Source organism: Tamandua tetradactyla, chromosome 1 (assembly GCF_023851605.1).
Source record: "Tamandua tetradactyla isolate mTamTet1 chromosome 1, mTamTet1.pri, whole genome shotgun sequence".
Lineage (NCBI taxonomy): Eukaryota > Metazoa > Chordata > Mammalia > Pilosa > Myrmecophagidae > Tamandua > Tamandua tetradactyla.
The window spans coordinates 189,987,845-190,059,933 of NC_135327.1; the positions used below are offsets into that span (position 1 = coordinate 189,987,845).

At 34.9% G+C, this 72,089-nt stretch overlaps 1 long non-coding RNA gene across 1 annotated transcript; it reads left to right on the forward strand.

The window, feature by feature from the left end:
- The first annotated feature begins 11,031 nt into the window (after nt 1-11,031).
- On the forward strand, nt 11,032-46,362 carry LOC143687693 (uncharacterized). Its single transcript, XR_013177649.1, has 4 exons — nt 11,032-11,128; nt 13,604-13,677; nt 37,527-37,637; nt 45,811-46,362. It is a non-coding gene; the product is annotated as an uncharacterized LOC143687693 (long non-coding RNA).
- The last annotated feature ends 25,727 nt before the right edge of the window (nt 46,363-72,089 follow it).

Consider the following 72,089-nt stretch of genomic DNA (forward strand, 5'->3'; position numbering starts at 1 on the left):
CTTATGAATCTTATAATTGGAGGTGGTTTTATGGACCTTACACCTAAAGCAAGAGCATTGAAGAAAGAAAGAAAGAAATGGGAGCTCCTCAAAACTAAACACTTTTGTGCATCAAAGAACTTCATCAAGAAAGTAGAAAGACAGCTTACACAATGGGAGACAAAATTTGGAAATGAAATATCAGATAAAGGTCTAGTATCCAGAATTTATAAAGAGATTGTTCAACTCAACAGCAAAAAGACAGCCAATCCAATTACAAAATGGGAAAAAGACTTGAACAGACACTTCTCAGAAGAGGAAATACAAATGGCCAAAAGGCCCATGAAGACATGCCCAATGTCCCTGGCCATTAGAGAAATGCAAATCAAAACCACAATGAGATATCATCTCACACCCACCAGAATGGCCATTATCAACAAAACAGAAAATGACACGTACTGGAGAGGATGTGGAGAAAGAGGCACACTTATCCACTTTTGGTGGGAATGTCAAATGGTGCAACCACTGTGGAAGGCAGTTTGGCAGTTCCTCAAAAAGCTGAATATAGAATTGCCGTATGACCCAGCAATACCATTGGTAGGTATCTACTCAGAGGACTTAAAGGCAAAGACAGAAATGGACATTTGCACACCAATGTTTACAGGAGCATTATTTGCAATTGCAAGGAGATGGGAACAGCCAAAATGTCCATCAACAGATGAGTGGCTAAACAAACTGTGGTATATACATACGATGGAATATTATGCAGCTCTAAGACAGAATAAACTTATGAAGCATGTAATAACATGGATGGACCTAGAGAGCATTATGCTGAGTGAGACTAGCCAAAAACTAAAGGACAAATACTGTATGGTCTCACTGATATGAACCGACATTAGTGAATAAACTTGGAATATCTCATTGGTAACAAAGACCATCAGGAGATAGAAATAGGTTAAGAATGTGGGTAATTGGAGCTGAAAGGATATGGACTGTGCAACAGGACTGGATGCAAAAACTCAGAAATGGACAGCACAATACTACCTAACTTTAATTTAATTATGTTTAAACACTAAATGAAGCTGCATGTGAGAATGCTAGAGGGAGGAGGGCTGGGGACATAAATGAAATTGCAAAGAAAGATAGATGTTAAAGATTGAGATTGTATAATCTAGGAATGCCTAGAGTGTATAATATTAGTGAAATGTACAATGTAAAAAATTTTAAAAATGTTTTTGCATGAGGAAGAACAAAGGATTGTCATTATTGCAGGGTGCTGAAAATAGATGACAACTAATGCTTCAAAATGTCACATTATATGTAAGACTAAAGCAAAAAATGTTTATTTGTTACAAAATTTAGATTTTGACTAGAGCATTTCCTAATATAACTCATATAGATAGTTTGATTGAATGTCATAAGTACTTGGAATCTCAGGTAGCACATGAGATTTTGTTGGTTTGTCCAGAGTGATCCCCCGATGAATCCCAGAATGATTTGATCAGTGACTGGAAAAGTATTTGCAAGCCCCCTTCAGGGAATGATGAGAGTGGGGATAAATTCAACTTCCCCAAGTTGAATTCTTGATATTCTCACAAGCAGTGTGGACAACCAAAGCTGTAGGCTGAGCCCCCAGTCTTGGAGTGTGTTCACATGAAACTTAACCCCACAAAGGTAGGTCAAATCTACTTAAAATTTAGGCCTAAGAGTCACCCCCAAGAGAGCCTCTTTTGTTGCTCAGATGTGACCTCTCTCTCCAGCCAATATGATGAGCAGTCTCACCACCCTCCCCCCCTCTGTGTGGGACATGACTCCCAGGGGTGTGAACCTTCCTGGCAATGTGGGACAGAGATCCTGGAATGAGCTGAGACTCAGCATCAAAGGACTGAGAAAAACCCTAGAATGAGTTGAGAATTAACATCAAGAGACTGAGAGAACCTTCTCAACCAAAAGGGGGAAGAGTAAAATGAGGTAAAGTGTCAACGGCTAAGAGATTCTTGGCAGAGTCTAGAGGTTATCCTGGAGCTTATTCTTACGCATTAAGTAGATATCACCTTGTTGTTCAAGATGTAGTGGAGAGGCTGGAGGGAATTGCCTGAAGATGTGGTGCTGTCTTCCGGTGGCCATGTTTCTTGATGATGATTGAACAATGTTATAGCTTTCACAGTGAGACTCTGTGAATGTGAAAACCTTATGTCTGATGCTCCTTTTAGCTACTATATCAACAGAAGAGTAGAACATATGGAATAAAAATAAATAATAGGGGGAACAAATGTTAAAATAAATTTAGTTTGAAACAGTGGTAAATGAAAGCGAGGGGTAAGGGGTATGGTATGTATAGTTTTTATTTCTTTTTCCATTGTCTTTTTATTTCTTTTTCTAAATCGATGCAAATGTACTAAGAAATGATGAATATGCAACTATGTGATGATATTAAGAATTACTGATTCTGTATGTGAATGGAATGAGTTCTAAATGTTTTGTTTGTTATTTTTTTTAATTAATTAAAAAACAAAGCCCAGGACAGATGGCTTCACAGGAGAATTTTATCAAACATTTCAAAAAGAACCAACAATTCTACTCAAGCTCTTCCAAGAAAGTGAAGAAAAAGGAAAGCTACATATTTAATTTTATGAAGCTAACGTCACTCTAATACCGACATTGGATAAAGGTGACAGAAGAAAAGAAAACTACAGACCAATCTCCCTAATGGATATAGATCCAAAAATTCTTAACAAAATACTAGCAAATGGTATCCAACACCATATTAAAAGGATTGTACATCGTGGTCAAGTGGGATCCATATCAGGAATGGAAGCGTGGTTCAACATAAGAAAATCAATCAATGTAATACCACACACTAACAAATCAGAAGGGAAAATCACATGATCATATCAATTAATGCTGAAAAAGCATTCAACAAAATCCAGCATACTTTCCTGATCAAAACACTTCAAAAATTAGGTATCAAAGAAACTTTCTTCATAACATAAAGGGCATATATGAAAAACCCATAGCCCGCATCATACTTAATGGTGTAAAATTGAAAGCATTCCCTTTGGGATCAGGGATGAGACAAGGATAACCTCTGTCACCACTATTATTCAAGTTTGTATTTGAAGTACTAGCTGGGGCAATTAGACAGGAGAAAGAAATAAAAGGCATCCAAATAGGAAAGGAAAAAGTAAAACCTTCACTATTTGCAGATGCCATGATCCTATACTTAGAAAACCCTGAGAAACTCCTTAAGATCAAGAACTTCTGTGCCTCAAAGAACTTTGTTAAAAAGGTGAAGAGGCAGCCAACTCAATGGAAGTAAATACTTGGAAACCACATATCAGATAAAGGCTTGATATTCTGTGTACATAAAAAAATTGTTCAACTCAACAACAAAAGAACAAACAACCCATTTATACAATGGGCAGAGGAGATGAAAGGGCACTTTTCTGAAGAGCAAATACAGATGAAATGCAAATTAAGATGACAATGAAATATCACCTCATGCCTATAAGAATGGCTGCTTATTAAACAAACAGAAAACTATAAATTTTGGAAAGGATGCACAGAAATTGGAACACTTATTCACTGTTGGTAGGAATTTAAAATGGTTCAGCTACTATGGAAGTCAGTTTGGTGATGCCTCAGAAAACTAAATATCAAGCTGCCCTATGACCCAGCAATGCCAATACTTGATATATTCCCAGAAGAGTTGAGGGCATTGCACACCGATGTTCATAGCAGCACTATTCACAGTTGCCAAGAGATGGAAACAAACCCATGTGCCCAGGAACTAATGAGTGGATAAACAAAATGTGGTATGCACATACAATGAAACATTATGCAGTATTTAGACAAAATGATGGCCTGAAACATATGACAATGTGGATGAACCTTGAGGACATAATGCTGAGTGAAATAAGTCAGACACAAAAGGTCAGGTACTCTATTATTCTGTTATTATGACTCTGATAAAGCCACCTTTGTTCTAGAGCAGGTAGAAGGAAAAATCTGAGATAAAGTCATGGTAACCCATGACAAATTCTGGGAACTGTTTTGTAGCTGCTTGTTGAAGTGTGTTTTGAAAATTATTGCTTTTTTTCTTTCTTTTCTTTGTATATATATATATTTGTTATATTTTACAACAAAAAAGATTTTAAAAAACTATAGGCAGTTATAGTAATATTAAATAAAATAAATTCCTGAAATAAAAAAAAGATTGAAAATATTTAGAAACATAGGTCATTACTATAGCAATGCAGATATTTGTAAAAACTTGCTACTTGATATTTTGAGAACATTCAGTGTTGGCAGCTAAACAAATGGTATCTAAGTTAGTGTTTCATGCTTAGAATTTAAGAACTTTGCTATCTGAATTTGTAGAATTTTTCCTTGTTGCCTTAACTTTAAATTGGTTTATGAAACTTACTGTGCAAATACAGACTTTACAACGATTATGTGGATGATTCATTTAAGCATGCCTATGGTTAAGCTAACTAAGATATCCATTTTTGGTGGTTCTACGTGTATTATTTGTTTTTTTGTAAATAAAAAATTAAATAAGTAAATAAAATAAAAGTTGTATATATAAAAATTAATTCAAAGTGAATTACAATATTCGTAATATTTAGTGTCTCTTTCGTAGAGCATGAATCTTATTCAATTTATGCTCCATAGTGCTCTGGTTCTTTGTTTTACTCCTGATGATACCATAAAGTGAAGCTAAGTATTTATATTTTTTGCTACTAATAATTGGTGAAAATGTTTTCTTGTATTTTATTAAGTGTTGTTGATGTGATCTAGGAAGTATATTTATTTCACATTTTTTGTTCACATAGGGTATCACCTTCTTACTGGCTTTCTTTCCCCTCAGTTTATTAGTTTAGACTTTCAATTGCCCTTGTGTAATAGTCCCCCAAATAATTAGACTATATCTCGTTCTTGTGGTTTATGCTTTACTGAAGCTCCAAGACAATGTAAAAGAAAGATAGTTGTTCAAACACTTGAAGGAATTTTATACCATATTTTTCTCTTCAGGGGTAATAGGTATTTCAAGTGAGAATGTCTTGATATTCAGTTTTTATTTAAACTGGTATTGTTTAGAGATAGGAATGGCAATTTTTATATTTGTCTGATAAACGGACTATTCTTACAATTACTTTATAGTTAAAGTATGCTGTAAAATGGCACATTGTGGTTACGAATAGTTTGAATGTATCTAGTTAGAGAATTACAAAAGCTGCCAACAAAATGAAAATTTATATTGTTATCAAATATTATCCTTACTGCAAATAAATTAAAAAGACAAAAGAAACCATGAAAATTAATAGAATAAAAGAAATAGCCTTAGGACTTATTGAAAAGACAGCATTTTGCAGTTGCCTGGTAGCTTAGGAAAGTCACTGTATTAGTTTCATTAAGACTGGGTCTTATTAATTGGCTCAAGCAGAGTAACATTTCAGCCTATTTTCATATAATTAATAATGCATGCATTAAAATCCATTTTGATTAAGATCATGTTCAAAATAACAACACATTTATACATTATCAATAATTGTACACTATAAAATTGTTTTATTCTATTTCAATTATGTATCATTTACTGTATGATAAAGTACTGGTTAAGAGGAATATCTTTGACCTCAATATCCTCTACTTTATCTATAATTTCGAACATTGTTCATTTAAATTTCTTGACTAATGACTGGACATTACAATGCATGGACATGCACAGTCCAGTACCATGACAGGCCACTAGTCATGTGTAACTATTGAACACTTGAAATGTTACTCATCCAAATTAATATATGCTGGAAGTATAAAATACAGAACTGATTCAGAAAAACTATGTATAACATAATATGAAATATATTAATCTTTATACTGATTTCATGTTGAAATGATCTTTTGTAAATATTGGCTTACAGAGAATATATTAAATTTCTTTCACTTTTTTTTTTTTGCATGGGCAGGCAGCAGGAATCAAACTTGCTCTCCAGCATGGCAGGAGAGAACTCTGCTCAGCCACCGTGGCCCCCCCTACTTTCACTTTTTAAACAAAACAATATTTAAAATTATAAATTTTCTTACATTATATTAATACTAGATAAAGATGAAATACATATGATACAGATATGAAAAGACATATATCCTTCCCCAAAATAGTAAAAATTGTTTATCATTTCTGGTACGTTATACACATGAGTTCATTGAAAATTCACAAATGCCTAATCAGATAGTGATTTGCATTGCATTGATTTTACACACTAGGTAGGTGAGGCTTGCCGTGGTTAAGTTTTTTTTTTTTTCAGTGATTTACCATGTTAAGTAAAGGAGGTAGAATTTTCACCTAGACCTACAAAGCATTCAAAGGCATTTTTCCTCCTCACATATCTATAGGGAGCATAGGTCCATACAAAAATAATCAAAGTATAAGGCAGTAGATTTTGGCATTTGATACAGTTTCCAAAGTTGAATCCTAGGGAAATGTTTAGCACTCCCCATATGATACTGAATGCAGAGGTGAGAAATTATTTGGGCAATGATACAAATTGCCACTTCATGCTTTTAAACTAAAAGTAAACACTTTCACCTGAACATCTGGTTCGTAATAAAAGCCTTTTGCACTCACTAGCAAACTTTCACTATTGAATGGTTTCCTTTTGAGTGTCTATCAAGCCTTGTTGAGTTTATTGGTATAAGAATAAGATATCCTAAGCTTTCATCGTTTCAGAATCTGAAAGTCAAAGCCTTCCATCAAATAGCACTGCCATTATGCTACACACTTCCATGATAGTACTCCTGCTTTACTTGAAAAGGCTTTCCACATTTAAAAATACGCTCTTGGGTTTTTTCATAGACAAGTATAACAAATAGCTTAACGTATATGTTTCTATTACATTTAGTTTTTCAATTGAGTAACATTTATAAACCGAGAAATGCAGATTTTAAGTATGCAATTTATGAGTTTGGAAAAAGTATACAACCTTGTAATCAACCTGTAAAGACACAGGAATTGTTCATTATCCCCAGAAAGTTGCAATAAATCCCCGACCCCATAGGTAACCACTATTTTTAACTATATGACTAAAGACTAATTTTGCCTGTACTTGGTCTTCATAAAAATGGAATAACAAAGTATGTGCTCTTTGTTCTGTTGTTTGCGTTATTGTTTATGATTATGTTTGAGGAGTACACCCATATTGCTTTGTTTTTTAATGTTATTGAATAATATTCTATTGTATGAATATAACAGAATTTAACAATTCTTTTATAAGACTTTGCATTCTTTATAGTTCATAGCCATTATTAATAAAGCAGTAGGAGTGTGTTTCCTATACCATCATTCTCTCATGGTTAGAAATGGATATCCCCTACTTTCATTTTCTAACTGTTCTTGTGTATATATTATAAATTATGTTGTTCATTTTTCCTTATGCACAGATCTAAAATATAAATCCCTTTTATATTTCAGTAACGAGATTCTCAATATAAAATTTCCTTCAAACTCACCTTCCAAGATTGTATTTTTATTTGTCTTTTTCTACTGGAAGTATATGATTTGCAAAAATAAATGAAGTGATTAAATAAAATAATATTTTATATATAGGTGAAATATGCTAAGTGCAAAAGAGAAGTAATACATACAACACCTTAGAAAGACTGCTTTAAGTTTGGTGTTGAAAAAAAAGGAGCATTATGGTTTGAAGGGGGTTATAAAATTCCAATAAACTCAATATTCTATTTTCAGTGGAAACATCTTTTCATTGGAAAACTCTTTTTTTAATGCCCAAATAAAAAGTTTCTATAAGTTCTTGTTCTACTTACTCTCTCATTATAGAGTAAGATATTTTATGAAGTATTTGTCCTCCCCACTTATCCCACATGCACTTTATTATAGAAGTTCTGTACTATGGCTGTGAGTTACAGTCACTTGCTGATATTTTAAAATAATTGATAAATCCTGTATTAGTTTCTTAGGTTGGCATAAGAAATTATAACCAACTTGGTGGCTTAAAACAACAAAACTGTATTTTTCATAGTTCTAGGGGCCAGAAGTCTAAAATCTGATAGTGATAGGCCTGTGCTCTTACTTCTTCCAGTTTCTTATGGCTCAGGATTTCCTTGGCTTTTAACTACCAAAGCTCCAATCTCTGCCTTCATCATCCCATGTTCTTCTCTTCTCTCTGTGCCTCTCCCACATGTGTCTATTATAGGGACACTTATCATTGGATCTAGGGTCCTATTGGGGCAACTCAGGATGATCTTCTCTTGAGATACTTAATTACATCTGTAGAATTCCTTTTCCCAAATAAAGGCACATTTACATGTTCCTTTGGTTAGTTTGTGGATATGCTTTTTGGTGGCTACTGTTTAACCAACTGCAGGGCTCCACATATGAATCTACTGTTTTAGAATTTCCAGGAAGGAAGCCCTAGCAACACATGGGGTAGTTACCAATTGTCAACAGCTGGGAAAGAGAAAAAGAAAGGAATACTACATGTACGTTTCAGTTGACATCATGACTTAGATGTTGCTTACATCAATTCTGATCAAATTTCCTTGCCTAGGGCTCAGTCATATGTGTGTTTCTTATTGCAAGGGTGGCTGAAAAAATAGAGCCCCTTGATGGGTATTTATGTGTCCATCTATAACTCAGGGGAGCCTACTACTAAAAGGAAAGAGAATTGACAGAGGTTCACAATTAATAATCTTTGCAAAAACATGTTTGCTTAGTGCCTTTCAAAAAGTGTCAAGTTATGTTGATAAGATATTACTTCTATTCTCAGATCCATCACTTATTCTTCTGTAAAATCAGTAAATTCTTTAAGCCTCCAGCTCATTTTAATGTGTGAACTGATGATATTTAGCCCAAGAGCATTCCAGAATTACTGGGGACATTAAAGATAAAAATGTGTAAAGATACACTGTGAACTAAAAACCATAATTTTAAATAATATATTATTTTAACGTAAAAGAAGAAATTATCTTTTAAGTGCTATCTATCAAAATTAGGATGTAGGATAAGCAAAAATATAGTAAATGTCATTGTAAATTGTTGTCAAATTACAAAAGATATTTCAAAATGGGAAGATTTCAAAATGTAAAGAAGAGAGGATTAGAGGAATTATTTATAAAACATCACAAATGAGCCAGACAATGTAATTTATTTATATATATGTATAGAGAGACACATATGTGCAAACAAATAAACACATGTGCACACAGTTTTAAATTTAACATTGACAAATCCCTTTAAGGCAAATTTTCCATTTTGCAAATGAAAAAAATAGGGCTCAGATATACTTTAGCTGGTCAAGAATAGAACTGATATTACAATCCATATTTGATTTTAATGCCAGAGCTAAAGCTAAAACTTTTATTTACACTTTATAAGGATGGATCCTAATGTTATTTTATTAATGAATCATGTTTTAAAATCGCAGTAAGATTAGTAATAGTATTAGTATATATTACTACTAGTATATATTAGTAAAAGTATATTGGACTTTAATTCTAAACATTCCCTCTTTCCTTTGGGACAGAGATATTGGAGACCTCAACTAGATTGCTAGAAACTAAGTATGAAAAAAAACTATATAACTTTACCATGTGCCTACTTAATTCATATTATAATATTTTATAAATAAGAACATAAAGAACTCATATTTTAGTGATGGAAAATATATAATTTTTAGATTGTGTTTATTTTGCTAAATATGGGATGGCTAAAACTGGAACAATATCCTTGTATGTTGTCATTGAATGAATTTAGATTACATTTGCTCCCTGAAGAAATATTCACATTTTGTTCAGTTCACTAGAAATTAATATTGATTTGTCATCTTTAGTCTACTGGAGACAACGCTGAAGTGTCAAACTAACAGGCTTGCCAGCCTCGCTGACAATTAAATTTCCCTTAAAACAGAGATGTGGGGAATTGAATTTGTTTATTTTAAATGGAAAAAAGATTAGATTGCAGGCTGATTCCCAGAATGATAGAATCTTTCTGAGTGAAGCGGTATTAAATAATATGATTAACAGGAGAATTTTTTCTTGTTTTACAATGTGAGTAAGTCAGCTTTCAGTATGTGTGCCAGAAGTTACATATAAAGCCTCTCAATCAGTTGGAAAAATGAGTAATGGAGACCTTATGGAAATTAAATAAACTTGGGTGTAAATTATTTTTAATGTACAGATCAGCAGAGACAGAGCCTACTCCAATGTCCAGTTATACAGAACCAGAGAAACAGATAAAATTAATTCTTCAGCTCTAGATGGTAAATTGGGGAGGAGAATACATGCCATTGCAAAGTTTTCTGAATGTTCCTTGCCCTTCCCAGCAAATCCATCAAAACCATGAGCAATCCACTCCTGTAATAAGGCATGGATGCCTCACTGAAGCCTTTAAAGATACAAACTGTCTTTAGATACTGGGAAATAAAAACTTCAAGATGGTCTAATCTGGAAGTCATCCAAACACCTAAGTTTCTTTGATGTGTATGTGGTAAACAGATTGGTATAGTAGAAAAAAAGATGATAGAGAAAGTTTGGCTTGTTTTTGTAGAAGTATCTTTGTATGTAATATAGGGAAAATAGATTTGAATTGCCTCATTGGAGACTTTTAATGATGCACCAAACATCTGCTTCTTCGTTCTCAAGTATATGGCTTTCATATAAAATTTTGAAATAGGCACCCTTCACCTCTCTTTTTTTTTTGCATGGGCAGGCACCGGGAATCAAACCCAGGTCTCCGGCATGGCAGGTGAGAACTCTGCCTGCTGATTCACCTCTCTTAATGTTCTTGATTGTAACAATATCTCAGACTTTCCTTGTTTTTGATGACTTCAACAGTTTTGAGGGGTACTTGTTGGGTAATTTGTAGACTGTCCCTTATCTGAGATTTGCTGATATTTTTCTCACGATTAGACAGGGCTTATATGTTTTGGGAAGGAAGACCACAAAGGTTAAGCCCATTTTTATCACATCATAAAGGGTATATACTATCACATGACATCATCATTATGTTCACCAGGCTCACCTCCTGGATGAGAGAGTGTTTGTCAAGTTTCTTCACTGTAATGTTACCCTCCCCCATTTCCATAATTTCCTTTTTGGAAAGAAGTCACTATATGCAGTCCACACATAACAGGTGGGTAATTGTGCTTCATCTCCTTGATGATGAAGTATCCACATAAATTATTTGGAATGATAATAATTCATGAGAGGTTGAATCTCTGCTCCCTATTTATTTATTCAATCTTTCATTTATATTAGCATAGAATCATGGATTATTTGTTTTATTATTTGGCTTTAAATCCAATACTACTCTAACCATCCAAAATGTCAATTATTCTACTTTTCAGATCAAGAATTTCCAGTTGATTCTCTTTTATATTTTCTAATTTTTTTCAGATTATTAACTCACTAAGCCTATATTTTCTTTGTATATATTTTTTCTATAATTATTTAGATTTAGTTGGACTCCGGTTGCTGTACCATGCTTAGGAATTTGTCCCCAAAGAACAGGGTTGATCATGGAGCTTATCCTGTATATATCCATCTCTGGAGGGATTAAGTTTTTGCATGGGCTTTAGTCCAATGCCTTAAAACAGTTTATAAATACACATATTTATTTACTTACTTATTTATTATTTCCATTTTATGTTTGTTTACAAGGGAAGGCTTTTCTGGTACCAGATGGAAAACAATGGCCTCCTGGAACATGAATTAAAATATGTTGAAAAGTTTATATATTAAATGATTGTTATAAATAATTGTAACATCACCAGTGTAGTCAGGAATTTCTCTGTATATTAAATTTTATTTTTCCATTGCTCTTTCATAGAAAATGAGAGTTTTTGTCAGAGTGTGAAGGATTACTTATTAATATAATTTACTCCATTAAAAATTTTTCCTAAATATTTCTGGAGTCCCAATTTGATTGCTGGGCAAGTCTTCAGATAAGAAATGCAAAGAAAAATTATGTTTCTTCTGGTTTGTATTTAAGAGATAGAAGCTTCTCTGAAGCACATTTAGAGATTTCAGAAATAAAGGGTGTGGTAATTAGGTTCAGGTGTCAACTTGGCCAGGTGAAGGTGTTTAGTTCTATTGCCATGGACATGAACCAGTGGCATGTGAACCTCATCTGTTGCTGATTACATCTGCAGTCAGCTATGAGGCATACCTGCTTCAATGAATGATGTTTGATTTAATTGGCTGGAAGCTTAAATGAGAGAGCTCAACGTAGTACAGCCCAAGCAGCTCAGCATAGCTCATCTCAGCACTCACAGCTCAGCCCAGGCCTTTGGAGATGCAGAAAGAAATAACCCTAGGGAAAGTTGTTGGAACCCAGAGGCCTGGAGAGAAGGCCAGCAGAGATCACCCTGTGCCTTCCTGTGCAAGAAAGAAACTCAGTTGAAAGTTGGCTGCCTTTCCTCTGAAGAATGATATGTTTTTAATGAAATAAATCCCCTTTTATTAAAAGCAAGTCCATCTCTGGTGTATTACATTCTGGCAGTGAGCAAACTGGAACAAAGGGGAATCAGCTAAGAATAAGCAAATATAAAAAATATTACCATATCCTCAGTTTCACAGATTTTCACTCAAGATTCCAAACACCATATGTCCAAATCCAATTGTGCTAAACTCTTTCTGCTGTTCCTTGTATAACTTCATGCATCTTTAAATTTATTTTTATGTTTGTTGTTGAAGTCGCATTTGCTAATTCATCAACAAATACCAAATGTTTTAGAAAATTTAGAAAACATGATTTTAGGACCGAGTGTAAAAAATAGTTTTCATTAAATAAATATTTTTTATAGTGTGTTTTTAAGTAGTAGCAATCCACTGGCAGGACACTGCTTTCAATCCTTTGTCCCCTCTGAGCTTTCTCCTTCAGTAAGCTTCTTAACTGGGAAATTCCTTTGAGGATATCTACATAGATTCTTACATAATGTGCTAATCACATCATTAATTAAATAGCCAGGAATTCATTTATTTCATCTTTTAAAGATCATAATAATAAAAAAGTATTCCTAGTATTACTGAGTTGTCATCTAGTGAAGCAGATTTCATTGCAGATGGTCCAGAGCCTCTACTGGCAGTTAAAATCTGCCAGCACTTGTTCTGGAAGTTAGTAAGGAAATAATTGTTTCCCTCCTTTAACTCTCCCTCCTTCAATAGCATTCTTTATCCTGTGGGAAATGACTTTACTTCCAAGTGATGTTAGACATATAGAAATGAATAGAACTGAACTGCCTAAACATGGCAGAAATGTAATGTAAGGATGGAGTGTGGAATAAAGGTTAAAATATACATAGGCATATTATAAAATAAATCAAATCATATGATTATAAGAAAGTAATTGTAAAATAACATGTCCAGAAGAAAAAATTCACTAAGGAATTCAAATTTTATCTACTATCCACTCAACATTATACAGAAGTCTTTGAAGGAATTTAAGAACACAAGAAAAGAGGTCAAATATTCACTTTGGTATATTAGAGATATATAAACCACCCAAATGCTAGAAGTGACTTTCCTGAATTGGGAAAACTGTAGCCATGTGTTGTAATGGAGTCCTTTATTCATTCCCTTATGCCTCTCTACTACTTTTTATTGCTAGTGCAATCCTGGGGACACACATTCAGAGAGCTCCCTTCTCTCATTTGAGGAGTCTGTCTAGAGGATTGATCCCAGGTTCGTATGAGCATAAGCAATTTGATTAACATAGTACTCATCAAGAAGATTGATTTCAAAACCTCTTCTGGATTAGCAAGGATGTGTCAATCATTTATTACTTGAATAGTTTCAAATAAATGCCTTAATGGCTGCTAGTGGGAACTTTTGGTAATTTCTAATAATATGGAAAGGTAAGGAAAAATTCCTCAAGAAAATGAAAGTCTCTCAATTACTTAGCTTCTAGACAAGGAGAAGAATTTGTAGGCTTACAAATAATGGAAGTTCACTAGCACCACTCTTAATTAGGAGTATAATGCAGAGAGTTAATAATGGAAATCGTTAATCCATACAAACCATTCATAAATAGATTTGTTTTATTTCCAACTTTAATTTAGTTGCTCACACATTTGACTAGCACTCTCAAGCTGGATACTTTGTCACAAAATAATTGAATATTAGATTTAAAATATTGTTCAATCCAATAGGGTTTTTTTTTTTGTCCTTGCTTTTATTCTCTTTGTTGAAACATCTTCAATTCTCTACTCTTCAAGTATTATGTTTTTCTAAATTGTCATAATGCTCACCATTCTTCCCTAGATAAACCTATTTCATTCTATGTTTTTCTCAAAATGATTCCTAGTGTCAGGTTTTAGATGGTTGCCGACTGAGAAATCAGAGAAATTGAGTCCGAGTTTAAAATTTTATTGTCCCGGGGCGAGGTTCCCAGGTCCAGGTGCTCAGGGTGCGGGCTGGGGAAGTCGCACCCCCCCTAGGACCAGCAGGGTTAGATATAGGCTAGCTAGTGGGGGTGCTGATGATGCCTACGGGGCCTCCTGTGGTAGGTTAGGAGTTTTGCCTGCTTTAGGGCTGGGGGCATAGCTACTGGCCGTGGCTGGAGCTGGGGGGGAGGGGGGCATAACTACGGCCGTGTGCAGTGGGGGTCCTTTGTTTGTCAGGGCAGGTCCTGATTGGCTGAGTTTGAACAGCTGTATGCCCGGATGTTCACGGGTTTTAGTTTGGGTGGGGGCCTTCCAGCCAGAGGCTACCAGGCCAGGCCTTACACCTAGGAAATAAAATCATGCTAACAGAAGAGGGAACAAGATATGAAAAATAAGGCCAGTAACTAAAGAAGTTGCAAACTAAAAGAATTTAATATTTCAATTTTCCTACCCTGCCCCCTCAGAGGTAAGGATTCTAACAGAAAGGAGGGTTATAAGTAGGATGAACATAGGTCTGGCATACATTGGGAAGGATTTAATCCTCTTAACTTGGCATCACATCTTGTTAGAGTTCTCTTTCACTGTCAAAATTGCCAAAATTTAGATGACAAATTTTGTGACCACATGGTTAAATATAAAATAGCAAGATTCATATTAGGCAGGAAGGTATTCATTTATTTTCTTTTAGCCAAATTCTCTCTACTGGGACCTACCAGTGTCCATTCTACATTTTATTTTCTTCTTCTTGCCCAACCTTCACCCCTGATGTAGAAATCTTGGGGGGGGGGGAGCGATGATGAGGGAAATAGTGCTATTTAATCCTGCCCTACTCTACTACACTCAAACACTCCTCCCTCAAAAATTGTGTTAACCGTCACATATTTTGGAATTGTAAAGGGTGAACAGATTTTGGAACTTTAAAGGCAGGAAGGGTCTCCTTTATTTTTCTGTTGGTAAACTATCTCCTGTGAGGCAATAAGAGTGTAAATGCTGAGTAACTTGGGTCAGTGTGGGGGAAGCAGAGAGGAACGGGAAGAAAGTTTTATTTAAAATTTTAAACAAATTATTCTACTACAATGTTGGCTGCAGCTATGACCCTATTAAATTAAAGTAAAGCGAGAGAGAGAAAGGAATCAGGGGATCCAGAGATATAGTCTTCAGACAAGTTTATTTTCAGCCAAGTACAAAATTATATACTGGCAAGAAAGATGATAAAGGTTGTTTGCATGCAAAAAGCTAAGGAGTTTACAATGCAAAAAAATAAGTTCCAAGAAGTAAATACTTTTAAGGCTAGGATGTTATTTTCCCTTAAGCAAGTCTCTTCCACAGATCATTGTGCATTGTCTGCATATCTAAGCTTCTTTTGAAGTTCCAGATCCTTAAAGATCAAGTCTGTATTTCCTCATAGTTTAAAACTTGTGTTTGCAAGCTTTAGGTTAAACATCAACCTTTTAACTCCTACACTACAGATTTCTTTACCTTTCTGGTAGTGCCTTTCATACTAAAGGTCCTCATTAAACATTTGGTGAGTGAATAAATGGTCTGCAATGAAACAGGCCTGTGTATGAAGTCTGTGGTGACCAGGACACTCTCCAATTTCTGAAACTAACGTTAGGCAGCTGTGACCCTTGAAAGACTATTGCTTCAGCTGGAGCTCATGTAAATTCAGCATGTTAAAGAATGTTAACCTTTTGTGTTAGAATAATCAAAACTATAGTAACAATTTAGAAATTGCTTGAAATTCTCTTCCATTTATAGAAGGGTTCCCAGCTTTAGAATAAGCTGCTCTGAAAAATAGTGAAGCACTTTTGGTGAAATGATTTTCAGTGTTCAGGGGAATTGGGGATGCATGTGAAAAGAGTTTACAGAACCATGTCTGCTGGGAAAGTTGTAAAGGTGTCACAGGGTCTACCTAAGGTATTTGGTACTACAGCTTGAGCTTGGCAATTTAGGAAAGATTGCCGAGAGGTTTAAGTGAAATAAAGTTTCTGTGTACTACTTGTAAGTCACGAAAACCAGAAGACAATGTATGAATTTGAATAAGAAGTAAAATTTTCAAAACACTAATGATATAATTTCCAAAATGATAACGATAAGCCTGATTTTCTTGACACAGCTCCATTTGTACTCACTGTCTGACATAGCTAGATAAAAGGATTTTCATGATTCATTGAATATATTTCTCTGTTTCTCCAAAGATCCTTACACTCAATCACTTTAAAGGATCATTTTATTAACTTGTCACCAGTCAAGTTTAGCGCTTAGTGGTAGGTTAGGGTTACAAGATTTAGCAAAAACACAAAACAAAAAGGATACCTAGTTTAATTTGAATTTCAGGTTTAAAAAAAGTATTTTAATATAAGAATGCCTTAAATATTGCCTGGGATATACTTCTACTTGAAAAAAAATGTTTTTGTGAAATTCGAATTTAACTAGGCATCCTGTGTTTTATTGGCCAACTCGATCCTAGCTCTCTAGGCCTCTAACCTCCATCTGCCAAGTGGTCCTCACTCCCTATTTCTTTACAAAGGTGGAGGAGTGGAGACTGGCTTCACCTGTAATTACATTTGCCTTCCACTTGGCGGTTGCTCTGCTCTCGATCTCTCTCAGGTCCTCTGCCTCTGGTGTGCTCTCCACAACTCATGGCCTTCAGCCTGCACCAGAGTGGAGCACTTCCTGGATTCGGCTTCTCCTGACACCAGTTTCTCATCATCAATTTATGTGTTGATCTTCCATGCTCCCTTCTCTCCAATTTGAAGAGAACTTCCTTTTTCCTGTCCACCTCTTTCGGAGGGGTATACCTTAGACAAAAGAGCGTACTTTTTATCATACAATTCTCTCCTTTCCAGAAGGTGTGGGTGGAGGTGGTGGTGGTAGCTTGGGGTACACTCAGGCACATATAACAGAACACTCATAAGCACTGTTCTCTCCAATCCTTACTCCCTACCCCCAAGGCTACTCACTGTGAAGAGCCTTTTCTTTCTTTGTGTTGATTTTGGTCTAAGGGACCAATTGCCCTTCTTTGAACCATAGATTCCCACGAGTTGCCCTCCACCTCAGGTTCTTCAGTTATTTGTTCATATGTCTGAAACTCTGCTTTGGATGAGATCAGGTTCTTTTCTTTGAGATTCTGAAAACTAAGAAAAACAGGAAGATACAGTGAAATACTTCTGCCTGTGTTTCTAAGTGAAAATTACAATATTGTGTTTTGCTTTTTTTTTTTGCCTGGGCAGGCACCAGGAATAGAGCCCTGATGTCCAGCATGGCAGGCTGAAATTCTGCCACTGAGCCACCATGGCACTGTCCTTTTTTTACGTTTTTGATCTGGTACAGAATGCATAGGAGAATTCAAGCTTTTCTCCTGTGTCTCTTTCAATGGCCTATATTGATTATCAGTTCCAGTCCAGGCAAAAATAAAAAAACAAAAACAAATCACAATTGCACTTTTCTGGTTAAATACTCTCCTCCTAAAGTGATTTTTATGCATGTGATTATATGTATGTATAGCCTGCAGTATTTTCAGAATAAAGATTTTTATTATAGATTTCTCCACTTTTTTCAGAGCAGAGAGAAGTATTTAAACATAGCAATACAAATAAAATATTAGAAAATACAAATATCAAGAAAATATTTTATTCTTGAATCTACTGCTCACTACCTGTTACCATCCCCAAGCTTGAGTTTCCTTGTCAGTAAAACAAGAATAAGCTATGCCATTTTAAGCTAAGCTATGTAAGAAAGAAATGTTTTTTTTTTAATTGCGGTATGCTATGACACTTTGAAATTAAACAATCAAGGAGTTCATTAATAAAATATATTCCAGTCAATTATAAACACTAAAAAGTGTTTATAAAAAGTATAAAAAGTGAACTTTTAGTCTGGGCTACAGGATTTTGTTCCATGCTGTGATAAGAAGATATTGCCCATTTCTTTCACTTAAAGTGATTAAAGAAAGTTGATATTCATAACACCCTTAATTGATTCTCCTTCATGCCAGATTCCCAGCATTCTTCTGAAATTCTCTGTTTTCAAAAATATTGCTTCCAGGGGGCAGATTGCCATGGTTTCCTTAAATGAAGTCCCGGGCATACTTATGCAAAGGGGAATTTGATTATTCAAATGGACAAGATTTATTTTTCTGAGGAAATTAATGCAACAGAAATGTAGACATGAAAGTACCATTATAATAAGTTGGAGATCTGAGATTTTACACTCAACTTTAATAAAAATCTTCATGATGCTCATAAGCTTCTATTATATGTCAAAGCCTCAATATCTTCAAATATGAAATCAAGGCAATTGATAGCTTTGTGATTTTTCTTTTAATTTTAGATTCCTGGACCCTGCCCCAGATCTAATGAATCAGAACCTCCGTGGTTGGATCCTGGAAATCTGTCCATTTCACCTGTTCCCAGATGATTCTGAAGGTTAGCAAAGGGCAGGAATGACTGAATTCTTCCAGCTTATACACTTTATTTCATGCTAATGCTCTGACTGCTATGACTGGTCTGCTATATCCTTCTACATTAAAGAAGGATATTAAGTAATTGGCTAAGGTCAAATGAAAATTTCCTTCATTTGAAAGTCATGTATGGCAGCGATTCCTGATGTATCTCAAGCAGTCTATTTTTCTTTGCTCTTCATTAGATAGAATGCTTTTCTTCATGAACTTACAGTTATCTTTGTGCTATAGGAAACCTATGCAGACAATAAGTTGCCAAATCAAGTCTCCTTTTTAAGCCAGCACACAATTGAACTTGGTATTTAGTCTCTAAATCAAAATCTGCCTTTGTTGAAGATTTTATAATGCTTTCTTTTACATTTTTTCAGTTGATTTATTCAGTGTTTAAGGAGCACTTGATATGTATTTAGGAGTATATAAAAATATAAAATCAACATCCCTGTGTTTGTAGATCTGAAAGAAAAGATGCAAACATGAAGCATATATGGCATTATGAGAAAAAAAAAAAAATGGCCAAAACTGAGCATAAGGGTTTTTGAAGGAGGTAGAAATTATTGGGGGTTAGAGCAAGAAAGTCTATATGACAAGACGTAAACTGAGTGGGTAGCATTTGGTTATGCTGAAGGTGGGGATAGAAATACAGATATTGACAGTTCACAAGGACAAGCAGGCCTTTTTGTCAATGACTTACAAGGCCTTGCAAGAAAACCTCATCGTATCTTATGCCCACGCCGGCTCATCCCATTCCCTTATCTTCCAAACGCTGTCATTTATTGGCATTCCTCCCTCCCTCGCTTTTCTACATATTTTATGTAGAATCTACATAATGTTTTCTATGTAATGTAAGCCATTTTTCTTTCTCCTAAATGCTGTTTGAGCAACATTGTTCAAAGTTTTCTGTTTACTCAAGACTTTTTTTTAGCCTTTTACATAACTTCTTAAGCTTTTTTACATGTTTTAATGTAGTTTAGTCTCTTAAATAATACCAACATTTAATCATCATTCCCTTTTTGAAAAATGAGAAAGATATGACAAATAATTTTGCTTTAGTTCTGGAGTTTGGTCAAATTGTCATTATTATGGCATAGCAATTCACCCAGGTCTAATTTTCACTTTCGTTCTTACACATTCTTCAAAATAGTGGAAAACGTTCTGCTGCTACAAGCTGTAGTTAATCTCATATCCCCATTAAAAATTACAACTTCCACTTTTTTCTGAGAACATCTAGGTGGACACAATATTTTTTGTTTCTTTTTAATCCCATTTTTCTACCTAGATTAATTTTGCAATTTCCCTAATCTCAGTTTAGATTCACTATGCAGTATGTAGTATATCTGTATTTATTACTTATATACATTACTTTTTTATTTAAATATGTTCTATACTGCTGATATTAGGTAAATGTTATGAAATCATACTTTTCCCTTGCACTAAACCAATTGTTCTTTGAGTGTTGCTATATTGGAAGAAAATCAGTCATACAGAGAAATTCCCCAGCCAGGGTTGCCAGGTAAAATGCTGGAAAACCAGTTTGAATTTCAGGTAAGGAGGAATGAATTTTAGTGTAATTAGGCATATGTAGATCATAGCTATACTATAAATATATTTGTCACTTATTCGACATTCAAATTTAATTGTGTCCTGGAGTTTTATCTGTGAAATGTGTCAGTCCTACCAAGAAAGCATTACTGAGACTCTACCAGGCTTTTCCAGAGGTATCTGCTTCATAGTTTTCTTCCTTCTTCCTTCTCTTACTTTCTGTCTGTCCCCGTTGCTGAATTCCTGATTGTTGCTGTCATCCTTGCACAGTCTTTGGTAATAAACTCCTTGCTTCTATCTCCTCATAAGCCATTCTCATCAGACATATCTATGCCTGCTATCTGAGACTTAACACCCTCTTATGATCTGGTCTATAATCTTCTATTGCTCCCCATTGCTCTCACTGTAAACTTCACATTTCTCAGCTTGATTTTCACACCTCTCTAACTTGTGCATATTCTTACTAAAATGTTGTCTACTAATTTAACGTCACTCCCAATGCGTTTAGAAAAAAAAAATCTTGTTTATTTTACACTTGTGTCATTTGGGTCATGTGACTTCTCTATCTGGGATACCTTTTCTCATCTGATTTCACTTTCAAATTCTGATACAAAGTTTCTCTCTTTCATGAATTATCCTTCTACTGAACTTATCTATACAATTACTTGAGCACATGATCATATACAGGGCTTAATTTTTAAACAATTTTATTTCTTCTTTCCTCAATGAAATACTAATTCTTTTGAGGTCAGAAAATATGTCCATTTTTCTAAGTGCTGACCAAATAGGCATTCAATAAAGATGTTTCGAATTGCATGAAAGATGATAATCGTCTCTTAATATAAAACATTGTAATTTCCCTTAAGAAGAAAGTGGCTGAGGTAGTTTGAGAGAAGGAGGATACAATCCGTCCCTGCTTTGGATACTTGCTGTGTTGGCTGATGATCACACTGGGAAACAATTGAAAGAGAGTTTAAAAGTGAACACAGATCATAAGGTTTAATCATGCAGCTCAAAGCAAAAAGAGACAGAGTCATTGTTTTTGCTGAGTTGATTTAAGTATTTGGAAGTCTAAAGGTATATCCTCTAGTTCCGATTGCTCATCTTTGTATCTCCAATCTGACCCTCAATTCCAATTCTGTTCCTAGAGCTGGCTGTTTCCTGGCAAATAGAAGAAGCCATTGTATTATATTTGAAACCAGATCAGTAGAGGTCAGAGTGCAGGATCCTCTATTGGAAATATGGCATTAGGAAAGTGGACATTTCAGTAATCACTCTCTGACTTGATGTGAAGTTAAAAAATAAGACACAGACACCTTTGAACTACTCAATGAAGCCCAGATGTAGCCTGGTATTTTTTGCTAGTACTATATCTCTAGAGTTCATATAAATCAATTTACAGGAACATTATTTTTTCCCCTCTCTAAGACGATTTGCCAGAATGAGGTCAGGAAGATAGATTAACATGACACTTAATACTGCAGCAAGAAGAAAACCGTTTTACAATTAGGGTCAAATCTTAAAGAGGCAGGTGTTTTGCTCGGTCAGAAAATATTAAATTCACAATCTCCCAAAACTAAGCCTAATAGATCCTATTTAAGTGAGTGTGTCCAGAGACAGTGCAGCAAAGTGACACAAGCACAGGCCTTGTGTGTTTGAAATCCTCGTTTGACAATTTCCTTTACCTCTCTGAGCCTCAGATTTTTTCACCTGAAAATGGGACAATATCATAAGGTTTTGTGACGATTCAAATTGAAACTAGGTGGTTATTGGAGCCCCTCTACTACAGTAGCCACTTGATAAATGTGTATACTGGACTCTATGCCTTATCATGTTTCCTTGCCTAAGGGATAAGGGTTTGAACTAGTTAGGATATTTTACAATACTTTTATTTTTCAAATTTGTTTCAAGGGTATCAAGATATGTTTTTTTAAAAAACAGAGCACAATAGCTGAAAGTCTATATTATTATCCTTACATTTTTCAGAGAAGAACACTAAGGACACTAAGTTATAGTAAAACTATATGATACAGTTAAAAGATTATTAAAGAAGAGTGAGAGAAGTTTGGTTCAATTCCCAAGGAAGCCAGTAAATACCTTATGGCCTTGAGTGCTTTAGCCCTCTTGCACGTGGAGTAAAAGTCTGGCAGAGGTGGCCACCACAGTCGTGTCTAACTCTGCAATGCAGCCCAGGCAGAGGCAAAATTATAAACAGAATTTGAATTTTTCTGCCTATTAGTGGCATGGCTTTCCTTATATGACCATGTTATTCCTTTTCAAAGAAATCTGGATTTCTTTGCCCTTTAAAATCCAACTGCCAAATGTGTGCATGTCTTATAGTAAATGTTGCTCAACCATCAGTGATTTGTTGTAACTGCATGAGGGGCACACATAAATCAAAAACACATTAAGAGCTCTATCCAAATTATAAATTCAATAATTCAGCTCAAATTATAAATCAAATAGCTGACTACTGTGCAACTGTCAATCAATTGAAATAGATTAATAACCTCAACTGGAGTGACTTGGTGTACTGAGGAAGTAATGGGAACTACAAGATTTCAGCTCTCATTTGAAGTGCTCTTTTCAGAGGGTGGAACACTTCAATACACTGAATAATAGAAATAGGGAAACTGCTAGAGCACATACCATGGACTTTACCAGGACTATCTTTTTGTTCTGATGACTGCCCCATGCAGAAAGGTTGTTATCATTATTATCATTTTACAGGTGAGGGAAGTGAAGATTAGAGAGGTGAAGTGGCTCGCCCTGATGGCACATGCTAATAGAAGTTAGAGTGAGGTTCAAGTCTGCAGGGGTTTTTTGATACTGCTCTCTTAGCAATTACACTGTACTGCTTCTAATCATGCAAAGCAGAGGAGGGGACATGTGGGTGGAAGCTCATGGTTGAATTATCTTCCATTGAAAACCACATCAATGTGTTAGAGAATATAAAGATTCCAAGAAAGCCAAGGCATGTTGGATTTATTCCCTTTAATGACAGAAAGGTTTCTTTAATTTTCCTTACTCAAATGAATTATTTCAACTCACTAGGGTTCTTCATTGCACTTGTGCAATTTTATCACTTAATAAAACTACAAGATCACTAAAGTTGTAGAGTTAGATGCTTTGATTCTTCTTATTTGGATAAGACCTGCCAGTGCCAGTTATTCACACTACTTGCAGCTAGCTTTCTCTCCCTCCAGATGTAAGACATATCTGGCTATATCTTGGGATTCTGTGAGAATTAAAGAGAAAGAAAAGAAAGTTTACATTAGTTGCTCAGTATTCTGTTTCCCATAACTCATGTTTCAACAACTGGATTTCATTTTATAAATTAATGTTAGATGAGTATATACTGCAAGACAGGTCCTGTGTTGGCTGTCTTCACATGCATTACCTTATCTAATTCTCAAACAAAACAGAGAGGCAATTCTTATTAACTTCAAAACTTCTTTAATAGTTTGATCTCGGTGGAGTTGCTTGGGAAATATACTGAACACACATGGCTTGCCTTGCAGAACCTTAGGCAATTTTATTAACCTAAGAGAGCAACTTCTGCAAGTGGAAAATGTAAAATCTCAAACTTTTGCTTCCCAAATGAAGTCAGGGTTCCAAAAACTTACTTAGGTTAAGGCCCTGTCTATGTTGCTGTAAGTTCTAACAATCCCTCGCAACTCACCCACCTTTTTTTTTTTTTTTTAAATTCACCTGCCTTTTGAAACCCTAATCATTTTAACCACCTCAAGAGAATACACTATGTGCACTGGAGAGATAGACTATGTGCACTGGAGAGATGAGAGAGGGAACTTGGAAATTATGCCTCACACATTTTTACCCTTCTCCCCTTGCATTTGGCAATAGTGCTTTCATTGTTGTTGGAGGAGTAGGAGTGAATTCCTGGGACATTTCTCTCCAGCCAATAAAATTTACACAATCCAATCTCTACCAAGGTAGTCCTAAACTCAGGGCATCTGCACCCATCACAGCCAAAGACACTACGTTCGTGCACCTACTGCTTAACACGTGGAAAGCTATGCCCCAGTCCCACCAAGAGACCGTAAATATATTAAAGGGAAAGGGTATGCTGGATATTACCTAGAATGCTAGAAATAACATTCTAGAAATCATAATTATCCAGGGGAATAAAGGGAAAAGAATCCCAAATATGCAGATAGTCACTGTACTGCTTCATACTTCAAGGTGGTATAGTTCTTGTCAATCCTAAGTGACTGTAATGAAACCTCTCTAAGAGTGGCCACTATTTTTCTCCTTTAATATGTGACAAAACTGATGGACAGAGAGATAAAGTAACTTTCCAGATAGCATGGCTATAATTAGGGTAAATTACAATTAGGCATATCCAACCCCAAAGCTACTCTCAATATGATAAAACCACATTACAGAAACAATGTAGAGATCTCAAAAGCGTAGTTGACCTTCCATCTAGAAAACTGAAGGGAAGTAAGCATGACTTCTTATCAGCAATGTCTATCCTCATTCATTTTTTAATTGGGTTATGAATATTTCACATAATATATTTGTAAAGTTTAATGAATAATAAAATAAATAGTGGTTAGAAAATATACAATCACCATTACTCCCAAGGTAACTACTATTTAAACTACTGTATTTAATGCTTATGATTCTTTTGAATTTATTTTTAATTGTATTATGAGTGAAGACATCTCTAAACAATACATAGTTTATTTATTTCTGTTTTAGCTAAACATCACATTTTGGGTTTTATCCATGCTTATAGCTAAAGTTTATCTTCACTTTAATTGAATTACACTGTATAATGCTACCTATGCATTTTACTGTTAATGAACATTTGAATTGTTTAAATTTTTTCCTGTTATTATGAATATGCTGATGGACGTTCTTCATGTGTCCTGATGTATCTTCTAGAGCCCTATTACTCAAGCGAAATTAAAGTATAAGCAGTAGCAACATCACCTGGGAGTTTATTTGAAATACAGAATCCCAGGCCTTACTTAGACCTACTGAATCAGAATCTGCAATTTAACAAGAGCCCCAAAGAATTTGTATGCACATTAAAATTTGAGAAACAGTACTTAAGGAACAGAACTACTACTGACCACTTGAAATGCGGCTAATTTCTATTAAGATTTCCTGTAAGCATAAATTGCATACCAGATTTTGGAAACTATAAAAAATGTAAAATATCTCTAATAATTTTAATGTTGATTGCATGCTGCAATAACATTTTCTAATCACTGAGTTAAATATAATATACTGTAAATTAATCTCACCTGTTTTCTTTACATTTTGGTGTGATTATCAAAAAATTTAAAGTTACATATGTGATTTACATTACATTTCTATTGGATAGGGTTGCTTATAAATAGCAGTGGTTTTGCTGGGCAATAGGCTATTCATATCGTAAGCTTTTATTTATTTTTAATTTGGCCCCATTCCATCTAAAAATAAGAAGTCTTCTTCCACATCATCATACAATTTGATAGTTGGAATTTTCTATTTTTTGTCAGGCCAATATCAATAAAATAATATTTCATTGTAATTTTATTTTGTATTTCTCATTTGGTTATCTTTCTTCCTATAAACTGTCATTCTGACCTTGTGACTATTTTATTATTGAACTATTTGTCTTTTTTTAATTGATCCACAGAATCTTTAAATTCTCTGGATAGTGATTTCACAAACTATTGCAAACATATTCTTCTGGTTTACAGCCTACCATTTTGCTCTATGAAATGCATTCTTAGATTGTTTTATTTCAATAAAGTCAAATGCATCAAAAATTTTCTGGATGATATATTAACAAATCAATCTCTACTCACAGATTAAAAATATACACTTTAGCTATGGTAGCTAGCTTACCAAATGGAATCTGGAGTCAAGTTGCATGGGTGCAAATCTAGTACTGCCACATAATTGCTTCTTTACTTTGAATTAGATATCCTGCCTCTCTCAGCTGCAAGTCATTATTCTTTAAAATAAGGATAATAATAATAATTATAGATAATACTATGGTGTTCTGAGCCTCAATTGAGTTAATATACCTATTTGTCTTATTATGGTATTTTAGATATGCCTTTCATATTTTAGTCTTTAGTCCGCCTGAAATTGATTTTTTTGTGAATGATATAGGTATTAATTTCATTATTTTTTTTAATATATGGATTATCAGTTGACTCAGAATCATTTATTGAAAAAACCATTATTTCCTCATTAATGGCAATGCCAGTTCTAGTCATAAATTATTTCCCAACTTTTTATTGCATTGTATATTTCCTTGCTCTCTGATTTATTTCAATGGTCTGGTTATCTATTCCTCTAATACCACGTTCTCTTATTTAGCAGCACCTCTTGCAAATTTTGAAATCTGTTACAGCAATCCACAAAACCTTGGTTGTATTCTATAAAAGTGCCCTTGATACTTGACCCTTTGCTCTTCCATAGACTTCTGGGAGTCAATTTGTCACTCTCCATCCACTCCTGCCCCCCGGCCCCCACCCTACACACATATACCTCCCATCTTCTGTCAAACACATAAAGAAAACTGTTGGGACATTAAATAAAGTGAATTTCATCAGTGGATGAGATTAAGAAGAAATAACATTTTTATGATACAGAGCATTTCAATTTGTGACATTCCATTTTTCTTAAATTATTAAGATCTTTTTTATTGGTATAGAATAGAATTTTCTATTCTCCATAAAAGCATCAATATCTTTTCCAGATATTTTTTCTGGGTGCTTTAAATATTCTTTGATATTGTAAAATGATATCTTCCTAATTATCATTGCTAGCTGATTTTCCTTCTGCTAGAAATGAATTTTTGCTATATTGATGTTTGTGTTTAGCAATCTTGATAAACTTTTGTTTATTGTAAACATCTATCTCAACATCCCCTTAACTTTTCTCCAGAGACACTTATGGATTCTGAATATAAGTTTGATTCTTTTCTCTCAGACCATATTGTAATGCACTGTATTATATTATATTATATTGCATTTATTTTATTATTGTAGCCCTCCTCTCCAGGCCACTAAAGTGTTGAAGAGAATGTAGGTTAGTGTGCATCTTTGCTTTCTTCTTGATCATAGGGAATTGTTTTCAATATTTTCCCATTAGATATATTTGCTGTATTTTTTCTAAATTTCCACTATCAGGTTAAAAATGTTATAAATTCATTTTGAATTTGTTAAATACTTTTTCTATCTTTATTAGGAAACTCATATGGCCTTTTCTCCTAATTTGTTAATGTGGTCACTTACATTAATTAATTAAACTAAAATTAACCCAATGTAGTCACGATGTTTTTAATATTTTATATGTTGCTTGATTAAGCTTACACATTTTAGTTTAGATTTTTATGACCCTTGAATAGAGTGAAATTAGCTTATAGTCCTCTTTTCTTATATTGTCTGTATTTGGATTTTGCATCAAGGTTATGTTAGCTTTGTCTTTTTTTGTTTTTAATGTTTTTTTAATTGTGAAATATATATACAAAAAAGCAATAAATTTCCAGGTACATTTTAATAAGGACTTATAGAACAGAGTTTAAAGTTTGCTATGGGTTGCAGCTCCACAACTTTTTGTTTTTTCTTGTAGCTGCTCTAAGACACTGACACTGGAGACCAAAACAAATATCAATATAATGATTTAGCAGTCATATTCCTTTGTTAAATCCTATTTTCTCTGTTATACCCTTTCTCCTTTTTTTCTTTTTTGTGAAAAATAGCATATACAAAAAAGCAATAAATTTCAAAGTACACTGCAACAATTAGTTGTAGAACATATTTCAGAGTTTGGTATGGGTTACAATTCCACAATTTTAGGTTTTTACTTCTAGCTGCTCTAAGGTACTGGAGACTAAAAGAAATATCAATATAATGATTCAGCAATCATACTCATTTGTTAAATCCTACCTTCTATATATAACTCCACCATCACCTTTGATATTTCTCCTGCTCTGATGGGGTATTTTGACTATGCCCATTCTAACTTTTTCATATTGGAAGGGACTATCAGCAATATGGGATAGGGAGATGGGACTAGTTGATGTTCTGGAGAGGCCAACCCCTCTGTATTTCAGGACTTATCTAGTCCAGGGATCCATCTGGAGGTTTTAGGTTTCTGGGAAGTGATATTAGTGCATGGAAGCTTTGCAGAATCTTATATAATGTCCTAGGTATTCTTTAGGATTAGCAGGATTGGTTTTGATTGGGGTTTAGCAAGCTATGATAGATAACAATGCCTAACTGTAGCTTGCATAAGAGTGACCTCCAGAGTAGCTCTCAACTCTATTTGAACTCTTTCAGCCAATGATACATCATCTGTTATACTTCTTTTCCCCCTTTTAGTCAGGATGGCATTATTGATCCCTTAATGTCATCCCTGGGAGTCATCTCCCATGCCACTAGGGAGACTCTCTTCCCTGGATGTCATGTCCCAAGTAGGGAGGAGGACAGTAGTTTCACTTGTAGAGTTGGGCTGAGAGAGAGAGAGCAAGGTAGTATCTGAGCACCAAAAGAGGTCCTCCTGAGGGGACTCTTAGGCACATCTATAGGTAGACCAAGCTTCTCTGCTACTTACAGAAGCCTCAAGATCAAAGGCTTGGCCTATTGATTTGGGTGTCCCTAATGTTTGATACATTATCAGGGATTTCCCCTATGGTAAAGTTTAATAGTTCCATATATTTTTTCCCATCCCTGAAGGGACTTTGCCAATACTTTTAGGTTATCTGCTTAATATTCTCTGGGGTCTATCCATGTATTACATTAAGCTATAAAGGATTAAAGGCTCTCATTCTTATTCTGGGCTCCCTGTATTTGGGTTGCTTAAATGATCTATCCAGACAGGTTGGGTTAGATTATGTGCTACAGAAAATTTAGATTCTGGACAAAATAAACCTTTCTTCCTTTTGTCTCAAAAAGTAGGTAAAGTTTTAAAATACAGACCATGTTTTCCTTACACCTGTATTCTGAATTACCTTAATCCTGACCTGATTGGCTTCATTCATATCTCTAAATATCAGGTTACACATATGTAAAACAGCCCCTCAAAATCCAGAAATAATAATTACCACTGTGGAATAATGTTATTTCTATAAGAGCTTCAGTCTAGTCATCTGTTCTCTTTTAAGTATTTTCTAAACGAGACTATACAATATTTGCTCCCTTGTTTCTAGTTTATTTTGCCTCACCAAATGTCCCACAGGTTCATTCACATCATTGCCTGCCTCACAACTTTGTTCCTTTTTGTAGCAGCACAATTTTCAATCATATGTATACACCATCGTTCACCAATCTACTCCTTAGTCAGCCCATCTTTCAGCCACCTTCATCTATTGGGCCTCATATATAATGTACAAAACCAACAGTCCATCAACACTCTCAATTTTAGATAATTTCATTGTTCCCAAGAGAAAGATAGCCGATAAACACACCCCCACCTAATAGGAAATCAAAACCTCTGCCAAACTCTCGTCCCTCCCCCCATTACGTATCCCTGTTATTGCTGTGGTACTGTTGAAGTTTTCCTGTTAAACATAGCCCATAGCATGCAATACCAGTTTTCCCCCTATAACCCCAAATTATACACACTTTGTACAAGATTCATACCTTTGCAGTAGTTCATGCAGAAATTTACTTATATTTGTAGTGTTCATCAGTGGGACACATGAGAATAAATAACCACTTTCAATCATATTCACCTTCAATATGATAATATTACTTATAGATCCACTAGTGAACCACCTTCAAGTCTATTTTCTCCCATACAATTAAGTTCAACTTCATTAGCTAACTGCTCACTCATCTTAACCTTCTGTGTATCTCTAGGACCCCTGTATTCTGTATTATAAGCCTCTGATTTTACCCTTACCATGGTCATAAAAGTGGAATCATACAGTATCTATCCTTTTGTGTCTAACTTATTTCACTCAGCGTTATGTCCTCAAGGCTCACCCATCTTGTCATGTGGTTCAGGATGCCATTTCATCTTATTGCTGCATAACATTCCATCATATATATATATTTTGCATTTTGTTAATCTACTCATCTGTTGATGGGCACTTGGATTGTTTCCATCTTTTAGAGATTCTTAAAAATGCTGCTATGAATGTCGATGTTCACATCTCTGTGTCACTGCTTTCAGCTCTTCTGGGTATATACCAAATACTGCTGGGTCATAGGGCAACTCAATATTTACTTTTCTGAGGAACCACCATACTCTCTTCCATAGAAGCTGTACCATTATATACTCCCACCCGCAGTGCTTAAGTGTCCCAATTTCTCAACATCTTCTCCAGCATTTGTAGTTTCCTGTTCATTTAATAGCAGCCATTTTTATAGGTGTGAGGTGGCATCTCAATGTAGTCTTGATCTGCATTTCCCCTATGGCTAGTGAGAATGAGCATCTCTTCATATGCTTTTTACCCATCTGTATTTGCTCTTCAGAAAGATGTCTATTCATATCTACACCCCATTTTATACTTGAGTTGTATGATTTCTTTATGTACAAAGGATATCAAATCTTTGTCCAATGTGTGATTTCCAGATATTATCTCCCATTGAATCGGCTGCCTCTTTACCTATTTGACAAAGTCTTTGAGCCACAAAAGCATTTGATTTTGAGGAGTTCCTATTTATCTATTTTTACTTTTGTTGCTTGTGCTTTGGGTGCAAAGTTTAGGAAGCTTCTTCCTATCATTAGGTCTTGAAGATGTTTCCCTACATTTTCTTCTAGGAGTTTTATGGTACCGCTTCTTATACTTTAGGTGTTTGATCCAATTTTAGTTTATTTTTGTATAGGGTACAAGGTACAGGTCCTCTTTCATTCTTCTGGCTATTGCTATCCAGTTCTCCCATACCTATTTACTGAAAAGACTGTTTGTCTCAGTTCAGTGGATTTGGGGGCCTCGCCAAAGATCAGTTCACCATAGATATGATGGTCTATTTCTGTGCTCTTGATTTAATCTCATTGATCAAGACTTCTATCTTTGTGCCAATACCATGCTGTTTTGACCACTGTGACTTTACAATAAGTTTTCAATTGGGAATATTAATCTTCCCACATCATTCTTCTTTTTTAGGATGCTTTTAGTTATTTAGGGCCTCTTTCACTTCCAGATGACTTTGATAACTAGTTTTTCCAAGTCTTCAAAGTAGGTTTTTGGAATTTTGATTGGTACTGTGTTGAATCTGTAGATCAATTTGGGTAGAATTGACAGCTTAACTACATTTAACCTTCCTGTCTTTGAACAGGGAAAGTCTTTCCACCTATTTAGATCTTCTTTGATGTCTTTTAGCAATGTTATGTAGATCTCTATGTACAAGTTATTTAAATCCCTAGTTAAGTTCATTCCTAGGTGCCTGATTCTTTTAGTTGCTATTTTGAATGGAATTTTTTCCTTACTTGACTTCTTGGTTAGATCATTGTTTGTGTATAGAAACATTACTGATTTTCGCACATGAATTTATAACCTGCCGCTTTGCTAAATTTTTGAAATGTTTGATAAAATCCCCTGTGATATCATCTTGCCTTGGACTTCTCTTTGTAGGAAGGTTTTTGATGACTGATTGAATCTCTTTACTTATGATTGGTTTGTTTGGATCTTCTATTCCTTCTCGAGTCAGTGTAGCTTGTTTGTGTGTTTCTAGGAATTTGTTCATTTCATCTAAGTTGTATAGTTTGTTGGTGTATAGTTTTTCATAGTATCTTTGTATGATTTTTTTTTTTTTAATTCAGGGCTGTGGTAATGACTACCCTCTCATTTCTCATTGTCTTTATTTGCATCCTCTTTCTTTTTTTCTTTGTCAGCCTTGCTAATGTCCCATTGGTTTTATTGATTTTTCTCAAGGAACCAATTTTAGGTTTAATTGATTCTTTCTATTGTTCTTTTTTCCATTCGTTTAACTCTGCTTTAATCTTTGTTATTAGTCTTCTTCTATTTGCTTTGGGGGGTCACTTTGTTGTTTTTTCTCAAATTCCTCCAGATGAGCAGTTAAATCCTCAATTTTGCTCTTTCTTTTTTCTTTATTATAGGTATTTAAAGACAATAAATTTCCCTCACAGCACAGCCTTTGCTGCATCCCATAAATTCTGATATGTTGTATTCTTGTTTTCATTAATGTCCAGAGACCTACTGATTTCTCTAGCAATTTCTTCTTTGACTTACTCATTATTTTCATGTCATTAATACTTAAAATAATGAGTGCATTTTATCATGGCTGTAATTTTTGCCTAGCAATAATGGGTTGAATTATGTATTCCATCAAAGACATGTTCTTAATCTTATCTGTGTTCTCATGAGTGTTAATCCACTCATAAATGGGATCCTTTGAAGCTGTATTACCAGGTAGAGTGTCCACTCATTTATGAATAGGTCCTTCTAAGATCCTATTTAGATGTGGGCCAACAGAATCAGGGTGAGATTTAACCCACTTTATTGGAATCCTTATAAAGAGAAGTCAGAGAAACCACAAAGAAGAAGATCAAGAACATTGCCATGTGAAGAGAGGCACAGATATGAGTGAAGGAATCCCAAGGATGCAGCAAGCAAGCTGGAACAGAAGACTTGAGAACAAAAGTATGACCCTGCTGAAGGCTTGATTTTTCACTCTTAGCCTCAGAAACCATACACCAATAAATTCTTTTCGTGTAAGCCAACATATTGTGTGGTATTTGCCATAGCAGCTTGGCAAAGCAAGATAGGAAGTTATTTTTTGTAATTGGCAAAATATCTAGAAGTATTTCTCCTACATTATAATTTATTATTGTCCTGATTTACTGTTTCTCATTTCAATCCATTATTACTTTTTTAAAGAATGATATCCTTTACCTTTTATTCTTCCTTCCATCCCCTTATGCTATTAGAATATAATCAATTTTCTATTGTTTATTTTAGTTTAATCTGCATATTATATATCATGAAGTACAGGCTGATCACTATTAACTTATATCACAGTTCTCCCTACTCTCATACTATTACTTTCAGTATGCTTTTTCTAGTCTATTTTTAATGGCCCTATAACTTAGACATAATTTAATTATTTTATACTGCCATACTGCCAAAATTTGTCAGTATTTGTTTAGATCTTCACATAATTTATCAATTTCTCTGCCAATTTGTTTGTTCTTCTTGTGTCTCCAATTTTCACCTTGGATAAATCTTCTTGTAGTGCATACTTTACAATTTTGTTAAATTAATGATCAATCAATGGTAAACTTCATGTTTGTTTTTCAAAATGTCTTTTTCTCTCATTCCTGAAAAATATTTACTACATGTTAGTTTCTAGGCTGACTTTCGTTTTCTTTCAAATTATTGAAGATACATACTCCTTTATCTTTTGGCTTCCATTGTTGCTAACAAAAACTTAGTTTGCATTTGAACAAGTTTTGATTATGTGAACTAAATTATCAGTGGGTTTTTTTCAACGTGCACATCTATTGTGCTGAGCTGCACAAAAATACCTTCTGCTTTTATTTTCCTCATGTATTTCCTCACTTCTAAGACATGATTCATTCTATTCTTCCTTGAATATCTCTCTACCTTTTATGATGTAAATCATAACTCTATACAGAGCTTTGCCATTCTGTACCCCATTTCTTACCATGGTCAACCCACCAAAATACTGTTCTATGCATGTAGGAATTTGTATTTTCTAGTCTTAGACTTAAGACCTTGTTTATTTCATCACTGGGATAATTCCACTTCCCTTCCTCCTTTTTCCTTCTCTTCTCTTCTTTCTTCCTTTACCTTAAAATTTTGATGCATAGTTTACATATAAAAATGTAAAATCTTAACTGTGCAGCTTGATGAATTTTTGTATGCGTATACACACACACATACTGTATATGTAAATATATAGAGGCACTATATATGTGTGTATACATACATATATGTGTGTGTGTATCTACATCATCTATTAGTGAAACCATGACCTATATCAAAATACAGAACATGTACAGAATTATAGCAGACTCTCTTTCCCCCCACATCTTCAATATTCCACAAAGATAATACTATTTTTACTTCTATCACCATAAATTAGTTTTCTTGGTTCTGAACTTCATATAAATGGAATGATGCTGTAAACACTCTGTACCTGGCTTATTTTGTTCAACTTTTTCTGTCTTAAGATCTAGACATGTTGTGTGAAGCAGAGATCTTTCTTTTAATTGTACATAGTATTCCATTATATGAATGTGCCATTTATCAATTATTGTGCCAGAGTATGTTTGATTATTTCCATTTTTTGTTATAACAAATAAAGTTCCTATGGACATACTTTTTTTGTATGTTTTGGTGGAATAAGCCTTTCTTTTGAGGTGCAAGATATATACCTGGAAGTGCAACTGCTGAGGTATAGAATATTTTAATGTTTAGCTTTGATAGATATTATAAATTGATGCTATTCATTTACATTCTCATTAGCAATGTACAAGAGTTCTAGTTGTTATATACGCTTGAACATGAAAGATATTTAGTATTTTTAGTTATTTTACTTTCAGCAATTTTGGTACTGAGCCCTATGTCTAACATTTTTTTCTCTGACAATATGTTTGCTTTCCAAATGCAGTCAATCAACAAGTAGAAAGTAGAACACAGCTCCTGAATTACTGAATTGAGTATCAGCAGGCACAATTATGTAGAGGGAATAAAGCAGCCCCAGCTCTCTAAATAAATATGTGTGTGTGTTTGTGTGTGTGTGTATGTATGTACATATATATATATATATAATTTTCCTCCATATGGAACTACACATGTATTGAAAAACTAGGATAAATAATGTAACTTCTTTTAATTACTATAATTTGCATAACAAATAAAAGCCCAGCTGCAAGGCAGACCAAATTCAAAGGATATCAATTATAATTAACATGTGATTTCTATTTATGAGTTGGAGACTACAAATGCACCACAGGATATAAAAAAAAGTCAGGATCAAGCAGGCTCTCTTCTCTTGAGACTAACATTCCAGGATAGGGAGCTAGAACTATACATGAATGACTCAGACAAATGTCAAAGAAAGCAAGAACTCCAGAGGGGTTATAAAAATGAAAACTGGAAGTGTTATAGGAGCTCAACAAAAGGAGATTTGTATTTCTAATTATAAGGATCAGAAGAGAGCAAATAAAGATTATTGCATTTTGTTTGTTTCTTAAGGGAAAAAGGATTAAATAAGTAAAAATAAGTGCTAGTGGATTTCCTAAGTTGAAGAAACCACATAAGGAAACACATTGCCATTGTGTTAGAAAAATCTAAAGTTTTTGTTGTTGTTGTCCTGTGTGATGGTTAGGTTCTGGTGTCAGGTTGGCCACGTGACTACACCCAGTTGTCTGGTCAGGCAAGCACTGACCTGCCTGTTGCTGCAAGGGTATTTCATCACTGGGTGATACTGGAAGGCCATATTAAATTATCAGTCAGTTGATTGCATCTTTGGTTGATTGCATCCATGATCAACTAAGGCGCATCTCCTACCAACAAGATAATTTAATCAGTTGAACCCTTTTAAGGAAAAAGAGAGACCTTTTCAATGCTTCTTCAGCCAGCAAATTTCTCCCGTGAAGTTTGTCCAGAACCATCATTGTAGCCGTCAGCTTTACAGCCTGCCCTGTGGAATTTGGACTCATTCATCCCCACTGTTGCATGAGACATCTTTAAAGATCTCATATTTACAGATATCTCCTTTTGGTTCTGTTTCTCTAGAGAACCCTGACTAAGACGGCTTGGTACTGAGAATGGCTCTTGAGAAACAGAATCCTAAAAATGGGTTTTACAATTGATTTTCTACTCTCATTGGACTTAGAGTCACTAATGACTCTGTTTCCAATACTCAAAATGGCAATGAGAGTCCATGGGGTGGGTTGGCAGGAAGATAACACTATATCACCATTAGAGTCTGCTAATTGTATGCTTATATGAGGCAAGGTTCTGGGTGAGAGTGTTTTTGGCACTTTTACGGAGTCTTGTGGAATTAAGAGGTATAATGATGTTGATTGGTTGTTGTTAGATGTGCTGGATACAGTGATGAGGGAAAGGGATGAGGTAAAGATTTCAAATTTGCAACTTAAACAACATATGAACAATGTGAATGTTTCCATGTTTGTTCTGAAAGAAAATTTTATTTCCTGTGATTGCACATTTGAGATCTTTGAAAACCAGACACAGAGCCTCATTGTGTGAGTAGCAGATCTATAATTTAAACTAAAATCTCAACCTTGCAGGGTATCTGCTGTTAAAGTAAGGGGACTGATTGGAAGAGAATGGGATCCTTAAATGTGGAATGGTGATATATGGCTTGATAATGATAGTGATGGGAGATTGATGCCCTGGAATCTGCTGAGCCTTTGCTAGATAGACCTGCAATGGACTGCCCTGAAGAAAGAACTTCCAGGTATCCATCCAGCTTTGAGGAAATGGTTTCTCTACTCAGCCTCCAGTCTGCTCAGAGGAACCTGCCATCCAACCTCCACCTCTGAGGTTAATCCTTTAGTGCCTGCTAACCCTGTAACCACCTCCCCTAGGAAAACAGCTCTCACCACTCTGTCTGGGGTGACTAACCCTGTTTTACCAGATGAAACTACAGTGGAATGCCCTGAGGTAATTGGCTAGAGAGAAACTTCTGTTTGTTTTCATGACCCATCCCCACCACCCCTCTTTTCTTCAAGACTTATAACTAGACTACAGTCCCAACAGGCCCCAAAAATATATAGACAGAAATCAGGGGAATATGTGTGACAATTGATTTTAAGGGTATTGGATAATGGTGGAAGGAATATAAAGCTGAATCAAGCTGAATTTACTGATGTGGGCCCATTAAGCAAATATTCTGCATTCAATGTTGTAGCTCAATGGGTTAGAAAGGGCATTAACAGTGTGTTTACATGATTGGCAGAAACATTGATTCAAAGGTGGTCAACATTAACTGAGGTGGAAATGCCAGAGCTGCCCTGGTATAATGCAGATGAGGGGATCCAAAGGCTTAGACAGATGGGAATGTTAGAGTAGATTTATCATAGAAAGCTTGATTATATACCCTAGGAATGTCCAGAGGATGCACCTTTTACCAGAACTGTGAGAAATAAGTTTGTGAGACTAGCTCCATCATCCCTGAAGAGCTCTGTAGTCACTCTTCTCTATATTTCAGATATTATTATGGGAAATGCTGTCACTGAGCTGAAGTCCTTAAACACAATGGGAACGATTGGATCCTGAGTTGGCAGAAGCCAGATGACAGCACTTAATCACCAAAGACAAGGTAGACGTGGCTATCATAATGCACAGCAGTCTCAAAGCAGGAGTCAAATAAGCTGACTCACAGAGATTTATGGCATTGGCTAGTAGATCATGGGATATCTAGAAGAACAATTGATAGGCAGTCTAATAAATTCTCATTTAAGCTATATAAACAAGAGTTCTAGGTCAAGTGAAAAGAAGTTTAAATTGAATTACAAAAACAGAGAGTCACAACCCCTTAGTCAATTTACAGACCTGAGACAGTTTACAGACCCAGAGTCCCTTGAATGAGGGGGAGGACTCTGTTACACTGCCACAAATGTATACTGTTAATCTTTGCCCAAGTCTTCCCCAAGGAGACCTATGGCCTTTTATAGGGTAACTGTGCACTGGGGCAAAGGAAATGATCATATATTTTGGGGATATTAGACATTGGTTCAAAAATAACACTAATTCCAGGGGACCCAAAATATCACTGTGGTCCAACAGTCGGGGGTGGGGGGAAGCTTATGGAGATCAGGTGATCGATGAAATTTTAGCTCAGGTCTATTTCACAGTGGGTCCAGGGGGCCCATGGACCATTCTGTAGTTATTTCCCTAGTTCCAGAATGCATAATTTGAATAGACATACTGAGAAATAGGCAGAATCCCTACATTGGCTCTTTGACTCATGGAATGGGTGATATTATGGAAGGAAAGGCTAAGTAGAAGTAGATCAGAAAACAACACTGGAGTCCTGGAGAGATTGCATAGATTAGTACCACTCTTAAAGGATTCAGGGGTAGTGATTTCCACCACATCCCCATTCAACTCCCCTATTTGGCCTGTGCAGAAAAGAGATGGGTCTTGGAGAATGACAGTAGATTATCATAAACTCAACCAAGTGGTGACTCCAATCGCAGCTGCTGTTTTGGATGTGGTATTATTGCTTGAGAAAATCAATACATCCCCTGGTACCTGGTATGCAGCTATTGATCTGGCAAATGCTTTTTCTCAATAGCTGTAAGTAACAACCATGAAAAACTGTTTGCTTTCAGCTGACAAGGTCAGTAATATACCCTCACTATCCTGCCTCAGGGGTAAAATCAACTCTCCAGCCCTATGTCACAATCTTGTCTGCAAGGAATTTGATCATTTCTTCCTCCCCCAAGGCATCAAACTTGTCCATTATGTTGATGAAATGTTGATTGGACTTAAGGAGCAAGAAGTACCAACTACTCCAGACTTAATAGAAAGGCATTTGTGTGCCAGCGGATTGGAGATAAATCCAACAAAAATATAGAAGCCTTTCACCTCAGTGAAATTTCTGGATGGACAGTGGTATGGGGAATGTAGAAATATTCTTTCTAAGATGAAGGATAGCTGTTGCATCTGGTCCCTCCTATGACCAAAAAAGAAGCACAATGCTTAATTGGCCTCTTTGAATTTTGGATACAACATATTCCTCATTTGGATGTGCTACTCTGGCCCATTTACTGAGTGACCAGAAAAGCTGCTAGTTTTGTTGGGGACTGGAACAAGAGTAGGTTCTGCAATATGTTCAGGCTGCTGTGCAACAGCTCTGCCACTTGGACCATATGATCCAATGGATCCAATTGGATCCATCCAATCTGCAGCAGATTCTTCGGGGCTGGAAAGGTCATTGGCAAATGGGGATGCTGTCCAGAGCCTTGGCGGCCTCCTATAAGGGATTCACAATGCAGACCCTTAGAATTTTGGAACAAAGCCTTACTATCTGCTGCAGATAACTGTCTCCTTTTGAGAAACAGCTTTTAGCTTGATACTGGGCCTTAATGGAGACTGAATGCTTAACCATGGGCCACCAAGTTACCATGAAATCTGAGTTGCCTATCATGAGCTGGGTATTGTCTGACCCACCAACTCATAAAGTTGGTCATGCACAGCAGCATTCTATCATAAAATGGAAATGGTATATAAGAGATTGTGCTTACGCTGGTCCTGAAGGCACAAGTAAGTTACTCAAGAAAGTGGACCAAATGCCCATGTCCCCAACTCCTGTCATATTACCTTCTCATTCCTAGACCAGGGTTATGGCCATTTATGGAGTTCCCTAGAGTCAGTTGCCTGAGTAATAGAAAACTTGGGCCTGGTTTACAGATGGTTCTGCAGTATGTGCAGAGACCACCCAGAAGTGAACAGCTGCAGCACTACAACACTTTTCTTGGATGTCCTTAAAGAACAGTGGTAAGGGGAAATGCTACCAGAAGGTGGAACTTCGAACAGTGCACCTAGTTGTTCATTTTGCTTGGAAGGAGGACTGGACAAAGATGCATTTGTATACCAGCACATAGACTGTTGTTAATGGTTTGGCAGCAGGATCAGGGAATTGGGAGGAGCATGATTGGAAAATTGGTGACAAAGAGGTCTGGGGTAGAGGTATGTAGATAGACCTTTCTGAGTGGGCAAAAAACATGCAGATATTAGTGTCCCATGTGAATGCACACCAGAGGGTGATTTCAGCAGAGGAAGGTTTTAATAATCAAGTGGATAGGATGAACCTTCCTATGGATACAAGTCATCCGCTTTCTTTAGCCACTCCTGCCATTGTCCAATGGGCTCATGAACAAAGTGGTCATGGTGGTAAGGATGGAGGTTATGAATAGGCTCAGCAACATGGACTTCCACTCTGCAAGGCTGACCTGGCTATAGCCACTGCTGAGTGCCCAATCTTCCAGCAGCAAAGATGCATACTCAGTCCCCAACATGGCACCTTTCCTTGAGGTGATCAGCTTGCTACCTGGTGGCAGGTTGATTACATTGGACCACTTCCATCACAGAAGGCACAGTGTTTTCTTCTAACTGGAATAGACACATTCTCCAGATATGGGTTTGCCTTCCCTGTATGCAATGCTTCCACAAAAGCTTCCATCCATGGACTTACAGAATGCCTTATCCACCATCATGGTATTCCACACAGCATTGCTTCTGATCAAGGAGTGCTCTTCACAGCAAATGAAGTGCAGGAATGGCCACATGCATACGGAATTCTCTGGTCTTACCATGTTCTCCATCATCCAGAGGCAGCTAGGTTGATAGAATTGTGGAATGGCCTTTTGAGGATCCCATTATAATGCTAGCTAGGTGGCAATACCTTCCAAGGCTGGGACAATGCTCCCTAGGAGGCTGTGTATGTTCTGAATCAGCACCCCCTCTATGGTGCTGTTTCTCTCATAACTAGGATTCACAGGGCCAGGAATCAAAGGGTAGAAATGAGAATGGCACCACGTGCTATCACCCCTAGTGATCCATTAGGAAAATTTTTTCTTTCTGTCCCTGAAACCTTAAGTTCTACTGATCTGCAGGTCTTAGCTCTAAAAGGAGGAGTGCTCCTACCAGGAGACACAACTATAATTTCCCTGAACTGGAAGCTCAGATTGCCACCTAACCACTTTGGGCTTCTCATGCCACTAAATCAACAGGCACAAAATGGGATTACGGTTCTGTCTGCGTTGATTGCTCCTGACTATCAAAGGGAAATAGGACTGCAACTACATAATAGAGGTAAAGAAGAGTTTTTCTGGAATATAGGAGATCCTCTAAGGTTTCTCTTAGTTCTACTATGCCCAGAGATTACGGTCAAAGGAAAACTGCAAAACCCAATCCAGGCTGAACTTCCAGTGGCCCAGAAACTTCAGGAATGAAGGTTTGGGTCATACCACCTGGCAAAGAGACATGGCCAGCAGAAGTGCTTGCTGAGAGTAAATGGAACAGAGAATGAGTAGAAGGAGAAAGTAGTAATAAATATGAGTTATGACCATGAGACCTATTACAGAAGTAAGGACTGTGATTGCATGAATATTTCCTCCCTGTTTTGTTATGAGTATGTTTGAATTTGAAAATAAGCAAATATCTTGTTTTCCTCTTATCTTATGACATAAGTTGTCTTGCTTAAGTTAAAAGTATTTAAGTCATAGAACATGAGCTTTAAGAGTGAATGTTACTGGGTGGGCCACCGTGGCTCAGTAGGTAAGAATGCTTGCCTGCCAAGCCCGAGGACCTGGGTTCGATTCCTGGTGCCTGCCCATGTGAAAAAAAAAAAAAAAAAAGAGTGAATGTTACCTAAGACTTGCACCCTATTCTGGAGAGATGTAATGTGTTTCCAGTTGTGTGCAGGACAATTTTTAGTACATATGTCTGTTACGGCATTCTTTGGAAATTAAATATGTTTCAGGGTGATGTGTATAGCTGCCAAGTTGACAAGGGTGAACCATGATGGCTAATTTCTGGTATTAACTTGGCCAAGTGACCATACCCAGTTGTCTGGTCAGGCAAACACTGGCCTAACTGTTGCTGCAAAGATATTTTGTGGCTGGCTGATAAACGGGAAAGCTGGTGTATTATATTATTAGTCAGCATCTATGGCTGATTACATCTGTGATTTACTAAGGCACATCTTCCATCAATGATAAAATCCAATCAGTTGAAGACTTTTAAGGAAGAGAGACTTTTCACTGCTTCTTCAGCCAATGAGCTTCTCTTGTGGATTTTGTTCAGACCCTTCATTGGAGCTGCCAGCTTCACAGCCTGTCCTGTGGATTTTGGACTTTTCCATTCCCATGGTTGTATGAGACATCTTTATAAATCTCATATTTACAGATATATCCTCTTGGTTCTGTTTCTCTAGAGAACCCTGACTAATACATTCTGGTTTATTTTATTTTGCTTTTTAAGGAGCAAGTTCAATTCAGTTTTGTTGAAATAGAGAGATGCAGAATAACACAGTCTCTGACACATAAATGGAATATTTGTTGAATAAATAGAAGGATGAGTAGATGAAAAGATGAATGAATAATTGAAGGTTGTGGAATCACAGTTTCTATGAGTATATTGCATTTCTGCATATCTTGTAAGTGACACACTGACTGCACTTTTGTTCCAGACTATCTTCTCAAGGGTATTTATATAGTGAACAGCCTTGGAAGATGGGATATTATCTGTTTCAAGAGCAAAGGATAGACTTACGTACTATGTAGGACAATCAAGATAGCATTTCTTTGGAGGCTAAAGGGTAGGTTTGCTTGCAACCCATTATAAAATAAGATTTGGATTCCCTAAGCCCAAGGCTCCTCAGCTGTGATGTATACTCACTGCAAGTGCAATATCTGCCTGGTACTTCAGCATTGGGCATGTGGAACTTGAGGGGCAAGGGGATTGATGCAAACATAATGCCATGCTGCTTGCGTACTAAAGATAAAGAAGTCCTTTATCTCTAACCCAAGAATCTTGTGTTATTTCAGGGATGTTATCAGCATCCCTGAAAGTTTGTCAGACTAGCTTGTCAGCTTGCAAGTAGGGTAAAAATCTCAGAATCTTCTTGACAATAATAAGCCTAAAAGTCTATGTCAAGAGCTTATTATTGATGATCTTTGAGAGTTTTAACTTAATCTAGTAGTCAATGGATAGAATGCAATTGTTTTAGTAAAGGAGATTTTATAATGACATATTTACAAAGACATTAAAATGTCTATACTTTTAAATTCTCACTGGACTTAAATTTATCAATTTTAATATAAGAACAACAAAAATACTATATTATTGAGAAAGAGAAAATCTGGATTCTAAACCACTAATAGCTGTAAAAGTCTATCATTAAATCTCTCTGGGTTTTAGTGCCATCAGTTGTAAAATGAGTCACTAGATTTCTAGGCTGTCTAGCTCTAAACTCTCATCTCTTCTCACTATCCCACATCAACATTCATAAATCTTCTGTGTTAGATTTAAGTCAGACATTGGGCTAGATTCTTAACAAATACCATATAGCAGATCTTTAAACCGGTACTTTCCCATACCAGAGAAAACCTACTTCTCCTGCCCCAGAGTGTTGCAATTTCTTTATAAAAAGGAGAAAGAAAAAACATTATCTAAATACAAGGCTATTTTCCTGTATTGTTTCTCTAAAGAGAGCAATAGAGAGACATAGTTTGGCCGTATGTTATGTATAACTCTATGCTTGCCATCCTCTTAATCAGGAATTAGTTGTACAATTTTGTTTTCATCAATAAGAAATTGAGTACACAAAATGTATAAACTAGGGAAAAACTGATGCATTTCCTTCAATGTATTTCTCTTTAAAAATTCCCTCTTCATAGTATTCATCTAGAAGTAGACATAAGAAAAACTACTAGAACTCTCTCTCTCTTTTTATCTCCCCCTCTTTCTCTTTCTCTCCCTCTCTCTCTCTCACTGAATTTTTTCTGGGAATAAGGAAAAAAATACATTCAGAAAATTTACTTGTAATATTTCCTCAGAAGGGAAACATAAATCGTATATCCATATTTATTCCCTAGAAATGTAGTCTGATGTTGTCCTTTTGGGACAACATCTATTTTAGTTATTTATTAGTAGGTATCAGCATTCTTCAACATCTCCCCATTGGGCATTTTATCTTAAAAGATATGAATGCTAACTATCCAAATCCAAAACTGTATAGAGAATGCTTCACACTCCATCTAAATATATTTGTCAGTTGTATAGAAACTGCAATCTCAAAAGGACACAGCAAGGTTCCTTAAATGTTAGTCCTTCATAGATGATTGCTCATAAATGAAGGCTATTTTAAAATATTTTGTGCACCAGCATAACTTCAGACCACTTAATTTCTCTCACAGAAAAAAAAAATGTTGTCAAAGACAAGGTAAGTAAAGAGCCTTTCCATACCATGGGCAAAACTCAGAAATGGCATGATATACATGCACTTGAACTTCAGGTAATTGTGAATTGGCCATTATTCCATTCAATTAAACAAAAATTCAGGGGTCATCTCCTCGGGTATATATTAGTTTCCCCTCTTTCTGTTTCAATTTCTACCAAAATAGATCCCTGGATAGCAAAGCACCATTCAGGAGAATGTGCATTTGTGTTTGCACTGATATGAGTGTGGTGGGGGGAGAGAGAGAGCAAAAGAAAGTAAGAATGAGTTTTTATAGTGTTAAGATTCTATTCCATGTACAGTACAGTGTGAAATGCTATGGAAAATTTTTAGAAACCAAATGTTACAGAATCCCTGCCTTCAGAGAATCTAAAGAATCCTTGAGAAAATTAGAAGTATTAAATAACAGTACAAGTAATATGTTAATAATTCCATTAAACTTGCATTCTTAGGTCCATAACAGTAAGATAATCACTGCATATGTGGTAGGAATTCCAATAAGATAGCAATTACCTACAGCTGGAATGGTGAAGGGAGCTTAATGAAAAAGCGGAAGTTGATTTGATGTTCAAGGCAGATGGAATTTAAAGAATCAAAAAGAAGCAGACAATTATGTGATTAATAAATATTTGCTGAGTGTATTAACACATGAAGAATGAAGGAAGGAAAGAAGGAAGGAAAGAAATAGTAGAAATGAATAATCAAGTATAAATTATTGTATAGAGCAAAAAATTATTAAAAGGCATTGTGAAAATTCACCAGTAAACAAGTTATCACTGTATTCTCATGGAACCTACACAGAAGATAGCGGATTGCTCTGTGCAGAGAATAGAGAGCTGAGTGTGTTAATTATATTTGAAGATGTGGCGAGAAGTAAAAATAAGCACATAAGGTTTCATGTTAAAGCTACAAGGAACCTCAGAGACTATCTAGATCAATTGCTTCAGCTTATAGATAGGGCATTTGAAGTGGAAATAAGTGAGGGACTTAATCAAAAGTGATAGCTGGTTTCAGTGTTGGAGCAAGAACGAGAAACTGAGTCATAGGATTCAGTCCAGTTTTCATTCAAAGATATAAAAAATCTCAATAGAAAGTTCAGAACCAGAAAATGGAAAGTATTGAAATTCAGACTACAAAAGTAGAGCTAATGAAAGGAATATTTTAAGATGTTATGCTAAAAAGTATCTTTTGTGTCTGTAACTTTTATGCTTGTATTTAGAAATGTTAAGTAGTAATTTCTTAACCAATTCTAATAAAAATAATCTTTTTGATTCTTTAAATTCTATCCTCCTTGAGCATCAAATCAATGTCCACTTTTCCATGAAGCTCCCTTGATCATTCCAGCTGTAGGTAATCTTTATCTTATTGGAATTCCTACCACATATGCAGTGGTCATCATACTGTTATGGACCTAAGAATGCATGTTTTATGGAATTATTGTGATGGTAATTGGTTTCTTCCTTTTACTTTGATTCCACTGAGTATCTTTATAAGTACATTAAATTTGCTTTTATATACTTTATAGGCCATACATATTTGGAAGAAGAATTTGAAAGAATATCTATAAAAATAACAGATATTATGGAAAGAAAGGAAACTGTAGATGAAATTAACAATATAATGGAGACACACAACAGCAAATTTGAAGAGGGAGAAGAAAGAACCAGTGAACAGGAAGATAGATCAACGAAATTTGAATGGACAAGAGAAAAAAATGGGAAGGTTTGAGCAGGGAAATGATTGAAAATCCAGAACTATGCAAAAATACACATCACAGTTGTCCCAGAAGGAGAAGAGAAGCAAGGAGGACCAGAAAGAATATTGGAAGAAATAATGGACAACAATTTCCAAACCCTTAAAAAAGACATAAATATGCAAATACAAGAAGCCCAAAGTACTCCAAACAAGATATATCCAAATAGACACGTTCTGATGCTAGATTTAAAGTTCTCAATTCCCTATACTTAAAATATTTACTAAATTAAGGGTGTCTACAGGAAAAAAACCCAGAAAGATACAAAATAAGGAGGTAAACATTTATGGTCAATTGAATGTCTCATTTTGTAGATGTAATAAAAAGTCATCAGAACACAACGTCTCAATTAGCACAAGGCCATGTATATAATAAGTTTGCAGGAGGGACAAATACCTACCCTTGTGAGCCTGTATTCAATTGGATTTTATGGTATTGCAGCAGTGATTCATGGTAGTCAATCAGTGTACTGGTGGTTGTTGAAAGAGGGAAAGGTCCTTACTTAATTTTAGGGTGAAATTCAAGCCAAGAAAATTTGGGGGCTTAATCTGTAAAAAAATGAATACAATATCATCTACTATTAAGTACAGTTACCTAAAATTATGTGATATTTAGACATCTGAGGATATTGTGTAATATGAAAAGCTCTCTAAAGTCCCTCCTCTCCTAAATTTTTCAGTTATTTATAAGTACATCCTAGGTAATAGAGTGCTGGCTAAGTGCTTGATAGACTGGCGAGGTTAGAACAAAGAGGCTATTTCAAGTCTAAGTGTGGGCAAAATTAGGACAGACTTTTTTCAAAGTTGTTTTACCTTGGATCCTTCAGATTTATCATACAGAAATGATAAAGGAAAGTTATAAATCAGATAATAATGCAGGTCAAAGAAATGGACCTGAATTTTGGTGTCTTGGCAACTAACAGGGTGTCAGAAATAGAATTAGAGAGGCATAGAACTGTGGACTCACTGCTTGTATCAGAAACGTACTTATCAGCACTCAGAAACAGTTTACACAAACATCTACAAAAATAGTATGCCTCTCAGCAAGTTATTTCACCACGATATTCACATGTGTGACTTCTGGGTCTGAAATTCTTGCTATGAGAGCACTGGGGCTAGCTCATTCTCTCTGCACCTGTACTTCAGGACTTAAGAGATTTCCACTTATGTACACTTAGGGGCATTTAATGGAGGTCCCAAGCAATGGCCTTACATACCACTCTTCTCCTATACTCTTCTCTTCATGTTATAGACACAGGAATTCCAGTTTAAACTGGTTAAATATATTTCCCAAGGTGATAGAGCTAGTTAGAGCAGGACGTATTTTCCCTTGCATCACAGCCCTAGCAGCCAATTTTAACCACCACCATGCTGCGTCATCCAACTGATATAAAGATTATCTACCCCAATTAATCAGAATAACCTTTAGAACCTTTTGGCCCAAGGAGATGATAGCCAACTAAATGAAAGATTTTTCTTATATGACCTTGGAAAAGTTCTGTTAATTTTGTACCTGAGGTTCCTCAACTGTAAAATAGGGATAACACTAATTAATAAAATGAGTTGATAATTGAGAAGCAAGTAAAAGAGGACTTGGCTCAACATAAGTGTTTTTAAGTATCTGTGATGATGATGATGATGGGGACATTTTTTCCCTTTTAGGGAAAAAAAAGAGATTCATTTGTCTGTAGTGTCCAATCACAGACACAACTAAATACTCAGACCTGCTGGGAATATTGTCTTTGGAGATGATATTTAGAGTGTACCAGAATCTTGCATTTTAGTAATGACTTAGAAAGCCTGTCAAAGGATGTGGTTCTGACAGTGGTCGCTGCAAATGAGTTGAGGTTTATATACCAATGACCGGCGCCAGCCATCCCTCCACAGGTCAGGTTTCCTATACTATTCCTTATACTCCCCAAAAGCCATGTTTCCCTTTATGGCTTCCTTTTTCCCTTCAAGGCAGTTTCAAATATTCATTTATTCTGATTTCACTTTTATGAAAATATATCATGAAGAGAATAGAACACGCTATGATATGCCTAAGGCTTAAAGGTCTTATTCTAGAAATCCTCCCCTCTACTCCCTGCAATGGATTTGAAAAGGTATCATCTGAAGACAAACTTTGCATATTTTATATTTTTGCCTAAAGCTGCCTGCTTTAATACTTAAAGAATGCTTTGAAGCCTAATATTTAGTTATTCAAGCATAGGCATAAATATAGCAGTTCTACTCTTTCTGTAGACTCATATTGCTGATTGCTAACAGGCTCTAGTGTTTATTCATTTAACTTAGGCTAGTCACATTTCCTAAAATTCAATTTTCTTTAAAAAAATAACTGAAATACAACATCCTTTTAGAATTTTGTTCAATCTTTTGTTTCCATCACACGTTTACAGTAATGACTCTCAAATATAAACTGACTTCTCTTCCAAGTGACAAATCTTAATTTTCATTTTTCTATTAGATACCTGTTTCTAAATTTGCTGTAATAACAAAAATAATACAAATGCTAATAATTAATAACTACAGAATCTGTCATTTGTTTCATTCCTACCACTTAGTCAGTACTCACAGTTACTTTGTATGCATTATCTGATTTACTTTTCCCATGAGTTCAATAATTCTCTGATAGATATTTTTATTACGATTTTACTGATAAAAATCTAAGGCTCAGAAAGTTAACTAATTCTAAGAATCTGTATTTTTTCAGTTGATCGTATTTTAATAAACATGTTATTTCCAATTCTAACTGCTTTTCTGTCTGGTGTCCTTGATCTCAATTAATGATGTCACCATTTCCCATTTCCTAGGCTCAATGTTTAATTAGGAGATTCTGCTTCAGCAACTCCTGTCAAGTCTGACCTTTTCTTTCCATCAGCACTGTCACCATCTCAGGAAAATGTTTTATCATTTCTAAATGTGATGTTACTCCTATCCCAAATATTTATTCACTTTTTTTAACCTTCCACTCTGAAGATAACAAAGACCATCTTAAAGAAAAGATTGATCATATTATTTTCTACTTAAAATTGCTTTTGTCTTTTTATTTGCTATGGGACAAAAATCCACATTTCTGACCTGGGTTACAAAGCAATCCACTAACAGGCTGCACACTATCTCTATTGGCACACATTAGACACCTCCACCAATACATCCAGAGTCTGAGTCACATTGGGTTGCTCACTATTTTCAATATCATCATGATTTTTAATGGCTCTGTGCCCCTGCACAAAACAGTTTTTCCTAACAGGTATATCCTCCTCCAGTCTATTCTCCCCATTTAAAAAACATTCAAATATTTAAAAAAATTATTTCACAGATATCTTGCTATCTCTCACCTGTTTTCCTGTAGCACTTTGCCACACCTACACTGTTTTGCTGGTTACGTGGTATCATCATCTAACTGGTTATATATCTTTTGCCTTACCTGAGACCCTTAAAAGTGAATGAATTATCTAGACGAATGAATGAAAATGAATGGACACCAAATCAAACTTTACATTATACTATTAAGATGTTAAAAGCATTCATATGTCAGGAGTCTAGAAACCTGGATCTGGTCCTGCCTTTTCTACTTTGTAATTTTGGGAAATGCTATCAGCCAGTGTGTGGACCTGGGATATTTATACCTTACCTGCCTAGGAACTGAGGTTTGCAACAGATTATTATTCAATATGCCTTTTAGCTGTGTGACCTATGATTCTATGAAATCATGATTTGAAATATTTTCCCTAATAGGTCATTTTCCAGAGGAAAGGTGTTATATTGAATACTTTTAATCTACAATATATACATCTCAGCCTGCCTGGTCATTTACTATTTGCTTCATCTCTATTATATTCCCAATTTTTCATTTTGCTCTGGGCATTCATTGTAAAATGTTAGGATAGTCACAAAAGGACTAAAAAGAGACACATTTTGTGCCTGGTTAAGAATACGAATCTATTAGTAGCTTTATCTTTCTGGTAGACAAGTATATATAGGCAATGAGTGAAATGTTGAGCCAATTCTGGTATTGATCATCTGAAACAGCTAAGGAATTATTGCATACTTAACCACAGAAAGATTTCAATCACCTAATTCCTAATATTAATAATTTAGCAATCTGTGAATACTCAACATTATTCCTATCCACTACAAGATCCAAATGATTGTTTATAAAATATACATGCAAAAATATCTGCTGGGAAATGGAAAAAGTTATAAAATTTCTGATTTGTAAAATGGCATAACTTATGAAGAATTGTTTGATTTCTGACCCAGCCTTCCAATTCTATTTAATTTCAATACTCTTTTGAATCTCTGAAGTATTACTATAAAGTAGAAGCTAAAATAGCATATTATTTAGGTCATCAGTTCAGCTGTATAGCAGAGATCAAAATGCTAGTGAATTTAGTAAGGTAAAAATTTCCTTCTCTCTTACCTAAAAAGCCTGTGTGGGCAATGCAAGGCTGGTATGTTGTCATGATGCCATCACAGGATTATATGGCTAAAGGTTCAGAAAGCTGAGGAAGATGAAAGAAACAATGGTTTAAGTGTACAGGAAAGGTATATCAAATAACCTAAAGTTGATGTCTGTGGATTTGACATTTACCCCACAGCATATTTCCTGAGTTATCCTTTGTTATGGATTGGCCAGGTTTGGAAGGGAAAAAACTATGGACATGTTCATCTAGGGTTGCGATTTGTCTTACAAATGTATGAACACTATATACAAATCTGGCCCAACTGCTGCTTTTATACAACTAACAACCTGTTTTTTATAGTTCCTTAAATGTTTTAACAAGAAAACAACAAAAACAAAGAAGAATATGTGAAAGAGACTGCTTATAGTCTGCAAAACGGAAAATATTTATTACCTGGATCTTTATAGGAAAAGTTTTACCAACCTCTGCTCTAGAGCACGAGAGAGAAATCTTTGGAAATTTGTATGAATCTGAGATTATAATTATGTACTCTATCCAGAGGAAACTTTAAATAAAAATGACACAAAACAGAAGAAAATTAAAAAAAAAAATCAGAGCAAGCACTGGTGGAAAATTAACCTTGCAAATTTTAGGAACTGCTAGAATATCACTTTTATCTTTTAGGCTTTAAAAGTTATTACTTAGATGTACACACAATATTCACTTGCACTCCCTGACTTTCTCATTCCTAATCTTATCTGTTTTTGCTTTATTTACTTACTATATCATGAAAATTTTCCCTCGTAAGTATTTTTTAAAGATTGGCAAAAAAAAAATAACATTATAAAACATGTAAGGGCTGAAAAAACAGACACACTGAGCTCCCTTGTATCCACCACTAGGCAGAGAAAATACAGTGCCATTAACTTCAAAAGGAAAACTGGTTGCGTCTTCTCAATTCCATCCCATCCCTTCATCTATCAGCGATATAGTCCTTTGCTTCAATTTTTTGTATTTTATTCTCTTCCTTCCCCTTCCAATTTTACTGTGTATACCGCTATTGTTAAGGAATAAATTTTAGTTTCCGTGTTGTTGAACTTTAAATTGGTGGAATTATAATGTATGTATTTGTCTGCATATTGCTTTCATTTTAAACGCAAATGAATGAACCAAATCTATATCCATGTTTTTTATGGAGATTCAATTCATTCATTTGCAGTGCTGTACAAATCTATAAAAAAATCTATCTATCTAAAATACAACCCAATCTATAAAAATATCAAAGTTGCTTTATCAACTCTATTCTTAATAGATATTTAGGTTTATAAGTTTTCAATTTGTTTATTTTCTTGTTTTGTTATGTGCATTTACTGTGGTTTGTTTATTTATTACAAACAGTACTACCAGGGGAAATTTTGCACATAGTACTTGTGGTACAGATGTTCAAGAGATTCTCCACAATATATAACTGGGAGGGAAATTGTAGGGTTGTAAGTATGCGTGTGTTTAGCTTTATTAATTTATGCCCAATCAATTACCAAAGTGGTTGTACCAGTTAATACCCACAGACGTAATGGAAATTTGCATTGCTCCATATCTTTATGAATATTTGTCATGCTTTTACATTTTTTGTAGATTCATGTTGTGAGGTATTTTGTTATCTCATTTAAAATTTTGAATATGCATTTCCCTAAGTACAAGGATTGTTCATATTTTATATATTTATTAACCATTCGAGTTTATTTTTCTGTAAAGTAGCTTTTAAAGTCTTATATACATTTTTCTATTTCTTTTATGTGGGTATGTGTTTTCCTTTTTGGTTCAGAGGATTTTTAATATGGTCTAAACACCAATATTTTAATCAATGCTCCATGTCTCACTTATATTTCAGAACATGTGTTTTATTTTTCATTGACTTATGACATAATTTGATAAAAAGTTCTTACTTTTCTTATCATCATATTTATCACTTTTCCTTTTACGACTCACACCTTGTATGTTCTATTAGTTCATTTTTTTAATATCTGGGTTGAGCTTTATCAGTAGTGTGAAGAAAGAGTATGATTTTATTTTTATCCAAATGGGTTAGCCATTGCCAACTCACCAGATTTTAAGTCCTTTCCTCAAGATCTGAAATGATGAATCCTTGTTATATACGGGTCTGTTTCTGGGTTCTTTATTTTGTTACAGTAGTCTAATCATCTACTTTTTCAATTATCATGTCACTTAATAGGAAAAGCTTTGTAATAAATTTTCTGATATATGATTTGCCTCTATTTCATTATTTGTGCTTTGTAGGTTGGCCATACCATCTTGGGTCCTTTGCTATTCCATATTGCTTTAATAAGGCTAGGCTAATTGCCCCTTCTTAGTTGCTTAACACAGTAAAAATGTACATTTGCTCATATTAAAGTCCTGTCAGGTAGGGCCAGTGGCTTTTTATAAAGTGAGAAAGGTCCCAGGCTACATTCACCCTGCTGGCTCCACCCTCCTCCATTAGACCCTCCACAACTGGCTGGGAGTCTAGGGAAGAGGACTAATGGAAAATCTCCTGAAGATTAAGTGACCAAGCCTGGAAAGAGCATGAATTCTTTTCTAGGCTCAAGGGTAGGGACCTCTAACCCTTATGCAGAGGAGGAACATGAGAAAAATGGGTGAACACACAGCCCTGTCTCTGCTAGAGGTCACTCTTCTGATCTGCAAACTACTTTACCGCACTTAGGACATACTCCAGCTCAAAGGAGACAATTCAACATCCAATCCATGCACCTGATGAAATTTCCATATCATTCTCTATTAGATCTGGATATGATTTCATTTTGTCCAGGAACCTGTGAACTGAAGAGACAAGTTATCTGCCTGTTCACAACTAAGACACACTGGTAGAGCATAAAATCCTCCTGTTTAGAAAAGGGAAAAATGGAAGACACTCTAGCATCTTTGGTCCAGAGCAATTCTGGAATTGCATGGTGTGGTTTCCTTGCCCTGGCCATAAAGAAATTCCCCTGATAAGATTTTAGTTCTTCTTGTGGAAGAAATTCCTTTGTCCATTATTGTCATGAGCCCTGACATTTGGAGAACTTTTTCTTGTAATATAGTAAGGCCATAATTAGAGTATTAGAGAGAACGCTTTCTTTGGATGTTGTATAGATTTCACGGTCTGCTTTCTGCTCATGGAAGATCATAAGGCCAAGTTAGAAGACATTCTAATTCAAAGACACTTTAATCAAAGCTTTGCATTTTGGGCAGACAACTCTCTCAAAAAAATTACTAGGCCCCTGATCTATTTGCTTTTGTTTGGTTCCAGTGCCAGGGTCCATCTGCATTTATTTGTAAGTCATCATTTTCAAATCTGTCTTGTTTCTTTGCTTGTTTGGCCCCATGTAATTTCCAGGTTATGGTGGTTACATTTAGGGATCTGGAATAATAGGTGGAATGGCCATTCCTTTGTCCTTATCTTTGCCACAAAGCTAGGCTGATTTGTTTAAGAAATTACTTGATTTTTGTCATTTAATGCCACATTTCAGTGGTTTATACAATAAAGGATTGTTTTTCTCTTACATTGTTTTTAGATATTTCTGGTAAGTCACCAACAATACTGGTATACCTGGAATTATTCTGGTTTCAGCACTGAAAGTCTTACATCCTGGGAAACCCTGCATTACCAAGTAAACTGGGAGGGTTAGTTAGCCTAAAGTGGTAAGCCTTTAAGTAAACAAAATTCAGGGACCCAGAATTCTTCTAACTAGTGACTCTACCAAGAAGCCACCACTGGATTCTCCACATTTTGTTAGGAAATGGGTGCAAAGAGATAGCAAAAGTTCTCAAGGACACAGAAATTAGGGCTGGAAGTTATATATATCGTACTTATCCACATTCCTTTGGCCAGAATTAGTCACACAGCCCCATCTAGATGAAAGAGGGGCTGGAAAATATAGACTTACTGTATTTTTAGGGAAAAAATTTAAAAGCCTTGCAACCTGGCATTGTCTCTGTCACACACATGCATTTTAGATTCAGAATGTGAAGCTTACTGTTTAGATGTGAGTCAAATCAATTTGCAAATACTTGACATAGTTCCAGTATTGGGGTTTTCTATGCATTCAGATTTTCTGTAGTGTTTTAAATGTGCTTTTTCCTTTCCCCAATAAAGTTCTTAGTATTATTTTATAAATTTATTCCAAAAGTCTATCAATGTTCATTTAAACTGTATCCTACTTTATTTACATATTCTACCAGTTTCTGTAGTATAGAATTGTAGTAGATTACTTTTTTTTTTTTTGTATGCTGTAAACTTTCTCTTAATTCTAATTATTCAATTATAAATTGCTCTAGAATTTCCTTTTTGGCAACTCTATTATCTTCCAAAATGAAAGATTATTTCTTTCTATCCGATAGTGCATATTTTTGTTCTCTACTTTTTTCTTACTTTGCTATGCTCCCTAAGACCCACAGAACAATAATGAATAGATACCACCTAAATCACAAATTTTCACTCTCTATATACTTTTCATATGTTTATGTATATATGTATACATGCATATATATACATATACACATAGTTCTTCCTTGCTCCAACTTACGAATCTACTTAGAATAGAACTCTACAAGGTATATCCTTGATTTAATTCCCTCAATGCGTTGTAGTCTTTGCTCAAATATTGCTTTCTGGCTAAATCTAACACCAAAACCCTACTTAATTCCGTTCCCTCTTCCTGGGAATTTTAATCCTCTATTTATCTTTTTTATTTTGTCATTTTCATTTTGTGTACAGAGAGAATAGTTTTAGCATGATCACAAACTTTTGTAATATGATGAGCTTTGCATCATATCCCAATATGTGTTCATATTCATAAGTGCCCTTTCATGCTTGTAATTTATTCTGCTGTTTTAGAGTATAGCATACGCTTACCACTACATAAAATTAGTTAATTGCATTATTCAATTTTTTTGTATCCTTACAAAAAATCCTGAAAAATCTCATCCTCCAATTTATCCATTTTTTCCCCTGAAGTTCTGTGAATTCTTTAAATGTTTTTGAGGCTGAAATTAAGTGTACATATGTTTATAATTTCTGCTTTTTTACTTATTGAAATTTTTATCATTATATAGAGGTCCTCTTTATCGCTAGTAATGATTTTTGTCTTCAGGCAAAAGTTAATCTTTATGGACTATAATGCTTAGGTTCCTTTGCCATTTAGTTTCCTTTTAGATCTAGTCGAATGGAAGAACCAGAAAGAGATCAGAAGGCAGGGTAGCATTTCTCTACTAGGGGCCCAACCTCTAGAACGAGTGCTTTCTGTAGCTCCAAGTCTCCTACTGGAAGTCCACATCTGTCCCTTACTTCTTCAAGTGCAGTGTAAGTAATGCCTTCCCACTCCTGCAATTCTTGGGAGGTTTCTTGAACATCTCTGTAAACTGCTCATTCCACTCATAAATGAGCTCTTCAATTAAATGGGTTCAGCATTCCATTTATTTCATGCACCCCAAGATAAAATAATAACAAATATTTTGGTAAAATATTTTTCTACTTCATATCAAGGGTCACAGATTTCACAGCTATAAATAGATTATTGGCCACCGTACCTCCTGTATATAACTACTTCTGAATTATAAGAATGTTACCTAAAGCACACTGCTTACATGCATCAATTTAAAAATCAGTTTAGATGCATTTAACTGCAAATAATTATGTCTTAAAAAATGGGACTCACAATATTTTAATATGAAACATGCTAAGGAATGTCTTTTTCCTAGAAAACTTTTGTGCACTGATGCATACATGTATCTATCTATTTATACTGAAGCCACTATTTCAAAAATCATATTTACATACCACATAGTGTGTGTATTGCATTCTGATATTTCCTATTCCACGTTATGCTTCGAAAAAAATTCTGGTTGCCACCCATTAAATTGATTTCATGCTCCACTCACAACCTTGAGTTTGAAAAATATTGACTAAAACCCTAAGGATATTTACACAAAGCCACCCTTAGATGCAAAGGAGCCTAGGAAAATGAATTGTTAGTCATTTCAACCTCTATAGTGAGAGATAAAGGTGAAAAACAGGCAGCATTTGCGATAGCTATAAAATAAGCAAAAAAAGGTATCTGCCAAAAATATTTCACACAAAGGAAAAGTAAGCATCATTTTAAGTGGTGAAATGTCACAGGTATTTTTGTTAAAATTATGACCAAGTCAAAAATCCCTGTTCCCGTACCTTTTTAAAAAATATATGATTTTGGGACTTTAATTAAAGAAACAAAACAAAAAAAATAATGTAAGTTACATAAATATTGGAAAAAGAATGTGATTGAGCTTTAGCAAAAAAATTTTAATTATGTAGAATTAGTAGACTTAATATGGACTTTTACTAAAGTGATTTGATACAAAATAAATAGGAAAAATCAATTACTTTCTACTGACTCAGCAATATCAAGGTAGAAAAGGCAAGTAAAATATTCTATTCTCTAAAATAAATCCATTAAATTGAATTGACATGATTACAATTTTCTCCAATAATATTACTTATGGATTCAGTCCTATACAATGCCTTCACTATAAATGAATAAGTATTCATTGCAAAAATATAATGACGTTTCCAAAAAAATTTATAATAATCTGAGAACTGAGAGTTTTATTAATAGAGGTAATGAATAAATTGCCATATTTATACTTTGCACTTTCAGCAAATATTATAAATGAGATAAGATAAATAATGAAATCACCAAAAGGGTGTGATATTCTAATAAAGATAAACAGATAATACATAGATAGAGAGCCAGCTAGCTGGACAGCAAAAGAAACACAGTATAGAGTACAAAAATAGACCTGCAGGTAGAAGTCTATTTTTAAAACAGATTCCAAGGCGATTCAATGTACAAGGAAAGTATTTTACAGCAAATGATGATGGGAAAACATCCCTATGAGAAAAATAAACCTTGCTCCCTATCTTATATCATATAAAAAGTTAATTTGGGTGGATTTTAGACTTGAAAGTTAAAGCTGAAAACATAAACAATCAAGAAATGAAAATAAGAGAATATAGTTGTGACTCTCTCATAGGCAAAAATTCCTTATAGAGGACATAAACAGCACTAGACATGAAGAGAAAAAGTGATCATTGTACTGCACTAAAATTAAAAATCTTCTGTTCAGTCAAAGATACCAGTAAGAAAATATGAAAAGCCAAGACACACCACACACGGTAAAAATATTCACCATACATATTCCTAATAAAGATCTTATATCCAATACATGTAGAGAATTCCTAGAATGTAAAAATTAGGGGATATTCTAATTAAATAAAATAAGAGCCAAAGAGTTGATCAGGAAGTCCACAAAAAGAGAAATATGGATCGTATCTTAATATTCCAGGCCGATCTACAAAAACCACAAAGTAGTTTTGGCTTAACAACAGGAGCTGGTTGACTTATGGTTTCGAGGCTAGGAGAAGTCCAAAGTTCTGGCATCAGTAAAACCATGCTTTCTCTCCAGAGGCTGCAAGAATCTGGTGTTGAGGGCCAGTGATTCTTGCCATTCCTTGGCTTTTATCTGTGCCACCTGACACATGATGACATCCTCTCCTTTCTGATCTGGTTCCATTGACTTCTGGCATCTGGCTCCTCCCTGCGACTTTTTCCTGACCATGTCTGAATTTCTTCTGTTTATTAAGGTCTCTGTTAATCCAGACTGAGGCCCACCCTCATCAGTTGTGCTACTCGCAACTAAAGAAACATCTTCAAGAGATTCTATTTACAACAGGCACAAGAAAAATTTCTTTCCAAGGTAAGTGACAAACCATGTCGTGCAAACTGCAATTGCTAAAATTAAAGGACTGGAAAAGAGATAAAGAGATGATGTAGAGCAACTGAAATTTTGATGCATTTATGGTGTGAATATAAAATGATAATTTTGAAAACAGTGTGACTATTCCTTATAAGGGTAATACAGGCAACTCTCATCTCTCACTCAAAATAGGGCGTATGGAACCGCCATTCACCAACCCTGACCAGAACAGTGGGTCCCTCTGATGGACTGGCCACGGTGGGATCTCCTCCCCTGCTCTTCGCAGCTTTATGCTATGTAAGTAATACATAAGTCATTTGCTAAAAGTCTTTGCTGTGCATAAGTCTGTGTTTCCATGATGCTCTACACAACAACTTGCTTCACATCACCTTGCAGCAAGTTCATTACATTAGATCTTTTCTATTAGGGAGGACATAGAGGAAGGACATATGTTTCTATTTCTTCTCTCTGGAATAGAAACATAATATAGTTATAGATTTACATTCATTGCCCATTATGCTTCTATTAGCACCACTATCCAGGTCTTACAGAATCCCTTAGCCACTGTCAAGGAATTTTCTAAACCTTCTAATTAAGGACCTTATTTAAAAGCAAAGACATGCAGCAATGGTTGATTATCATTGAACCAACTGATCTCACCACATACTTTATGTAATAAGTTGAATGGTGAGTCCCAAAGATGTGTCCCCTTCTTAAATCCTAATCCTAGAATCTGTGACTATAAACTTGTTTGGAGAAAGTGTCTTTGAAGGTGTAATTAAATTAAATGTTTAAGATAAGATCATCCGGGATACATAGGAGGCCCTAAATCCAAAGGCAAGTGTCCTTAGAGAAGAAAGAAGAGAAGAAGACTTAGACAGAAGAGGAGATGACATATAGAGAGAAGAGAAGGTGATAAGAAGATGGACTAAGAGGTCAGAGTGATGTGGCCACAAGCCACAGAATCCAAGGAAGTCACCAGAAGCTGGAAGAAGCAAAGAAGAATTTTCTTCTATAACCTCCAGAGAGTGTAGTCCTGCTGACATTTTGATTTCAAATTTATGGGTTTCAGTATTGTGAGAGAAAAAGCTCTTATTTTAATTTCATGAAACTTATGGTAATTTGTTGCACAGGTCATAGAAATCTAATATACTTTATCATCTGGATATAGCTTTCTTAATTGAATGATAAGATGAGTTACTGAACCTCAGTTATGGCACAAATGGGAAAACAATACCCTGAAATGATGAGGTTCTGTCTTACAGGATGTGATAAATGTTTTCTATCAGAAATAACTGTATAGTTCCATCCCCCACATGGCCAGAACGCATGGGAATCAAGGGGCGGAATTTGGAGAGGCTTCTCTCAATATTTTTCTCAATAGCCCACATGCAGAATGTTTAGGTCCTATCTTTGTAACCTTTAACTGACATGTGGCCAATCTTAGTCCCCCAGGTAGGGAATGGAATAATAGTTCCATTAAATTGGAAGATGAAACTGTTACCTGGTCATTTTTTGCTCCTTATGCCACTGACAAACAGGCAGAAAAAAAGGATGACTCTACTGGCTCAAGTGATTGGTTCTGATTACCACAGGGAAATTGAGTTGCTGCTACAAAATGGAAGCAAGGAGGATTATGTCTGGTAACTTGTAGTTCTTGTATTAGTTGAAAACAATAGCTACCCAAAAAAGAAAAAAAAAAAAAGCCAGGACAATTGAGGATTGACATCCTTTGGCATCCTTTTGTTATACCACCAGGTAAAGATGTATGACCAACTGAGATGCTGGCAGAAGGCAGCAGAAATGCAAAGTGGGTAGTAGAAGAAGAAAGTCATAAAAATAAGTTATGTCTATGATCTATGGCGTAATCATGTCTATGGGTAACAAACTAACAGAGACTTATTCGTTTTGCATATTTTTGTTTGTTTATTGCATGTATGGTATTTACTTATATAGATTTACATTGTCTTCATATCTTTCCTTTTCCCATTTGTATGTTATATACATATTATTGGAGAGTAACTTTACAGTTTTGTCTTAAGAAAGAGAGTATTCAGTGAGGGCTGTGATGGAACCTGAAGAGTGGTTAATATTGTCCCCAATAGATACAATAGCTATTATGGCTATGTCTCTCCTCATTTTGGGGAACATGTGATAACTTCCTCACTTATAAGAAGGATACTGTACTCTGGTAGGTGAATCTCTACAACTTGTTAGAGATTTCATTGTCATACAGATATACAAATGTATGGAGAAGGGTACGTATGGAAGCTGAGTTACCAAATGGGTGCACTATACCAGATATCAATATATTGCCTCTTGATTCCAAATTCGTACTTCATTGATTGCTCTGCAATATTGAAACCATGCATTTTACTTATTTATCCTGAGCAATGTGATGGTGGCTCAGTGGCAGAGTTCTCACCTGCCATGCCGGAGACCTGGGTTCATTTCCCAGTGCCTGCCCATGCATAAAAAAAAATGTATATATATAATTTTTTATTCTTTGCCAGTTTGTACAATATTAAATTTTGTCAATAGGGGGGACTGGAAGGGCATTGACTATGGAAGGAATATTTCTCTTCCCTGGTTCCAGTGCCCTGCTCTCATTAGACTCCAGCATTATACAGTGTCCCCACCTGTGGACTCCTACACCTCATGGGTTTTACTATTTCTGGCTCCTGCAAAGAATAACTTCACCAGTGCCCATCTTCCTCAGTGTGATTTTTCCAGCACCTGGATCCTGAAATGAACGTTTTCTCTGGTGCCTGTTTCTTGCTGTTTCCTTTGGCATACTATTGCAATGTAATGCCACTGCCCTCAGGTGGTTTTGCAGTGAGTTCTGTGATAGGAATTTCCCCAGTATCACAGAGGACAGGTTTTAAGGAAGTTCCACTGGTGCAGTGCTTCAATAATTTCTCCACCATCCGGTGAACTATGGGCATGCCCCTTCCAAGGAATTTGGATCTTAGATCTGTGGGAACATTTTGGGAGGGCACGCTATTTCAGCCTAAAGGGTAGTGGCTGCTGCTTATATCTGTGATTCCTGAATTCTCTAGAATCCTCTTTATTTCTTACTACCTAATCTCCTATTACTCCATTTCCTTGTCATGATTAATACCTTTTTAAAAAAATCTCCCTGTTCCAACTACTCAGTGGCTTCTGTCTCCTTGTTGGATTTTACTGATATTGTTGGTTAAGTTAGATGATCCTTAAAATCCCCTCTAGTACTAAAAATTAGTTTTTCTTTCATGCATAAAACAATAGAATATTCTCATTTTTTTCTGATAAACTTTCACAGGATATACAAAGAGAGCAGTTAAAATGTTTTGATCCATGTCATATACATTACATAGTATATTAGACACCATTTTTTCATAAATGGATTTTCATGCAGAATTGGATATTTGTCTTAATCATGGAAAAATTAACATTGCCATAGAACTGTTCCATTAGTATTAACTTTGATATTATTCCTTATTTTTCTTTCAAATATTAAGAGTTGCCAGACTTCTTTAGAAAGAGACATTTCCTAATCTTAAATATTTTGTCTTAGAATGATATTTCCTCCTGTTCTAATTTGCTAGCTACTGGAATGCAATATACCAGAAACAGAATGGCTTTAAAAAAAGGGGAATTTAGTGAGTTTCTAGTTTACAGTTCTAAGGCTGAGAAAATGTCCCAATTAAAGCAAGTCTATAGAAATGTCCAATCTAAGGCATCCAGGAAACGAAGGCTTCTTGATTCAAGAAGGCTGATGAAGTCCAGGGTTTCTCTCTCAAGTGGAAAGGCACATGACAAACATGGTTATGGTTACTCTCTCTGCTGGAAGGGCACATGGAGAACACAGTGTCATCTGACAGTTCCCTCTCCAGCCTTCCTGCTCCATGAAGCTCCCCACGAGGCATGTTCCTTCTTCATCTCCAAAAATCATTGGCTGGTAGACTCTGCTTCGTGGTTCCACAGCATTCTCTGTTGTAGCTTTCTTGTGGCTCTGTCATTCTACTCTCTCTGAATCTCATGGCCTTCTCTCTTGTCATTCTCTAGCTTTTCCCAAAGTGCTTCTTTTTTAAAGGATTCCAGTAAAACCAATCAAGACCCACCTGAATGGGTGGAGTCATGTCCTTATCTAATCAAATTTAATACCTACTCTTGACTGAGTCATATCTCCATGAAGATAATCTAGTTAAAATTTCCAATGGAATAAGGATTAGAAGAAATGTCTGCCTTTACAAAATAGGATTGGGATTAAACGTGGCTTTTCTAGGGTACATACATCCTTTTAAACTAGCACACCTCCTCAAGTGTCATATAATAAATGTGTATGTTTGCATAGCAGTAGTGTTATAAACAGGCTGCTCATGGAGCATTTAATATTTCAATCAATGTAAGGTTAATTAAAACAAATTTTTAAATAGAAGTGTTATGGTAAACTCATTATATTTCACATCAAAATAAAACTGTCTCACATTTTAAGGGAAAAATAAAACAAGAAATATTCTAAGTAGCATACTGTGGCATTTAAACAAGACTCTATACCTTTCATGAAATCCTTTGTGTTATTCATTAATATTAAAATATTGGCTTTCCTAAAGGGTCAACAAGAACCATGGTATCATTGTGATATTATAACTCATTCCTCCATCTCCAACAAATGCCCCTAAGCCCCAATGGCAGCCATCATGTTCACTTATTCCATGAGGTCCCTGAAAAATATAAGAATACTTTGCACACTAAAATATGCATCGCTATTCATGTCCTAAAGACAAAAGAACACTTTAGGTCCAGAGAAAGAACATAAAAGGTCATTTTGGAATTTTCAAATAATGAAGAGAAACATTGAGGGGAAAAGGGGAAAGTAAGTTGCAAAATGTCAATGGGAATAAAAAGTAGTAAAACCAGTGCCAAAGGTAATCATAAAATTCTTACAACTCATTTCAAAGAAATAATAAATATAAGGTATTCTGCTGTAGGTGTTGGAAGGACGTACCTAAACAGAATTGCAAAACAGTATATGATTAACTTTGAGAATTATGTTTGAAGCATCTCAAACTAGTTGATTCATTGCTCAAAATAACAGCATTTTTAAATGAATTTTCTTCCAATAACCATGGTTCATAATGTTTAAAACTACAATAAATATTTAAAGTTGTGGTGGCTCTCTAAAACAGTACTCAGTAAACTCTGCCTCCTCCTAACGTGTTTAATCTCCTCCCCTTGAGTGCAGGCAGCTCTTATTCACTCACTTCAAACTCTTAACGAATATAATACAACAGAAGTAGCAAGATATTCATTCTGAGATTAGTCCTTAAAGGTTTGTGGGCTTTAATCTTTAATGCTCATTGTCAGCCTTTCTCACTTTTGGAGCTCTTGCACTGGGAAGTTGCTTCAATGACAGAGAGCCCATGGCTTTAGCCAAAAGTCAGCAAAGACATTAAATTTGTTAATACCTACACGCATGAGTTTGGAATTGGTTCTTCTCCCAGTTGAGCCTGGGGAAGCCTGTAGCTTTGACTGGCAATTTTATTGTAGTCTCGTGAGAGACCATGAGCTAGAAAGTCATGCACAGATTCTTAGCCAATCAAAACCACGAGATAAAGATTTGTCATTTTAAACTGCTAAGTTTTGGGGGCAAATGGTATGTAGAAATAGATGAATAATGTAAAATGTATATCAGAATGGGAAACAAGGGGGAAGAAATAAGAATATGAACTATAGATTCCTATTTACAGAAAAGAAAAAAAGGCAAGGATAATTTGAACATTTAAAATAGAGAGTTTCTTGCCTGGGAAGCTAAACTTAATATTTAATCTCGATTACATTTGTTCAAACTTCAAAATTAACACCATCCCAAAGTTTTCCTAAATGTACTAATTCCTATGATGGCCTAATAAAACGTTTGATCACAAGATTGACTTTAACTCTTGTCCTTTCTTTCAGATACTTACTCCCAAAAAACAGACGCACTGATGTTGCAGAGCATAAGTCTACATATTAACATGTACTATCTCTATAAGGAACAATAAGGAGCAAGAATAAGCGCAGATTAAAAACAAATGTCAAACATGATTTGAACTGTATGTTTGGAAATGCATCAACAAAAGCAAAATGAAGTAATGAACATCTCACCCCTTAGGGCAATTAAATGCCATTTTGATATTATCAGAAGGGCTGCAAGAGGTAGTAATAAATTTAGAGAGATATGAATAGAGGACCCTCTTCCTACAGATTTGTAGACAGTATTCTCTATTGCTTGCTTTTCCTTCATCTTACCAAATCTTCTGTTATTTAAAAAGTCAAGGCTAACCTATTAATTTTATGAATAAGAAAATAATTATAACCATATGATATAAATCACTGAACTCATTATAGATAAATAGAATAAGAGCAGAGGGGGATGGGAGAAGAGAAAGAGAGAGAGAGCAGTTAAGATAAGCTTTAAATAGTCTCCATAATTGAAAAGAATAGATTCACAGAATATTAATAGTTCCAGTAGTATGGACAGTTAAGTATTCACCAAAACCACTTCCTGTTTCTCTTAGAGACTCAGATGTTTTCTAGCTTCCTTTGCAATAAGGTATGCCCATTAGATGAGCTTTGACCAGTGATCAAGACCACTTCCAGGATTAGTTCATAAAAGTGTGTGCTCTACATATTCTTTACTGTTTGGAGTTGCCCACATTAGACAAATCCCTGAGAGGGTGGAGAAATAAATTGAAAATGAGAGGGTGGAGAATTATAAACTGAAAATGGTCAAATCATAAAATGGAAGAAATCTTGGTCCCTGAATTATGGCCCAGATGAGTACCACCAAGGAGCACCTACACTGGAGTGAGGTTTGAATAATAAAAAAAATATTGAGTTAAATCACTGCATGTTTAAAAGATTATCTGTTAATCGCACTTAATTATCCTAATCAAGTAATTCCCCAAGTAAAAAAGCCTTTATGTACCTCCTCGGGGGGAAAAGAGAGATATCAGAGCAAGAATAAGACTTAGAGAAAATGTATCTAGCAGTTAAGAGACAAATTCTCAAGCTGAGTTTGACTCTGGCTCTGTCACTTAGTAGCTGTGCCACCTTGGGCAGTTTACTTGATCTCTCTGTGCCATACTTACCTTATTTATAAAAGGCACTTATTAATAGTTCCTAAATCATATCATTATAGGGAGCAAGTGTATGAATCCATGTAAAACACATGGAATAGCATGACCCTCCCCCATGCCTCCTCCACCTCGTCTTTTCTTTCTTTGCACTCCTCCTACTCTTCACCTTTGCTGATGATAATGCTTATTTCCTCCTTTCCCCTTTCTCATTATACACATTCAGGCATTTTGCTTTTCTCAGAAGCCATAAGGACTGAGGAAAATAACACACATTTCGTAATTGTGAGATAAGCTAAAAGGATTTTAATCAACCAAAGCTGACACTTGAGTAGAAAATGAATGGCTGGAAGATTTTTTTGTAACTTTCAGTAAATTACAGGGAAAGGAATATTGTAAGGGTCTTTTATAATCAAGGATAAAAGAGAGTATACAATAAGAATAAAGACAACTAAATAATAGAGTAACTTTGATTGCAATTGTAGTCTTAATTATATTTGCCTTAAAATATTATATTTAAATGTATAGTTTTTGAGATTGCCTGTGTTGTAATTTTATATTCTACTTTGGAATAAAAAAATTGTGAAAATGTGAGCAGGTGCATATAAATCTAAGAAAAGGTACAATTTTGATATTGGAACAATGTGATTAAGGTACAGTCCTGTTCCTTGGCGTTGCTATAATAATAATGATAGCAACAATAGCAATAATATAGTTATAGCTAACATTTATATAATACTATGTGCTAAGCATTGCTATATGGGGTCTATATGCATTAATTCATTTGACACTCGTAACAATTCTATGTAGTAGGTGTTATCATTATCTCCATTTTAGATACAAGGAAATTCATATTTAAAGATAAGGTTAGGTGCATTTCTTAAAGTCATGTATTTAATAAGTGGCAGAGCCAGGATTCAAACCAACAGAGTCTAGCTCAAGAGGCTGTATTCTAAATGAATGCACTATACTGCTGAGGATATCTCATTTACTACCACTAGGTTTTTATTTTTTAAGAAATGAACGAGCCCTATGGAACAAACATATTAAATATTCATTTTTCCTCTCAAGTTTATAATTACTTTGAATTAACTTAAAAAAATTTCCCTAGGGGCTTATGTGTCCACATCTATTAACATATTTTTCAACTACAGAGAGGTATAACCTGTGATTTAGAGACAGATTTGCTTGTTGAAGTTAACTGAGTTAAGAAGATAAAAACTACCAGACTTGTACTACAACCAGCTGAAGATTTTATCCGGTAACCAGCTTGGGAATGAGCACTGCAGCATGAAATGAAATGTAAAGGATGCTTCATAAGCAAATGTAATGATGAATGACACTGCACTGAATTTTAAGGAAATTTCTAATAAGACATGTATGGATCACTGCTAGGTCAAATCTTACCCAACAGCATTTATAATTAGCCAGAACATGTAGTAATGATTAGATTAATGACTCTTATAGATGGTGTTAATTTGGAAAGTAAAACAGGCACCTAGAAATCAATATGCTGATATACATGGAAATTGAAGAGAGATATAAATAGATTACAGGTAGATAATATAGATAGAGAAATAGATGGCTACAGATGGATAGATAGATGGATAGGTGGGTGTATAGATAGATAAATATATGGATAACAGGTAGAGAGAGAGAGAGAGATGGATAGAGAATACTTTATAATGTGGAAAAAATTGTTCTATTTGACACTGATAGCATTTGGTTTTCTAAATAAATTCAACATATTAAATATACATAATGCCAGCTCTTACATGATTATTTAGATTCATTTTAAATTCCAGCCATGTAATGGATTAGATAATTTAATAACATGTTTGAGGCTATTATTGGATACTGTTTTTGCCTCTGCCTCTAGAAAAGCTACATTCTAAAGTTCATTGATTGAGCTTATGCTTTAGTCTCCTTACTTCTAGCATCTTTGCTGTCACTTATTTTTCTTCTATCTCATAAATTTCTCAAATCCATTAAAATTTGTTATTAGCTATATACATTTTACATTCAAGCTTATCAAAATTCTTTACATGTAGTCTTGGAATGAGGATCTAATGATTGCTATTCCTGTGAGTAATAATGGAAGACTATGATATATACTTATTGAAGTTCTCTGTTTTACTGACTTGACATTTCTAGTCATGATTTGAAAACAGATGTAGTGAAATCAAGATCCTTAAGGCTTTAAATGCCATGTGTTGTTTCGCATACCTATGCTATTCTCACCCATGTCATTGCTTCACAGATTAATTTGGTAGAACCTATTTGTCAGACTGCATCATTACAGAAAATTATTTTAAAGATAAATAGGAAGAAAGGCAGAAGAAAATTTATCTTTAGGAAATGTAAAGATTCCAATTTCTCCCCGAATAAATATATTCTGATATATCATTTAAATTCCTTCCCCTTAACTTTATACCCCCAAGCAACTATTCTCATTTATTCCTCTATTATTTTTCTCTCACACTTTTTTACTGTGACCCATTACGAACATGATAAACTGGAAAACTCACAAGAAAACAATACTTATCTGAGACTTCTTCATAAAGTGTAATTACTTAGCTCTTAAGAGGTACTCAACATTTTGGAGTACCACATTAATTTTCTTAAAAACTTTCTTTAGGGATTACCTGATCCTGCTTCTTTATGCTGAATATTCTTATCTTAATTCTGCTTTCCCCTAAATAATCTTCCTCTACAATGTAGACAAGATATTAGTTTTATTATTAGATCATCATTTATTAGATCATCAATAAATCTGAGACCTAATTACTTGGGCTTTTAAATTTCACAATCAATGTTGAATTCTGAAAAATTTGAGCAGCATTTACTTTCTCTGAAGTTATTGAGGAAGGTTGAATTTTTCCTAAACATTTTACAGTGGTTCAAAGGGATCTATTTACTGTTATTTGTGTTAAATTTCTGTTTTCATGATTGATATAATATTATACATTTTATATTTTTTTGTTTTGTGAATTATCCAAGTATAAGAAAATTTTATTCGTGTAATTACCTCTTCTCTCTTCTGCATCATCAATTTATTATTCATGTGAATATTCAAATCTGATATGATATCCTCATCTTTAATAAATGCATGCTAGATTTCCTGTCTGCAGCAGCTACTACCCCATTTGCTGCAATTGAGCCCCATTTTACTTCTATTATTACTGATTTGTCCTCTGGCTCTCTCTTTTTCTTTCTTGAGCAATGTCACCATAGGATGGTGCATTATATAAGTATTTTCAAATAACCATTTTGTATGAATTTTGGATGGATTGATTCTCCCTATTAACTCTTTGCTTATTTACATTACTAACTCATGGTTTACCTATATTATACCCTCTTACTAGTTTTTACTTTATTTATTATTCAATTTCTACCTAACATAGTTTTCAGACTTTCTTCTTTTCTGTTCTAAGCATTTGAGGTTATAATTGTCATGCTTTAGCTTTATATTACAAATTTTAATATATAGTATTATCTTCCATTTCCTAATAATTCTAATTTCTATGAAACTTTTTTTATTTCTAACATGTTAATAACTATTGTGATTTATAGCATACATATATGTATATGCTATACATATAGCATACATATGAAAACATATGAAAGATATTCTCAGGGGCTATTATTTGTTGTTACTTTCATTAAAATGCTTTTGGTCAGATATTGTGATCTTTAAGATAGCAAACTATGTCATCAGTCTCTAGAAAGTTTTTTGATATTCGTTTTATGGTGGAGCAAAATCTATTTCTATTTATTCATTTACTTTAATATTTTGATAGTGCTTTGAGAGAATGTTTTGTTCTCCAATTGTGGATGAAAAGTACCGTATATATATGAAATTCTATATTTTATATCCATTAGATAAAGGGTGTTAATTATGTTGTTCAAATATGATACATGCTTACTGTTTCTTTTTATTTGTTCTTTTCCTGATGGCTGGTATTAAACTAGTACTATGACAAGGGATTTTTTTCTGTAAATTTTGTTTTATATAATTTGTAAATTTACAAATTGCAATTCTGTGAATTTTGATTCATTTAATTTGATGGTCTGTACTTATATATATTTGCTAATTTGAATTGTTACAAGTTCCAGATAAATTTGATTTTCCCCATTATGTTATGACTCTTTTTATGTTTAGGAATGCATTTTGCCTCATATTCTTTTGCCAACACCATCTTCCTTGTGTTTAGTATTTGTCTACTATACAATTTTCTACTCTTTTACTTCAAAATTCCTTTGTCTTGATGACTTAGTTTGAGTCTAGCCTGTTTGACTATTTCAATCTTTTATCTGGAAAGTCTGGCCATTTGCATTTATTGTGGCTTATCATATATGTTGGTTAATTTCTATCATTCAACTTTTTTGCTTAGAGCTTTTATTTTTATCTCTATTTTATTTTATCCCTCTTCTATTTGTTAAGTCATGTATCCATTCTCTTTATAGTTAATCTTAAAAGTTTAACATGCAAACTTTGAAGTTTCCAAAATTAATACCATTTTAACTCTCTACCTGAATGTTACAATATCCTAAGACAATTAAAAATCGTATTATATTCCTCACCATTTGTACATTGAGTTCCTAGAATTTTAATTCTGCATCATTTCTTTTAACCCAAAACCTAGAACATACTATTTATGTTTCATGCCATCATTATATTTATTTAATCACATTCACTAATTTATTTCTTTACTCAGCTCTTTCTAATTTGTTTATTTCATCATTTTATATATATTTTTTAATTTCTAAAGTCTCTTCAGAGGTTCTTATCAAATCTTCCTGGCCATTTTTTTATAGTTTCTTGTTCTTAATTCATATGTTTGACAATTTCTTTTAAAAAAATCAATAAATATAATTATCTTCTTCATTTGACAATTTGAGTATCTTCTGTCTTTGTGATTATGAGATTATAGTTGTGTTTTATTGACTAATACTCATGATGGCTTATTTCCTCATGGATCTTGGGATGTGTGGCTCTGACCTTGTGTTCTGTGGAATTTAATCTGAGGAAATTCTTTAGGGCTTGTGTGGAGCATGAATTTCTCCAGAAATCTGAATATGCTGATCTTTGTTTCTGAAGGATACAGTGAATTTAGCACTACTTTAGAATATAGTCTCAGCCTGAGGTTATGTAGTCTACACAATACAATGAATTTAAGCAACAAACTATCCAGTAGGCAAATGCATATAAAATAGAAACAGAGCTTTCCCCCCTTTCTATCTATTAGTTTCCTTACTGTTTCCCACTGTCTGGAATTTTTTTTTTTTTAATACCTCTCTTTCCATGAATTTATAGCCACTTGCTGTGCTGTTTCTCTTGTTCAACTTTGTGGGCCTTGGGAATTTCTCCTTTGTCCATGCTGTCAAAATACAGAAATCGAAAGCAGAGACCCTCTGGAGAGATAGTTGCTTTGGTTACTACCTGTCTGGTTCTCTCCTTTAACTCTATTGCCATCTCATCAATGAAATTAAAATAGTGTTACTCATGTTTTATGCAGCAGTTTTGCCACAGTAGGGTTTACCAGTGTCTGGTCTATGATGCTACTAGAAATGGAGGTGTCAGTGCTTTATGTACTGAAGATTCAATTCTCAGGCAAAAATGGATCACTCATAGTACTCTTATTTCCTTGCTAATTTGCCCTTAGGAATTCTAGGGATTTTTTAGATAACACAAGAGAGTACCTGACTGGACTAATTAGAACTTCATTTTCTTCTTTGATGTTTGATGATTGTTACCCTCTGTATGATTTTGAGTTTATAATCAGGCCACTGTAGGAAGAGATGTATTTTGTTGGTGCAGAAAAGTGCTAGAAATAAGGGCAACTGAGGACTCGGGCAAGGTTGAAACACCCTCTGTGCACCAATTATAAAGTTTGCGCCTTCCTACCCTGTACCTCAGTATGGTATCTGCCTGACAGGGGTAATAGTTTGTCCTCATTTATCAAAAGGCATCCTACAGGCTATCTACAGATCTATTACATGCAATTTTTCAAATGAATTTTTCTCGATTTAATAGATGTAATTGTTTTCATTGTCTTCTTTTTAAGTGAAATTTCAGCATCCATAAAGTAAGATTGTGCCACTTTTGTGACAGGTACTCACCTTGCATATCTGAGTCTGGATGCAAAGGTCTCTTTTCATGTGAGCATAGCAAAGATTGAATGCATTTTTCAACTTCTTTTATTCACATTGTAGTAGGTAGCCATATTTAGTCCCAGCAAGTCCCAATTTTCAATGTTGCTGTGTATTTTTATTTTTTTCTGGTTCCTTTAGAGAAAACTTAGTAGGAAATTGGAAGACTATGCATATGCTGCTCCTAACCAGCCTTCATTTAAAATTAAAACCTTCAATGATGCAATCATTAATATTATATTTTCTATATCATATTACTGTTTTACTTTTTATAGCAAAATATTACCATATTCACTTACTCAAAAAAAAGGACACTGAAAAGTTTTCATAGCTTTCTCTATTTTTTAACTAAACTTTTTATGCTGAGATAATTGTAGATTCACATGCAATCTTAAGAAATAAAGCAGAAAGATCCTGTGTACCTTTTACATAGCTCCTGTCATGGTGATGTCTTGCAAAACTTTAGTACAAAATCACAACCAGGCTATTGACCTTGAAACACTCAAGATACAGAATATTTCCTTCACCACGGACCCCTCAGGTGTCCCTTTTTATAGTCACATCAACTTCCTTCCCTCTGTCACCAATCACATTCTTAA